Consider the following 72089-nt stretch of genomic DNA (forward strand, 5'->3'; position numbering starts at 1 on the left):
TGCCATTTGTCATATGAATGGATAAACAAATTATACCATATTCACACAATGGAATATTATTTTGAAATACAAAAATATGAACTATTTTCAAAAATAATTGACTCATTCTAAGACTACTTGTACTGAATAGAACTTCTTTAAGTGATTTGAGAATTATTTGTCCCAGTTTGCTCTCCTACTTTGTGGTGTTTATTTCATTTTTAATGGACACAGCATAATTTAACATATTTATAGTCTACTTTGTAATATCATCCTACATGTATATAATGTGTAGTGATCAAGTTGGGAATTCAATTATTTTTTATGTCAAAATAATATTTCATTGTGTTTATATGTGACATTTCTAAACTATTTCTGAATTGATGGACACTTAATTGAATTTATTTTCTGGCTACTGTGAATAGTGCTGCAATAAACGTGGGGATACAGCTGTCTCATCAATGTACTGATTTCCTTTGTTCGGATATATACCCAATAGTAGGAAAGTTGGATCATATGGAAGTCCCATTTTTAATTTTTTGAGGAACTTCCAAACTGTATTCCATAATTGCTATGCTAACTCACATTTCTATAAATAGTGTATACATATTCTTCTTTCTCAACTTTCTAGCCAGCATTTATGATTATTGTTTTATTTAATAAAAACTATTCTAACTGAAGTGAGACAATATCTCATTGTGGTTTTGATTCTTTTAATGATGATTAGTGATATTGAGCATTTTTCATGTATGTTAGTCATGTGTACATCTTCTTTTGACAAATGTCTACTGAGATCATTTTTCCATTATTAAAATTAGATCTCTTCGTGCAGTTAGGTTACTAAAATTCATTTTATACTTTGTATATTAATTCCTTGTTGTATAAATAGTTTGTGAATTTTCTCTTATTCTGTAAATTCTCTCTCTCCATTTCATTAATTGTTTCCTTCCCTGGAAAGAAGCATTTTAGTTTGACAAAATCACACTTGTCTGTTTTAGGTTTTGTTACGTATGCTTTTGAAGTTTTATTGAAAAATAAAATTAAAGTTTTGATTTCATATTTTCAGTGTAATGAATTAGAAGCATGTATTGTAATGTTTTGCTTTAAGTTGGTGGAGAGAGGGTTTGAGGAGCCAAGTAAACCTAAAATAATTTTAAAGCATTCTGTAACATAACTACTGATGATTTCAAACTAGCATTATGAAAATATGGATAGGGTTTTTTTAATTCAGACTGCAGATAAATGAGAAAAAATAGCAAACACAGATATCAAATCCATGGAAGAAAACTACTTTTATTGAGGGGCAATCTGGCAAGAAAATAGAAATAAAATTTAAATACTATAAATAAGAAGCATGAAATAGAATGAAGAAATTATGCTAGCAAAATATCAATTCCAATAATATAAATGGCTTCAATTAAATACTTTGAAATTTAAGAAAAAATATATTTTCCATAATCACAAATTCTTAAATCACACTGTTTGACAGTAAAATACTTTAAAAGGGATGAGGGAAGATTTTAGATGGTAGGAAAATACTAGCAACGATGATGAAAAATAAACTGAAAAAATCTTACTGACTTAAAAATATAAGTTATGAATCACATAAACAAAATATAGTACATAAAAAACAAATAACATATTGGTAAAGAATAACAATATACAATAGAAGACAGCAGAATAAGAATGGATACATATACAGCATAATGAGCAAAAACATAAGACAACAAGATTATAACTAGGATCACATGCATCTGGGAGAGATAACTAATAAACTCAGCATTCAGGATGCATTTTTCTTTTTGTTACATCAAAGCAAAATATTTTTACAAATATAAATCAAATTGAATAAGAATATTTTGGTGGAAAACAGTTGCTATACATATGGTTACATTTTGGAAATACTTGTTGTATAAATATTTTAATATTTTAATTTCCACTTTGTATTTGTCTAGGATATCCAATTTTCTTATGCAGAGTGGTGGTATGAAAAGTTTGATTATTACAATTAGACCTGAGTTTGAATCCTGTACTTCCTGCATAGTAATATAGTAAATTGAAATAAATTAGCTTACTTTCTAGATGACCTCATTTATAAAATGGAGATAATCAAATTTTACTTGAATGCACAGACTGCAAGTAAACATCGCTCTACTTCTGGTACATATTAGGAATTTTTTTTAAATAACCATTTTTTACTGCAAGGTAATACAAGTTATAATTTGAGACTAACTTAAATTGTTTTCTTAAATAGATAAATTAATTTCTAACAATAATGTAATGCTATGGCACTTGAACATCCAGCTTTTGTTAAATAATATGAGTATACTTTGGATAAAATATGTGCCCCCCAAATTGGATAAGATGGCAATGTTGCAAATAATAAATAAACACTAGATTATGAGTGTAATGACTAATTATAAAATATTTAGATATTTTACTTTTTAATTAGATTAAATTCCTCATTAACTTTACAGCTAAATATGCATGCGAATGGTATTCCTTTCAAATAGCATAAAGTTAAAGCATTGGAAATTATGAAAAAAAATCACCCTGATATCTTCTTTTATGTTTGATAAACAGTACAAAAATAAGCTTAATTTTTCTCCAAATTTAAAAAATGGATATCCTGAAAATATGTTCATCTTATTAGAATGATTGAATAATAGATAATATATTCTAAACAAAGAAAGGGGACCAAATATCAACTATAGCAACAATTTAATTTACAGTTGAGGAAGTTAAAAAGAACAATAGCCAAGGATTTCATTTGGCATCACTAGAGGTATAACCTGTTATCACTTAATAATAACATGACAAAATTGTTTAGACAATTCATATTTATTTTTCATTTATCTCTTTTCAGTATAATGCAAATTATCAACATTATGATTGATTGAAAGAGTTGTGCTGAATATTTTGAAAGTACACACATTTGAAAGATCCACATAAAAGACTCATGCCTAGAGTAGGCAACAGGAAAATATCCCATGTAGATTTAGTAGTTACAGGACAATTAGAAAGTGGTTAGCTTGAGATTATTTAAATCACGTTTAATAATGAAGGTTTTGATGGATGAGGTATTTCATATACTATTTATGAACAGCATCGTGGTGAAAGAGATCAGAATTATTGCCTCAGCTCTGGAACTATTTAGTATTTTATAGCCATCAGCATTCATTTTAGAAGTGCAGAACAGCCTGCAGCTATGGGGATAACTGCAAGCAAAGTGTGTTTAATGAACTCACAGTCACTCATTTTTGTTTATATTTTAATGGCATGCAATCTTGCCAAGATCACAATAATTTCTTTAGTAGTAAGAATCCAATATTTTTGATAAACTTATTTATTAATAACTGCAATATTTTTATACTTGATTCTTAAATTTTATTTTATATTTTACATTTACATTTTTTAAGCAGAAGCATGACTGGAGGATTTTGCCTTTATGCAATATGATTCTGAAGTTTTTATCTATTAGAATTGCAGAAATAAATCCGCACTTTTCACAGTTATTTCACTATTTTGCTTCTGTTCCTTCAAGGTATTTCTGGGAAAGTGCTTGTAGAAAGTGGAGAGTAAAAGCAAATATGATCTTTTTCATTTCTTCTTTCTTTTTCCTTAAGAACCATTTGTGGATCACTATTGAAAGGATAAAAGCTTTTCTCTCTTCCATAATGTCTTGAATATCCAGTCTGAAATTTTCTTAAGAAAAAAAAACTTCCAGCTCTTATATTTGCATAGACTTTCTAGACCACATAGTACTAAAAAAGATAAGTCTGCACTATTGTGTCTGTCTTTGACGAGCAAGAATGGAATCATGATGAGGATAGCAGAAGTTCAGCTCAGAGAGTGTTCATTGTTTTGCATACTACTTTGCATTTCTTATGTATCCATGTGTTTTTTTTCACCATCACAAAAAATTGAAAATAAAAAGTAACTTTAAAAGAAAGAATGTGATCTAAGAAGAAACCTTAGGGTAGCTTCCTTAGTAGCACATCAAAATACTGAATTAATACTTAAACACAGTCAAATCTTAGTACCTAAAATTTAATTGATAATACATTCTTTCAGTGCAGAGAGCATGCACACTTTAAAAATATAGTCAGTTCATATTCAAGCAAAAGAGCACATAGTAATAGCATGAAAATGAACATTTTTTTACAGACATTTATTTTGACCTAAATTAACAATATTACTCTTATTGGTGTAATTATACAACCATTGGCTATTTTGCATAAACCTTTTAACCAAACTTTAACTCTGCTTAGATCATAGCAAATAAGAGTGTCAAAACATAAAACATTATGAACAGTGCAACTGTCCAAATTGGAACTATAGTTTAAAAAATCACTAATTACTTAACTAAAATCTTAGGAATACTTTCAAAGCCCTTGTTACATGTGTCATTAGTCCCACCCAGCTGAGAGTTCTATTATTGTTTCACAATTCAAACTCATAATTAAAATATCTGTTTCTGGATATAAGTCTCACAGTGGAGAATGAATAAAAGAAAAAATCTTACACAAATGTATTACATTTACTTTATCTTCATTTAGAAGTTTGATGGAAACTGCAAGATTGACTTCATTTTACTTTTTCTGGGAACCTCATATTTTTAAAATTCTAAACTATTATCAAACTTCAAACTAATTTTTCAATATACATTCCTTTAGTTTGTGTGTGATTTATGGAAGTAATGCAGTAACCCTTGGGGACCAATACCTAAACTGGGTTTTAAACAATAATAAGGGTAAGTGTTTCCTGCTATAGAAGCAGCTTTGTTTCCTATGCAACTAGTCTGCATCAAAGCAATCCAAGCAGGAGGTTTACAGAGGCTTGCCCTCCACTCAGTTTCTCATTGGTTTGAGTTCATCCACCTCTGTACTTTTGAGTTTTGCAGATTTATTAATTTGAAACCTGGTGTATCTAGACATCCAATCCAGAGTGTGGCAGAGCATGAGAACTTCCAAATACGTGTCTAGTTAATTAAAATATAGTTTCAATTATATTTCAATATAATTCAAATATAGTTTGAACTAGAGTAGCTGTGGCTGTGGCTCAGTGGCAGAGTGCTTGCCTAGCATGTACAAGGCACTGGGTTCAATCCTCAGCACCACATAAAAATAAACAAATAAAATAAAGGCATGCTATCCATCTACAACTACAAAAAAAAAAAAAAAATTAAAAAAAGTTTGACCTAGAGAAGGCAGAGGCAGCCCTGCTTTGATTAGTCATCCTCACAGTAGGTAAACTTAAGTTGTCACCCACCATCTTCTCTCTTAATCTAACTTCAATTAAAGATAAGCAAATAATACTTCCTTAGAGGTACTATGCCCTTAGTACATGAAGGAAATCATATTATTGACCAAAAAGAGTTATTCTACACATGCAAAGTATAAAAGTTCCTCTCATTCTTAGTCAGAAACAGGATGCAGTAGGAAACTAGTATCACAAAAGTATTATAGATGATTAGGTTTAATTGAATCGTGAGGAAACATGAAAAAATATTACATTAAATTTTTTAATATATACGATGAAGATTATGCACATGCTATTGTATAAATTTTGCATGTAACATAAAAATTATATATATTATACAGACATTGTGTAAATTTAAACAAATATTTCTTTAAGTTCTAGAACACATTCTTTTGTTCTAAATTTCTCAGAAATAGTAACCAAGGACACTATCATAGATATTACTTCTGCTAAATAATAGGTAAACAAAATGTAATTAATGGGTCCAACTGATTTGGAAGTAAATATCATACAAACTCATTAGAGTTAAACATATTAATTTACATTTTAAAATCCTTCTGAAAATTTACACAAGACATGAAACACTACTAACTTAAATTTTCCCTTATATTTTTACTTCTATTCAAAACAAAAAATTAAAGTGGAATATGCAAATATGCAGTAAAATATAAAAAGAATCATATTCTTTAGTGAAGAGATCTTTGCATTTTAACATATGTATATACCCATGAAATTACCATACATTTCAAGGTCTGGAAATTATGAAGCCTCCTTCCAGTAATTAAAATCTTAGCATATAAACAATACAACATATATCACCCTTGATTAGGATTGTCTATTCTTGAAATTCAGGTGTATTTTACACCATATACAAACTTTTGAGACTTTTGTCTTTTTATTTAGAATAATTTCTCTTGGATATATATATATATATATATATATATATATATATATATATATATATATATGTGCAAATTCTTTGTTAAGGCCTGGCATATATATATATATATAAAATTATTATTATCAGTTTTCAAAGCAGATCAACAAACCTACATTCCCACCAGCAATATCAAGTTCTCACAACTCCAAATCCTAGCCAAAACTTGCATTGGCAGCCTTTGTACCCTTAGCTATCTGTTTTGTGTCTAAGTCTAAAGGCATAACAATGGATCTATGAATTATGATGGTGAACGTATTTTCATATGCTTATTGACATTTTCCATATTTAATTTCAGAGAATATATATTTAAACTAATTTTGCCATTTTTAACCATATTAGTTGTTTGTTTATCATACTTAAAGAGATCTTTATAAAAGTTGAATATTGATCCTTTTTATTGTGAATATCTGCTTCCAATTTTTGGCTCATTTTAATGGTTCTTATGCATACATAAATTCAATCAAATGTTTTATTTTAATGTAATATAAGTGTTTATTAAGAAATTTTATTCTACCATCACATCTTAAATATAATTTCTTATGTTTCTGGAAAATGTCTTACTTGAGTTTATTTATTTATTTATTTATTTTGGTACTGAGGATTGATTTCAGGGGCACTCAACCACTGAGCCATATCCTCAGTCCTTTTTTGTATTTTATTTAGAGACTGGGTCTCACTGAGTTGCTTAGTGCCTCGCCATTGCTGAGGCTGGCTTTGAGCTTGAGATCCTCTTGACTCATCCTCCTGAACTGCTGGGATTACAGGTATGTGCCACTTCCCCCAGCTTCTTCTCTCCTGTATTTTAAGAACCTTAAAACAGTATATCAAACAGATCAAGACTAGGCTTTGTGAGAGTTGGATAATATCATGCTAAGTGAAGTAAGCCAATTCCCAAAAAAACAAAGCCTGAATGTTTTCTCTGACAAGTGGATGCTAACACATAATTGGGGGGTGGCATGGGAGGAATAGAGGAACTTTGGATAGGGCAAAGGGGAGGGAGGGAAACAAAGGCGGCAAGGGTGTAGGAAAGATGGTGGAATAAGATGAATGTCATCACCTTAGGTACATGAATGAAGATGTGAATGGTGTGACTCTACTTTTTGTACAATGAGATAAATGAAAAAAATTGTGCTCCATTTGTGTACTAAGAATCAGAATGCCTTCTGTGGTCATGTATACAAATTAGAACAAATAAATTAATTAATTAAAAAAAAACAGAATATCATCATCCCTTGGCATCCATAGGAAATTACTTTCAGGACCCCACAGGAGTCCAAAAGCTATGAATTCTTTGTCTTTATATTAAGTGACAAAGTATTTGCATATAAATTAAATAAGGTTTCTCCTATCCTTTGAATCATCTCTAGATAACTAATAATACTTAACATAATGTAAATATTGTATAAATGGTGAATTGTTTAGGAATTATTTTTAAAAACTCTTTACGTGTTCATTATAGTCACCAATTATTTTTTCTATTTTTGATCCACAATTGGTTGAATACACAGTTGTCAAACCAATGGATATGGAGGGCCAAATATATAATTTGTCCATTCTTCATGCTGCTGCTATGCATTTTACTTTTTTATATACTATAAACTCCATTCCACATCATTTATTTTGCTTGAGAACCTCAGTTTCCTTATAGAACAAATGAGAATGAAAAAAAACAATTATCTACATTTAATAATTTTATGATCTCTTCATTTCTTTATGAAGATTTAGTTGTATTTCATAAAGGTTCTACATGAACTTTCTTTAATATTTCTCATGGAATCAATAAGATGAAATTAATAATTTCATGCTTATTTTTCTGATTTCACATGTGTTTTTGTCCTTAATTTTGAAAATATGCTTTATGTGTGCTGAATTGTATTTTTTTCATAATTAGAATATTTTCTGAAAAATTTGCTGTAATTCTTATTTCTCACTTTCTCCATCTGCAATATATCTTCTTTCTCAAATCACAACTGAAGTTTGTGCATATTTCTTCCTGTTTTTCTTTCTTTGTCTCATTTGTTGCTTTTTTGTTATTTCTCCTTACTTTTATTTGTTTTGCAGAATACACTCATTGGTAGAGTTTGCCATTTAAATACTGACTTTAGCAGATTTCTCTCTGTATTTGCAACTCTGTGTTCTCTTTTCTCCAGATCTTCTTTATGTTTTTATTCTGAGCACAATGATATTTCTTGCCTTGAAAATTCTGCATTTTGGTTTGTTGCTTATATTTCAGATTTCTTCCTCTTATGTGTTTAATATCTGGAGCATATACTCAGAGTAGATTTAATGTGGACTTCCATTTTCTTACCTGTCACATATATGCATTATAATACCATGAAAATTTTTATTCTACATTTTCAGACCATTCCTCTAAATTAATAACACCTACTTCCTCTAAGATAAAATCATGCCCACAGAGTAAATTGTGCATGCATCCAAGCCTTTCTAGATTTCAACTGATCACACCAGCTTCTGTAACTTTTAAAAGTTTTAATAATAAACATTTCCACGATAAGTTCCCTCTGTCTGTGGCAATCCTCATCTTCAGCCTTAGGGAATGAAAGAGTCTTTAATATAATTTCTTACACAGGTTTGTCTCTTTCTGGAATTTTAATTGATATAGACTTCTTCATTCTAGATCTCTCCGATTTCTTTATTTTATTTTATTTTTTTGCATTTTATGTTTTTCTGTACTTGCAATAGCAACATTGCCTTATAGGTTTTTATCACATATTGCAATGAGAAGTAATCTAATTACTTTAGTTTTCCACTTAGGATGTTTCTGTTTATTTTAAGTGTTATAGATAACTTTGACTTGAACATCTGTATGCATAATAAGTATTATTATTTTTCTCCATTCTGGATTTACTACCTTTCTATGTATTCCCAATAATGAAGTTGAGAGATTAAATAGTTTTGACATATTAAGGTTATGTGTATGTGTTTAATACTTCCCAATCAGGCTGCATCTAATTATTTGTCAATATAATTTTTCATTGCTGGACTGAGGCTATGGATTTTTTTGGAAAGCAATGTAAAATGATAAGATCAAATTAACATCAATGAGAAAATCAAAATGGGTGTATTATAGTCCAAACGGAAATATAAATACTTATCAGAGTTGCATTCTGAGCTAAAATTGTAAATTCTAGGGCAGCCAAGTGTAGAGCCTATTCTCACAGAAGAACTGCCTGATTACATCCAGCTTGACCAGGTAAATATTACTAGAAAAGATTCACATTTGAATAAATCTTCAAAGTGTACAGTGAAATGTAGTTTTTTTAAAATGTCTTACATTTACAAGCCCACAACAAAGTTTTTTTTTGTTTGTTTGTTTGTTTGTTTTTTAATTTGGGGGGCACGGGTTTATTGAGCTTCACACATTTTGTTATCACCAGTCAATTAATATGAAAGTGTAACAACTTTTCCACAAATGATCAGATGTTACTATCTTGAAAAGAAAATGATGTGTATTTACAATGTTAAATAAATTTAGTTCATTGACAAATTATCTAGGAACAGTAGCAAAATCCCACATTTATAATAGGAGAGTAGAATGGCCAATTTTCTTAACATATTATGATGGCTGAGCTATGTGTATATTTTAGGGCTTGGAAAATTTCTGTTTTCCATTTGCCACGTGATATGGCCCAGGCTACTGAGAAGGGAACCAACTGGAATAGATCTGGTAATATTTTTAATATTTACTATATTTTTAAATATCACTTTGTGGCTTATCTGCAAGATCATTTTCTTTTCTGTGCATTGTGTATCCTTAGCGGACTTCAAAGTTTGTAGTTTTATTCATTGAACCATATTACTGAAAACATAATATCTACTATATTATTTAAACATCTTATCAAAATTATCACATGCCTATAGAAATAATTATATCTATATTCGTCACATTAATCATAATACTAGAGGGAATCCTCTAGTTAATTACAAAATCTCAACTTCACTATGACATTTTATAGACCAAAGCATAAAAAGTATCAGATTGACTGCTATTATTTCTGTTTCCAAACTTTAACATTTTGACCCATGATTATTTCCTAACTCAACCATGCCAACAAATCCAGACAGCCACTCTGCTATTGAAAGCTATTTCTTTCTGAAATCACCCACCCATAACCTTTACCCAGCTCATTCCTTTTGTATAAGCCAAACTCCTATGTTTTTGTCTTTCCAGAACCTTCTTGTCAGCAAAAAAAACAAAAAAGCATCAGGAGATAGAACACTATCTCCTGAACATGTGATATCAATAGCATGACCAGTTTTTGACATGATTTATAAAGCAAATTAGAAGAATGTTTTTTTTAATTTATTATTCCTGATGTTATATGATATTAAGTGAAAATAAAAAATGGATATGCTTTTTATTTTAGACCCCTTAAACAAATGGAAAAATGTCTTTTAATCTGATCTATTTTCAACCATTTTTTTTCCATTTTAAGATTCTATTATTTCTTTTAAAAATTATTTTCTCGGGCTGGGGCTGTAGCTCAGTGATAGAGCATCTGCCTTACATGTGTGAGACGTGGGTTCTATCCCTCTCAGCACCACATAAATAAAGAAAGACATTGTGTCCATAAAAAAAAAAAAATATCTTCTATATATCTATTCTTCCCTCAACTTTGCCTCCCTCCATGTCTTTCTTTTTTTCCATTTAGTCTGGGTTTATTTTTTAATTTTTTTCTTTAGTTGTAAATGAACACAATGATTTTATTTTATTTATTTATTTATATGCCGTGTTGAGGATCGAACCCAGTGCCTCACATGTGAGAGGCAGGCACTCTACCACTGAGCCCCAGCTCCAGCCCTAGTCTGTTGTTTCTTTCCCTGAATATTTCATTGGAATTTAGTTTAAGGGAACTGAATTTTGAAACTGTTTTATTCCTTCACAATAGTCTGAATTTGTGACATTTATTAAAAATTCTGATTTTCATCCCTTCAGCACCTGAAAAGATAGTTAAATGGATTCAGTTGCAATTAAAATTAAGTCAATTTTCTAGAAATATTTATAGCATCAATGAGGAAAATTTGAAAAGTCAAAATTTTATTCATGAAATTCACTAGAATATCTCTGTCATCAAAAAGGACTTCCTAACTCTCTGATGAGTTAGGCATCATTATGAAAGTCTAACTTTGGTCAATAATCTTTCAAGAAACATGGTGGTCAAATGATCAAATTTAAATTGTTTGTGATATTTTTAATTAGGTCACATAAAACATAAACTTAGATATATATCAACAAAGATGATAATGTGTGCTAAATTAAAATTTTTCAAAATCAATCTTCCTGCTTATAGGTTGAATATTACTTGTATATGATTAAGAAAATGTGCTTTTAAATTTTATCACTAATCCACTTGAAAAAGATCTGTCTTTGCTGGGGAATGACTTGACAAGTTAATTGGAGATCATAGAACTTCCAGGCATAGGGGTTAGTAGGTTCAAGATAAAAAAGAGAGGAGGAAGAAAAGTCTTTCTCTATCAAAATGCAGTGACAAAGAAGAGGAAAACCTTATTTACTTTTTGAGGTTAGCATTTTGTAGTCTGTCTTCTGTGAAATAGATGCTGTATCAATCTAAACTCTTAAGAGAGATGAGTTACACAATAATTTTAACATGAGAAGTTAAATATAAAGAAGTTTAAACAAGAAAATAAGGTTTGGACAAGAGGGATAGTGAGTGTAGGGAACTCTAACTCTATTTCTCCATAAAGGAAATAAAAATTTTAATTGGAAAGATAGGTAATTAGGATCTCTTTTGAGTCACCAATAAAACAGCATATGATACAAAAAAATAAAAAAAAAGAAAAAGAAAAAGAATGCAAGAGAGCAGATATAAGAAACAACCACTTTCCACAGGGTTGAAGCAGAGCATAAAGAAAGGTATTCCTTTTCTTCATGACTAAGGTCTGAACATTGTTGGGGAGACTAACATCATGATTTACTAAAGACAAAAGAAGTTACTGGAAGGACCTACTTAGAATTGCCCCTTTGGAATTTTCTCCTATAAGAAACTAGGAAAGGCTGATTATGAGGAGGGAAGATGACTCTCCAGAGATATTCTACTTACAAAACTGCCAAAGCGGGAGATACCAGGAGTGGGTGCTATATGATGAGCGCTGCTGACCATGCTACACCTCAGGAGCTAGAAATAAGAAACCCTGTGAGCTAGAAATAAGAAACCCTGTGAGCTAGAAATAAGAAACCCTGTGAGCTAGAAATAAGAAACCGAATATTGGCCCTGAAGGAAGTCATGCATAAGTATCTGAGAACATCAGAACTAGGTAGCAAACCCTTTCTTTTCTGTAATATTGTCCAGAAATCTCTATTTCAAAGCTTACTACTGTGTCAGCTATTAGATGAAAACAACCTAAAGGGGTAGATCTATTCTCATAAGTGAAACGATTAAGATGAATTTGAAGCTGATAGGGAAAAATGTAATAATTGTCAAGATGGGATTAAACATGGAAGGAGTTTATTAGGAGAAAATACTGTGTGGTAGACCATAGAAGAGAGACAACTGAGTCTGAGAGAGCCATCTGAGCAGTATATAAAACTGAACCTGAGCACACACACAAAAAAAGAACAGTCCTGGGAAAAGTATGCTAGCATATTATATAGAAATATTAATTAAATGTCAATGTTTTCAGAATTTCCTCTGAAAATCAGAGTGGGCCCATGTCTGCCAGCAATTGGCATGTCTTAGGAAATCTGCCTTGTTCTTATCATGCTCAGATATATAGGGAGTACTAAATGAAATGTGGGAGCCAACCCAGCAATGGACTTAAGAATGCAGAAATTATGATACTTAACAAATTGTATTCCCTAAATTTGGAGATTTATAAATCATATTCTTATGGACCCCAAATGTTATAATATATGTAAGTTCCATGACTTATAATTGGGTTATGGAAATTAAAAATATTGTAAATAAAAAATGCATTTAATAAGCTGAGCCTACCAATCTGCATAGCTTTACTACACCTAACCTATCAAACTTCATATGTTGGCAACACATTAAACCTATGGTATCAGTTATATATCTTTATGATCTATGTGACTGAATAGGAGTTTGCTGCCACTAAAGAGTAGCTTGCTTCCATTGCTCAAGACCATAAGGTTATCATATCACTATTAACCTGAAAAATAAAAGAAAAATTATAATTCATAAATATTTTTTCTATTGAATGCATATCACTTTTGTACTTTTATAAAGTTAAAAATCATGAATCAAGCTACCATAAATTTTAGGATTATCTATAATTTGGATCTTGTGAGCAGATATTTATAAAATATCTATTTTATTCATGAATCCTTTTTTAAACACAAAGGTAGGGTAAGACTAGCGATAAAAGGAAAATATAGAGACTAAAAATAGAATAAACATAAAAATTAAAGTAGAAGTGCATAACACATATATTAGAGATAAAATAAGAGGGAGAAAGAAGAGAAAGAGATGCTAAAATGCAGATCTGGAATCATGTAAAGCATGAATGTATTATTTGATAAAGGAAACAAAGAGATAAGAATTATTATAAAAACATTTGTTGAGTCACATGCCAATTTGGGACTACACTTAGGAATTATGCAGAATGCATTGGGCTTCCAATTGTCATAAAATGGGGAGGATCTAATCAGACTATGTTGAGACATTCTCTTTAAGAAATTAAATGATCAGTCTTGTTTTATAAAGTATTCATTTCATTCTCACAATCATTAAATTCTATTTTCAATATCCTGCAATGTTTACCACAATTTTCTCCTTAGTACAGGAAAGTTGATCTTTCTTATTGCCGTCTATAATCAAACATTTGTCTTGGATGAAGTTGGCTATTTCTTATTGACATCTTTTAGGCACACAAAGAGCTGGGAATGTTGACATCTCAAATGTTGCATAATGTTCAAATGTCTTCACAGCCATTTAAATATCTTATAGATTTTTAAAAATAGAAATAGAAAAGGAAACATTACTATATTTAAATAGGAAAAAGGAAGAAATAGCTCCATTTACTTTCAAGGCCATTATGGACTGCCCCAGTCACCACCCCCAAGTGTTACTGTAGACTTCACCTGTATGTGCAGGTGAAGGAAAAAACTATAAATTACTCAATATCATCTCCTTTTCAAATCTGGAATATTGCTTTGTCTTTTCCCCCTCTGAAAATCTCTTTGAAATATATGAATACATCTTCCAGCTAGTTGTATAATATCATATTGCATGTAAATGAAATTCAAAATAAGATTGCCTAAAGGAACATTTGCATTTCCTTTGACCATGTAACCTGATGACATTTTTTTTTTCCATAGCATATTTTTTTCCAAACAACAAGTGATTATAAAAGTTAGGGGCAACAGGAGGATAAATAACATTTGAAGAAGTTACTGATGTTTTGAAATGAAATAAAAATACAGCATCTCACAAATGTCAATTGAGTTAAGGCAAAGAATGAACAAAGTAAAATATATTTTCTGAGGTTTGAATGCTATCAGAAACCTCAATCTAAGTTCAGGTTTGCCAAATGAATTTTTAATATCCTGTAGCTCTATTTCCTTTGTCATCTCTATTCCGCACTATTTTAAGAAACACATGCATATAAACAGACAGCTTATAAAGCTGTGGTAAGTATTCACACTGACAGTGATTTTTATATTTTAAGTATTTTTATTATTTTTTCACTATTACAAATATGGTATAATTTAATAAAATTGGTAATTTACCAAATGATAAAATCAAAATAAGGATAGAACTTATAAGTCTAACATATTTGCCTTGGGTTATCCACAAATATAATGAAGAGAATCCTTCTATGATACTTCTTTATTAGTTTTCTTTGCTAAGGAAATTATATTCCTGGACTAACTACTCTCAAATATGATGAGATTTAAAACAATTTCACAGAATCAAATTTTCAAGAATTTAAAAAGTGTACAAAAGACCTATATTAAACAATAATGATCTCTATATTTGTGACCTTTTATAGTTCCACAAATTACATGAACATATTCACTTATCACTTGCATGTTTGAGGTTTCACAAAAGCAATTCAAATTCATTCTCAAATGTATACCATCTTAAGCCAAGTGAGTTATGCACATCTCTTAGATTATATTTGGTACATCTTTGTAACCACCATGCTCTAATTTTGCCTTGCTTAGGGAAATGTATTAGCAATGACAGTAATACACAGCACTATTTACATAGGACTATTTTACATAGGACTATTTCTTTTGTACATTTCAGTGTTCTGAAAAGTCTATGTTTAAAACTCAATGGGAAATTCATCTAAGAGAAATGTGATGGAATTTCAGAGTAGATTAAGCTGGTCATCACTTAGATTAAGCACAATAAAAATTCTCTGAACTAATCATGTGAATATTAATTAATGAAGAGAACCATTATAAAGAATTTAAGTTGTATGGGTTTCTAAATTCTTTCAAATTATTTGAAAGTTGATGTAAAAAGTGTGAGTTTCCACTTAATAAGCTGATATGCACATCTTGACTACCATTAATGCAAGATGTTTTTCAATATCTGATTTTCTAATTAAGAAGCACACTTTACAAATGAAAAATAATTTCTCATTGAGTTTTAAACAAACCACTACCTTTCATAGAAGGAAAAGGATGTAAGGTATAGAACAACAAGTCAATGTTTTGATTTTTCAATAGAAAATTTAGAAATCCAATTATTTTCCAGAAAATACAGATTTGAGGTTTCACAAAAGCAATTTTATATAGATTATATAATTATATAATTTATTTAGATTATGAATGTATTCATATTAACTCTTTATAATACACTTAGAACATATATGCAGACTACAAAAATTAATGAATATTCTTTACTTGTATTCATAATGCTAAAGTTTTTAATGCATGTAATATTATCAGAAAAAAATTAAAGAGAAAACACACACATACGTAAAATAATACACTTGACCACTTTTGTCTAATCAGACTTCTATATAATTAACTTAGGGTAATTTTAAGCAATATTTAATTAAAATTAATATAGAATAATATTTATATGGAGAAAAGCACATATATTCAATCAAGATTCTAGATTTCTATATCAAATGGATGTTCCAAGTAGTTCTATGAACTAAAATTAAAAATAAAGTTTTGTTACTCTTTTGGAGTGCATTAGTACCAATGGACAACATGAAAACTGAAAGTGTCATTTTTTAATGAAGTATAACATTCCATATTCTCTCTCTCAACCCAAATTTCTAGTATTGTGGGGGATTCACTATGAAAAACTGAATTAGAAGAAAAAAATGGCCTAGTTTTAGTATAATGCCAGTACATTAATATGGTTATTTTAGTGCTAGTTCCATATTTGGGGATGACTGGGAGAAGCAGTGGTACAAGGAAAAATTCACTTTTAAACTGAATATATATGTTTTGTTTGTTTGTTTTTGTTTTGCTTTTGCAGAAATAGACCTAGACAAAGGTGCAGATCCATAGTAATTCATGGGCATCAAATCAATTCCTAATTCTAGTGCTATGTGGTCAGGAACTTAAACACACACCCACACACAATGTGAAGATATCTGTGTCCCCTATGAATGTTCACCAATGAGCAATTTGAACACAGGAAGATGTCCAAAACCTGGAAGAAAAGATGGCCCTTCTCTGGGATGTTAGTCATTCCCAATGGATTATGAATACAGTGACCACCATGGAAGGGACGGTGGCAAAGCAATCTGGCTATGATCACTGATGAATGACAAAGTTACAGGCAGCAGATGCCAATAATAAACACAAGTTTTAGCACTATTCATCCAAGGGACAGCCATTCAGCCATCATTGAAATGTATGTTAACAGTGGAATAAACCAAATGAATGTGGGTTTGCTTTTATAGCTCATTATATTTCTATCATAATCACCATCAGTAGCTTACAAAATGTTTAATTCACCACATTATTCCAAACAGAAGTCTTTAGACAGGGATTGACTTCACAGTAGATAAAGTACTACAATTGACTCACACTTATTGAAGTCATTCATCCTGAAGCAGCTGGCCTCATTTTGTAATTGATTTTGTTTGGAAGTTAAATGTGATTAAAAGCAGTATATAAAGAGTTCAGGTTGACAAGGGGTAAGTTGCTGTGATCTGTACAGTAAATTTCCAAGCCTTGGTTAGACTGTAACTCAAAGTACCTCAAATCTCCTTCTTTGTATAAGCTGCCACTTGAGGCTTAGCCAAAATAAAAATTTTTGAGACATTCAAGATTTGAAAATGAAGCAGCAATTACTACATTTTGAAGTTGGCATTGTTAAAGGCGAAAGACAGATGCAGAAGTGATAGTGGGTTCAGATGACCTCTGAAGTTCTGGGCCTTACTGAGTAACAGAGAATCAGGCACTTTACTAAATATTAGGATATAGATTCAATGAGGCAACAGCTTCCAATAACTTTAATTGCCTCCTTCTTCCCTGTACCACTTTGATACCTGGCGATTCTTGGGATCTTAGAGCAATTGGTTTGGTGACTCTCTTGATTTTACAATCTTGATTCCTGATCTTTACTCCAAGAACTCTACCGTATTTCATAATTCTGGAAAATACTGAAGATGATACTTTTGTCTTAATGAAGAGAAAGGAGAAGATATGGTTCACAACCGAGAAACTGGAAAACAAATGTGTGATCTTAAGGGTGTTCCTAGTACTTGGCATGACTTCTAATGCATATTTTTATCCACTACATCAGTTACAAGAAATTATGTGTACTAATTCTGTGACATCAAAACAAAACAAATCTGTGTTAGGTCTATCAGTTTATGTGTTCTACCATAATTGTTTTTAAAAATTTAAATTAAATTTACTTTAACTGAGACATAGAAAAATAAAAATGTACATATTCACAAAGTACCACATGAAGTTTTGATATGTGTACACATGTTAAAAATTTCTATCTACTACCTAATGAATAAAGAAAATATCTAGTATAGACACAATGAAATATTATTTATCCATAAAAAATAAAATTCTGTTATTTACACCACATGAATGAAAGTGGAAGTCAATGTTAAATGAAATAAGATGTCATGCATATGCAGAGTGTAAACACATTGATCCTATAAAGGCTGAGGGTAGAACAGATGGTTACAAAAGGGTGGGTAGGGTAATGGTGGTTGTTGGGTTAAGGAAAGGCTGAATGATGGTACTAAGTTATGGTTAGATGAAAAAAGTCCTGGGGTTATATTGCATGCTAGAGTAACTATAAAAAAAGCAATTCACTATACTTTCAAAAAGCTAAAATAACAAATTGGAAAGTTTTCATCATGATATTTATATTTTATTTCTTATTTTTTCAACTATGATTTTCAGGGTCTCCATGACACATTTTTAAAAGTCTCCTGTTTCTATTACCACATTTTACTTTATTTATTTTTACATTTATTTTCTGAGACTTTGTCATAAATCTTCCACTAAGTCTAATTCACATATAAGATAATTGAATCACAGAGAGTTAACTAATTTTCTAAGATAAGACTTGTGGTACATTTTAAGCCTTTATTTAAAAACCCAGCAATTCAGTCTCCAGAGTCTGTGCTTTGAAATTCTTTTCAATAGTTAAAATATGAGGACTTTATTATCTTTTTGTAGATAGACAAAAATAGTTGGTGTTCAAATGAAAAATATAATTTTTTTTCAAAATTCAAAGGTGTGATGATTCCAAAGCACAAAATATTGAGTACTTACATACACATCATTTACATACATTTAATATTTCACATTTTCAGTTGGAAATATGTTTGTAGTACTTAATTATATAATTAGGCTACCTATCAGCAGCTTACTTTGGAGCCACTTATACATTCATCTTGAAATAAAAGGCATATGATGTTATAATATAAAAATTATACATGACAATATTAATATTCTAAAGTAAATTATAATTAAAAAATAAATTTTGAGCTCAAGCATTTTTCTTGCTTGGAATATTTAGTTTATCTTGTAAGGATATTTTTTCAATGACAGGATATGCTAAAAGTCAACCAACAGAAACATACTTTTCTTGTTCCCCACTGTTTTTGTCTCCCAATTATCATGTAATTTTGAGATTCTGATTGATGTTTTTAATGGAGTGACTATGTAATTGACATGGATAAGACATTTTAGAAAGTCATTTTCCACTTTTGAATAATATAGCTTCTACGTTTTTTGCTAAAAAAATGTTACTAGCATTAAACAAACAGTCAAGCAAACTTCACCAACAATCAGGCAATTATTCAAAAGGTGGCCCCAATCAAAGTTTTACAAACTCACCTGGAAGTTTATAACTCCATAGAATACCTTTTTACAATGCCACAGACATTTTATTCTATGCATATATTTTATAATCATGCACCTATATTTTCCTTATTTTGTGCCTTATTAGATTCCCTCTCCCAACTACCTAGTGCACCATTAAAATAAATTATAAGTGGCAATTATCTTTCTCTATGAGGAAGATATTTGAAGAAACATATAGGGAAAGTGTTTATTCTTTAAAAGTTTATGTATTTTTGTAGATGCTACTTATGGTAGATCCTATAAACATTGTATTTGGTCTTTGTGAAAATGGGTTGTTTAGTTCACATGAAAGCACCAATCAATGGAGCCATCATTAAAATTTTAGTAAGTAGTGTCACATAATATGTTAAAAGATGTGAATTTGTTCCTAAAGGGATGATTCTTGCACAGAGAAACAAATATGAATGTGTGATAAGCTGTTTTTATTATCAGAAAAGTGTATAATAAGCATTCTAGAATCTGTTTTTATTATTAGAAAAGTATATAATAAGCATTTTATACATTACAGAGGTTTATATTCTTGTGTTTAGATGTTTCTTAGAAGGTGGAATTTATATATATATATGTATGTGTGTGTGTGTGTGTGTGTGTGTGTATATATATATATATATATATATATATATATATATATATATATATATATATATATATGATTTGTTATAAAGCAAAATCCCGGGATTCCAAAAATTTACTTTCAGACCACTCACTTATAATCAAATCAAGCCTTTGTTGAAGCACATGCGTGGCAACTGACCAGAACATAAAGCCATTCCCCTGATCAGCCCTGAACAATTGCAAGGGGGCTCCTTATAAGCCTGAACACCATAAAAGGAATGTTTGAGGGTCTAGCTAATGCAAGCAAGCCAAGTTACAGGAGCAGGAGACTGCAATCAGGTGGTGGGAAGCTTAACTAATCATGATTAGCCCAGTCACCCCAATTACAGAAACAGAGCCCCATTACCATTACCCTAGTTACAGAAATAATGCCCCATTAGGTAGCTCTGTGTTCTTAAGGGTTTCTATAGTAAAAGGAAAAGAACAACTTGCCTTAGTCATGACCTTTCTATTTGGTATGGTTGTTTTATAAAATGGAGTTATTAAACAAAATGGAGTCACTTTGGCTTGACTATCATATAATATATAGAATAGAATATATATATGAATAAATATAAAAACACATATGTGTCTATATATTATGTACAATATAAGCTTATATAATTTAAATGTATGTAATATGTATAATCTGAATATTTAAAATTACATTATGTATGTGTAATGTTTTATTTTTTATTGTTTCCATTTTCATATTCTTTCTGCAAGCAAGCTGAACGGGTTAGCTTCAGTTTGGCCTTTTTGATGATAAATTAAATGAATATTCAGGAAAAAACTAAGTTGAACAAAACAATAAAGATTTACAAGGAAGAGAATATGGAGAGAAACAAAAAAAAAACAGTGATAATAAACATCAAAGACAGGGCTGATGATAAAATTCAGATATTTAGAGAGGGAAAATTTAGAAGCAGAGGTAAGATAAAACAGAGCTATGAGTATTAGGGTGCATATTTGAAAAGTATTATTTAAAATTAAGAAATAGATTTCCCTGAATATTCTTAAGAGAGACAATAAAGCTTTGAAATAATTAATAATTATTACTTTTATTGTTTTTATTTATTTTTACTTTATTATATGCAAATTCACAGAGACTGAGCCATTGAAATCTCCATCCATTATTAAAAACATGTAAACCCAAATTCTAAGAAAAAAGCTTGTAATAGATGGGGTTTAGAAAATTGTACTTTAATTTTAAAACTGGAGAATAGTAAAAAATATAGTTCATTTCAGGCCCATTTCAACATAAACAAGAGAAGGACTATTGATATAAAGTGCTTTTTAAATTTTGTTTGTGAAATTATCATAAGAAGATGCTGTCATTATTAAATTGGAAATGAAGCCGACATATTGCATTTAAATAATATGATGACCTTTGAAAGAATGTGCTTTGAGGTAATAATCATGCACATCTATTTTATCCTGTGAGAAATGCATATCTACTTGGGATAGCCTTTAAGTTGTTTATATAAGCACTTCTTAGTATCAGAATTTCCTGCAAGCAGAACTGAAAAGGGTTATAATATTTCATATAAGTTTTTTCTCTCATAAGTTTAATATATTTGAAACAAGTTCAGACATATAAATATTATTTTGCAAATACATGTAAAATATCTTCACTGTTTTTCAGAAACTGTAGCTGTAATCTACTTCCAGAAATCATATTCATTGAAAGAAAATTTATCCAAACATTATTGCATTAGTACTGCTAGTAAAATTTTTCTTATCAGAAACATTACCATCTATTAATTTAGTAACTATCTGTATATTGGTAAGGAAATGGATTTTCTTCATTTTGTTTTTAATTTTTCATATCAGTCAATATATACCACAGAATAAACTAGTATGATATTTTAAGGTGTGTAAAATCTTATATCAGTATGTTACATATTATGGAATAATAATTATTAATAACTATCCTTAACGTATATTGTGCTGCTAAGATGTGGAGGTTTGGTCTAATGGAAAAGGACAAAAAACAAGTGAAAAAATGTTGTAACAAAATATGAAACACTAAAGATGTCTTTTTAGTACAGTGGTTATAGGTGATCTTTCATAGTGCATATAATCACATGCAAGTAGAAATCTACTTGGTTTGGAAAGGAAATATTAGTATGTAATGCTAAATTAATTTAATTTGTATTCTATTGTAAAAATATATTAATAGCAAAAACTACTCCAAATATATCTTAAAGTCACTCTAAGGAAAATATTGGATGAATTGTTTTATAGTGTTGTATATACAAGGAGCCTTTCCTCTTGCTATGTGCTGGCAAATATATTGGATGGCATGGTCTATTAAAAACAGAGTGACACATGCCTATAATCCCAGCAGCTCAGGATGCTGAGGCAGAAAGCTTTCAAGTTTGAAGCCAGTCCCAGAAACTTAAAGAAGCCCTAGCAACTTAGTGAGACCCTGACTCTGAATAAAAATTTTAAAAAGGGCTAGGGATGTGGCTCAGTGTGTTAAACACCCCTGGATTAAATTCCCAGTACCAAATACACACACACACACACACACATATATACACATATATATATAATATATAATAATATATAATATTTTATATATGTATAAATCTGTGTATTATGCATATATATATAAAATATTGTATATATAATGAATTGTACATAAATTATATATATTAAAAACAAAAAAAGAGTGATAGAAATAGAGAATATAATTAGAGCCCAATGGGAGCTATATCTTTAAAGAAAGAAGTAGACTTAGAAGACAGAAAGGAAATTCTGTGAAATAAATGATAGCAGAAGGATGATAAATAAAGACATCAGACATCATTTCTTTGTAAAAGTATTTTTGAACAATTATTAAAAATATCACTTTTCTAAAAACTTGAAATTATAATATAAAAACAAGTAAATATCAAGCTAGCTACCACAAGTAAAAAAAGAAAAAAAATGAAGAATAGAAAAGGAAAATTTGTAACTTTTAAAATTTCTTTATTTTTCTGTCTATGAAAAAAATAGATGAAAGAAAATCACATATAGTTTCCTATGAAGAAAATTGGAATCTTTGTCAAATATAATCTTAATCATCACATCTAGAATAATTATATTATCACAAATAAATTGATAAATTCAAATAAGACAAATTCAATGATTATATTTGCAGTTATTAAATTATGTATGTTTCATGTTTTAATTGGGTCATACACAGTCTTATACACAATCTTCCCTAAAAATCTTTCAAATTTGTCCCCTTTCTACTTAACTTCTTTGAGGATTTTGTAAATCATCCGTAACGTTAAAACTCTCTTTATTCAGGGATCATGAGACATTTTTTTCAAATGGAATATTGTCCCTTAGGTATTAACATGATTCACCATACACTATCTTCAGATATATGGGTGCAAAAAAACCTAACATAGATTCCCTCCCCAACTACCTAGTGCCAAATTACATTTTCACTGTCCTATACTCTGTATGTTCCACAGCTTTTATCACTAACACATTCCATATGTACTTGTGTGTTAATATAACCTTAAGCTACAAGCTCCTGGATATCAAGAATTTTAATCAGCTGTAGTGTCAAGTTCTGACTTACTCCATCATATATAAAAGAGTAGTTTTCAGGTTTTTCCTAAACCTATATTACTCCATTTTCTAAAGCGGTAATTTGCCATAAGTTGCTCCATTTGAGTTTAAGTGTTTAGGTGTAGAATGACTCTACACCTTGGTTGTGCAAATAAACAACCACCATCTGTTTGGCACAACCATAAAGCACAAACTGTTAAATTAACTGCACTAATAAAAATAACAAACTGTGGATTTATCAAATTAATCAGAAGCACATAGATGTCTTGGCATATAAATCTCATACTAGAAAAACTAGGTCCATGTGCTTATTGAGCACATCAGACCACTGAATGTAGCAACATTGTCACTTAAGACCCATAAAAGGAGGAGAATCTAGAGACTTGACATGTCATTTGGTTAGTTGTCAGAAGCTTTACTGAGGAAAATTTCAAGAGTGATGAACTGCTGAATCTCAAATTACACTCCAAGCTGACATTCTGAAAATATAGAATAAGTTTCTGCAATTTTTCAAATCTATGACCTGAACAAAGCCAGTTAATAATTTTATTTGACCACCAAAAATGACTTTGTATTCTTATCTATTTTTTTCTCTTGCTTTCAGTGCAGTCTCTCAAATCCTAGTGGATCTCTTCACCATTTTCTTAGCATTTTTTAGCGTATGTAAAGTGCAATATCTGAGGTGAGTACTATAGATGTTAGATGTTTCAATCTTTAGAGATGTTTCAATAAAGATTGAAATAAAAGAACATATGATTGTACAGCTTATGACCACCAGGTGACCCATAAGTATTCAATGAGCTGCCAATGATGAAAGTGGTATAGTCTGTGCATTTATTGTTATTCAATACATCTGACATTATGGAAAGAAACAAATGGGTTTGGTCTATGTTAATGATATAACTCACTCAATATATTCTGATCTGCTCTTATTTATTACCAGTATTAATGAATAGCTTTTTGAGTTAAGAAATCTATCAGATTGGATCTAATTTAAAAACACAACAAAAATTGAATTTATTTTTAAAACCATAATATGAAACACACTACCAGAATAAAAATTATAGATATGAAAGAATGATATTCTGAACAATTTAAACAAGCAAATCAAGTTCACTTCATTTATTGATCTATAAATTGATACAAATTGATTTATATGTAAATATAATATGTAAATTTTATATTATTTCATTTAGCATTTCATTTGGAAGATATTAAACTCTTTTAATATTTTCATAAGTAGGGTTCAATAGATTTGTGATTTGAGCTGAGAAATATATGAGCCAAAATTTTGGAATGAAGAAATGGATTGAGTAAATAATTTTGTGCTCATCATTTGAAAGCCTATATATCATAAAATTGCCCAGAAAATAGTAGTTGTAGCCATGACACCCAATCATGTTAAAAAACACTAGAGAAATTAAGGGCGTTATGAACTTACATCACATTAGAAAGGTTACCTACAACAAACTCAAAATCAACATAATACTAAATGGAGAAAAACTGGAAGCATTACCTCTAAAACCAGGAACAAGATAAGAATGTCCACCACACTCAAGACTCCTATTTAAAATATTCCTTGTAATTGTAGCCAGAGAAATCAGAAAGGCAAAGAAAAAAAGGTGGTACAGTGGGAAAATAAGTCTAATAATCTCTGTTTGCTAAAGACATGATTCTGTATATAGAAGATCTCCAAAACTCTACCAGCTTCTATAGTTGAAAAATATATTGATCGAAGTATTAGGATATGAGAGCAACATATTAAAATCAATAGCTTTTTTTTCCTCCAATAATGAATCTACTGAGAAATGAAAAAGAAAACAGTTTCATTTAAAATAACTTCAAAAATGAAATAAAATACTTCAGAGTTAATCTAACCCAGGAGATGAAAGACCTTTACAATGGGAATTATAGAACACTCAAAAAATAAATAAAGAAAATCTCACACAATTTAAAGACCTCCAGTGTTCTCAGATAGGCAGAATTGACATACAAAAATGTTCATATTACTTAGAGAATCTATAAATTCAATGCAATCCCTATCAAAATAGCAATGACATTCTCCCCCAAAGTAGAAAATGTCCTCAAACTTATATGGAAAAACAAAAGAACCAGAATAGTGAAAGCAATACTGAGCAATAAGATTGATGCTGGAGTTATTGCATTTTGTATTCCAAAATTATAGTAAGAGCTATAATAACAAAAACAGCATGGTATTAGCATGAAAACAAAAATGAAGATCCATGAAACAGAATACAAGGCACAAAGAAGATTCCACTTGTAGTCATCTGATCCTTGACAAAGTTGCCAGAAACATATGTTTGAGAAAAAATAGCTTTTTGAAAAAATGATTCTAAGAAAATTTAATATTCATATGTGGGAAGAATGAAAGTAGATTGCTTTATCTCACTCTCAACAAAAATAATTTCAAAGTTGATCAAAGACCTAAAAATTAGAGGAGAAAAATTGCAGCTACTTGAAGAAAACATAGTTCCACATTTCAACATAATGGGGCAAGTACTGACTTTCTTAATAAGATTCCCAAAGATCACAAAACAAAGCCAAGGATCAATAAGCAGGATGGTTTCAAATTAAAAATGCTTTTTCACAGAAAGCAAACAAGAGCATGAGGAGACAGCCTATAGAATGAGAAAAAAATATTTGATAGCTACATTACTGTTAGCAAATTAATATCCAGAATATACAAAGAATTCAAGATACTTAACACAAAAAAATCAATAAACTGACAAATGAACTAAGTGGACATTTCTCAAAACAAACAAAAAAATACAAAAGCCAACAATCATATAAAAAATACACAACATCTTCAGCAATTGTGGGATGACAGATCAAAATTACACAGATATTTCTCACTCCCATTAGAATAGCAATCATTAATCATACAAATAATATTAAATGTTGACAAGGATGTTGGGGAAAACATACATGTTTGAACACTGATATTTAATTTCTTATAAAGTAAAACATACATTTACAGCATGATGCAACAATTGCATTGCATTTTTATACATTTACCAAAGAGGAATGAAAGTGTAAGTCAAGCAGTCAAGCTGCAATTAACAACACAATTGACATTGCAGCATTATTAATAACAGTGCAAAGTTGGAACCAACAAAAACATCAAAGTGATGAATGCATAAACAAATTCCAACATATTTATGTAATGAAATATCTTCATCACTACAAAGAAACCACTAAACAATACCCACAACAGCATGGTTGAATTTGAAAATATTATGCAAAGTGAAGATAGCCAGACACAAAGAATACAATAGTGTATTCTTCTATTCAGACAATGTTCTAGAACAAGTCAAGTTAGTCTGAAGTGATAAAGATACAGTGACAATGGCCAGAGGTGGAAAATTAATGTTGAATGGACTATGCAGGGGATAAAAATGTTTTTTTGTGTTAACCATGTTACAAAGTATGTATGCTTATCAAATCTTATTTAACTGTTCATTAAAAGTTAAGTATATTATTCTGTATAAATTAGACTTTTTAAAAGTTTATCTATAAGGGAAAAAGTACATATTATCCTCAAATGCACCAAAAATGAATGTGTGAAATAAGTGAATTAACTTTTTCAAATTAAGACTATCTTAAGTACTTAAAATCAGCATATTACAGAGACACAGCCACATCAATGTTTAGAGCAGCTCAATTCACAGTAGTTAAACTATGGAACCAATCCAAGTCCCCATCAACAGATCAATGATAAAGAAAATGTGCTACATATACACAATGTAATATTACTCAGCCTTTAAGAAGAATGAAATTATGGCATTTGCAGGTAAACAAATGAAGCTGGAGAATATAATGCTAAGCAAAATAAATTAAGCCCCCCCCCCAAAAAAAGGCCAACTATTTTACCTGATAAGCTGATGCTAATTCATAATTAGAGGATAGAGAAAAATGAAGGAACTTTGGATTGGGCAGAGGTGAGTGAAGGAAGGGGAGAAGTTGTGGGTATGGGAAGGATGGTAGAATGAGATGGACATTATCATCCTATATACATGTATGATTACACTAGAAGTGTGACTCTGCAACATGAACAGCCAGAGGAATCAAAAGTTGTGCTTCATTTGTGTACAATGTGTCAAAATGCATTCTACTGTCATGTATAACTAATTAAAACAAATTAAACAATAAACAAAAAAAGAATATCTATAAGTGAAAATCAATCATCGCTTTAAAACTTTGCAAAAAAAAAAAAACATGTCAGAAAATATTCCATGAAGAGGAAACAAAAAACAACAATGAAAATCAGCAGAGGGAGGTAGTACCCTAAAGGAAAAACTAATCAAAGAAGAAAATCAAGTCAAGTTAAATAACAAAAATAAACAATATGGCTAGGAATACAAACAGTGCCTCAATAATAACCCTGAATGTTAATGGTATAAACTCACCAATCAAAAGATATAGTCTAGCAGATTGGATTTAAAAAAAAGACCCATATATAAGACTCATCTGATAGGAAAAGATATACACATACTGAAGGTGAAAGGTTGGGGAAAAAACATAGCACACACATGGATTACAGAAGCAAGTAGAGGTTTTCATCCTCATATTGAATAAAGTAGACTCCAAGCCAAAGTTAATTAAAAGGGACAAAGATGGACATTATATACTGCTCAAGGAAACCATACACCAACAAGACATAACAATCATGAATTATATGTGCCCCAAACAATGGAGCAACTGTATTCATCAAATTCTTCTCAAGTCCAAGAGTCAAATTGACCACAACACAATAATCTTGCATGACTTTAATACACCTATCTTGCCACTGGATAGATCTTCCAAACAAAAGTTGAAAAAAGAAACTATAGAACTCAATAATGCAATCAATAACTTAGACTTAACTGACATATATAGAATATTTCAACATGCATCAAGCAGATACACTTTCTTATAAGCATGACATGGATCCTTCTCTAAAGTAGACCATATACTATGCCACAAAGAAACACTTATCAAATACAAAAAGTAGAGATACTACCATGCATTTTATCAGATCATAATGGAATCAAATTGGAAATCAATGACAAAATAAAAAGTAAAAATTACTCCAACACGTGGAGACTAAACAATATGCTTTTGAATGAACAATTAGTTGCAGAAGACATCAAGGAGGATATTAAAAATTCTAAGAGGTAAATGAGAATATAGACACAACATATCAAAATCTCTGGGACTCTCTGAAAGCAGTACTAAGAGGAAAGTTCATCGCATGGAGTTCATTTCTTAAAAGAAGAAAAAGTCAACAAATAAATGACCTTACATCACACCTCAAAACCCTCAAAAAAGAAGAACAAATTAACAGCAAAAGCAGAAGGCAAGAAATAATTAGAATTAGAGCTATAATCAATGAAATTGAAACAAAAGAAACAATTGAAAAAATTGATAAAACAAAAAGTTGGTTCTTTGAAAAAATGAATAAAATTGACAGACCCTTAGCTACACTAACAAAAAGAAGGAGAGAGAAAACTCAAATTACCAGCATATGTGATGAAAAGGTAATATCACAACAGACACTACAGAAACACAGAGGATAATTGGAAATTATTTTGAAAACTTGTGCTCCAATAAAATAGAAGATATTGAAGGCATCCACAAATTTCTTAAGTCATATGATTTACCCAGATAGAATCAGGAAGATATACACAATTGAAAGAGACCAATAGCAAGCAATGAAATAGAAGACGCCATTAGAAGCCAACAAAGAAAAGCCCAGGACTGAATGTATACATATCCGAGTTCTACAAGACCTTTAAAGAAGAACTAATACCAATACTCTCCAATTTATTTCAGGAAATAGAAAAAAGAGGCAGCACTTCCAAACTCATTCTAGGAGGCCAATATAGGCCAATATCAACCTGATTACAAAACCAAGCAAAGACACATCAAAGAAAGAATACTTCAGACCAATATCTCTAATGAACATAGATGCAAAAATTCTCAATAAAATTCTGGCAAATCGAATTACAAAAACCTATCAAAAAGATCATGCACCATGATCAAGTGGGATTCCTCCCAGGGATACAAGGTTGGTTCAACATAAAGAAATCAATAAAGATAATTCAATAAAGGTAATTCAATCAATAGAGGCATAAAAAGCATTTGACAAAATAGAGCACCCCTTCACGTTCAAGACACTAGAAAAACTATGGATAACAGGAACATATCTCAAAATTATGAAGGCTTTCTACATTAAGCCCCAGACCAGCATCATTCTATATTTTTTAGAGAGAGAGAGAGAGAGAGAGAGAGAGAGAGAGGGAAATTTTTAATACTTATTTTTTAGTTTTTGGCGGACACAACATCTTTGTTTGTATATGGTGCTGAGGATGGAACCTGGGCTGCATGCATGCCAGGCGAGCGCGCTACTGCTTGAGCCACATCCCCAGACCCCAACATCATTCTAAATGTAAAAAAAAAAATTGAAGGCATTCCTTCTAAAAACTGGATGAGACAGGGATTTCCTCTTTTACCACTTCTATTTAATATAGTTCCTGAGATACTGGCCAGAGCAATTAGATGAAAGAAATTAAAGGGAGACGTATATGAAAAAAAGAGTTTAAGTTAGCACTATTTGCTGAAAATATGACTCTCTAACTAGAAGACCCAAAAGGCTCCACTAGAAAACTTTTAGAACTAGTAAATGAATTCAGCAAAATAGCAGGATATAAAATCAACACCTATAAATCAAAAGGATTTCTGTATATCAGTGACAAATCCTCTGAGAGGGAAAGGAAGAAAACTATCCCATTTACAATAGCCTCAAAAAATGAATAAATTAAGTAGTTGGGAATAAATTTAACAAAAGATGTGAAAGATCTATACAATGAAAAGTACAGAACCCTAAAGAAAGAAATCAAAGAAGACCTTAGAAGATGGAAAGATCTACCTTGTTCTTGGATAGGCAGAATTAATATTATCAAAATGACCATATTATCAAAAGCACTATACAGATTTAATGCAATTCTTATCAAAATACCAATGGCATTCCTCATAGAAATAGAAAAAGCAATCATGAAATTCATCTGGAAAAATAAGAGACCCAGAATAGCTAAAGCAAGCCTTAGCAGGAGGAGTGAAGCAGGTGGCATCACTATACCAGACCTTAAACTATACTACAGAGCAATAGTAACAAAAACAGCATGGTATTGGCACCAAAACAGACTGGTAGACCAATAGTAAAGAATAGAGGACACAGAGACTAACCCACATAATTAAAAATATCTTATATTAGACAAAAGCACCAAAAACATGCATTGGAGAAATGGTGCTGGGCAAACTGGAAATCCATATGCAACAAAATGAAATTAAACCCCTATCTCTAACCATGCACAAAACTCAACTCATAGTAGATCAAGGACCAAGGAAATAAACCAGACACTTTGCATCTAATAGAAGAAAAATATGACCTAATATTCATCATTTTGGATTAGGCCCCAACTTCCTTAAATAAGACTCCTATAGCAGAAGAATTAAAACCAAGAATGAATACATTGGATGGACTCAAACTAAAAAGTTTCTTCTCAGAAAAGAAACAATCTGTGAGGTGAATAGAGGAACTACATCTTGGGAGAAAATTTTTACCTCTCATACATCAGTTAGAGCACTAATCTCTATGGTATATAACCCTCAAAAAGCTGAACACCAATAAAAAAATACAACAATCAATAAATGGGCCAAGGACCTGAACAGACACTTCTCAGAAGAGGAAATACAATCAATCAATAAATATATGAAAATATGTTCATCATCTCTTGCAATTAGATATGCAAATCAAAACTACTCTAAAATATCATCTCACAACAAGCAGAATGGCAGCTATTATGAAGACAAACAACAATAAGTGTTGGGGAGAATGTTGGAAAAAAGGCACACTCATACATTGCTGGTCAGACTGAAAATTGGTGCAACTAATATGGAAAACAGTATGAAGGTTCCTCGGAAAACTGGAATGGAACCACCTTTTGACCCAGCTATCTGTCTCCTCTGTCTATACCCAAAGGGCTTAGAAACAACATACAATAGGGACACAGCCACATCAATGTTTATAGCAGCAAACCAACCTAGATGCCCTTCAATAGATGAATGGATAAAAAAAATGTGACATATGTACACAATGGAATATTACTCAGCAATCAAAGAGAATAAAATCATGGCATTTGCAGGTAAATGAACTGAGTTGGAGAAGATAATGCTAAGTGAAGTTACCCACTCCCCCCAAAAATCAAATGCTGATTGTTTTCTCTGATATAAGATGATCTGGCTCATAATGGGGTAGGGAGGGGGTGCATTGGAGGAATAGATGAACTCTAGATAAGGCAGAGGGGTGGGAGGAGAAGACAGGGGGCTGCGGTTAGCAATGATTTTGGAATGTGATGGGCATCATTATCCAAAGTACATGTATGAAGACATGAATTGGTGTGAACATACTTTATACACAGAGATATGAAAAATTGAGCTATATATGTGTAAAATAATTTTAATGCATTCCACTGTCATGTTTTTAAAGAATAAAATCATTTTTATTTTTTATAAATAAAATACAATGTCAGCAAAGTGCCCAGTTGTATGACAGCAATAATCAATTAAATGGCACCTCATTATCCATGAGGAAATAACAAAATCAATTAAAATTTACTAAGGAAATGAATTAAGACTTATGTTTCTTTCTATGCACATGTAGTTTATAAATACTGTACAGAGAAAAAATTATAAAATAAACTGAACAAACTAAAACACATATTAAGTACTTAAGTCTACAAATTACACAGACCAAAACTTTAATGATTATAAACAATAGGGTTTAGAAAGTCTATTAGTATATTAGAGTAAAACTAACAAATCAGAGAAAGAATTGGAATACACAGAGAAGTTTTATTCTTTTGAATTAGCATAATAGAAAATACAATGGAACTATGAAAAATGGCATACATACTAGAGAGAAATATATGGCTCCACAAAAATGAATATGTAGTTATCACAGAAGAATTGATAAGTGATGAATTAAAAAAAATTACACAATGCACATTTTAAGAAGATAAAATTTCAATGGAAATGTGAAAATCTATAAGAAAGGTTACACCAAGTAGGAATAACTGAATTAGCTCTCCTGCAGGGGCATGATCACTCCTGTTCTCTATGTTGACATATACCTTTCAGGAGAAGGTGATCTAATAATTTGCACTGGCCATTCTGATGGGGATTTTATGCTCTTCTAGCAATTGTGAGCTCTTCTTGGAATGCCTGAGGCCCCACAGGATGCTTGTGTCTGGCAATGGTACTATGGAATTTCTGAATCTTTTCTATTAGACAGTAAGCCATGGTCAAATTTCTTGTAATACCCTCAGTGGATTCTAATGTTCAGAACAATTAAGCAAGAGAAGGAAACAAAGGTCATTCAAGTAGGAAAGGAGGAAATCAAGTGATCCCTGTTATCAGATGTAATATCTTATATTTGGAAAACCTTAAAGACTCCACAAAAACTAAAACAGAGGTGGAGACGAGTTGGTGGCTCTTAGGGATGTTCTCTGTAAAGGGGATGATTGTGAACTCCTCTTTTCCTCTTCCTTTGTTTGTCTTCTTGGTCATGAGACGAATAGTTTGCTCTGCCACACATTTGCCAATGTTACCACGTGGCCTCCCTATCCCTATCCATGCATCTCCAAAACTTTGCACCTAAATAATACTTTTTTTTTTCTGAAGGATTTTGTTACAGTGACGGATATTGACTAATTTTGAATATTATTACAATAAAAACAGACACACAAAACAGTGGAACATAATAAATATTTTAGAAGAAAATCCATACATCTACAAACAAGCTAGTGGGTCTGTAACAAAGAATCTAAGAATTCGAATTGGAAAAAGAACAATTCAATAAATTTTGTTGAGAAAAATGAGTATAAACATACAGAACAATAAAACTAAATCCTTATCTCTCACAATATACAAATATCAACTCAAAATTGATCAGAAACTTCAAAGCAGTATATGAAAATGTGAAACTCTTAGAAGGAGACAGGGAAAACACTTCAAAGCATTGTAATATACAAGATGTTTTGAATAAAACCCCAAAGAATAGGCAATAAAAACAAAAAGGTACTAATAAGATCATATAAAACTAAGAAGCTTCCACACAGCAAAGTAAATAATCCACAGACTGATCACACAGTCCATAGAAAGAAAGAATTTACACACTATTTACCTTAAAAGGGATTAATATACAGAATATATAAATACCTCCAGTAGTTCAGCAAAACAAAGCAAAAAATTTAAGTGTACAAATGAGTAATATAGACAATGAAAAAATAGAAAATAAGTATAAGAAAAAATGTTCAATGATATTGATCAGGGAAATGCAAATCATGAGATATTAATTTAATACATTTATAATGGATATTATTAAAAAGAGGAAAAATAACATGTTGATGAGGATATGAACAAAGGGAAATTTTTATATGCCATTAGTATAGCAATATATAAGAAAGATTGGACATTCTTCAAATAAATGCAAATATAACAAATATTTGAACCAGTATTCCTCTACTGGATCCATATCCATACAACTGGAATCATCATATCAAAAAGATATCTGCGCCCCCAAGATTTTGTATAAGCACTCTTTATAAGACATAAGTTGTGAAACCAAGCAATATGCCCATCAACAGATGAATGGATTCAGAAACATGGTGCTTAGTCACAATGGTATATTATGTATCCCTAAAAAAGGATGAAATCCTTTTATTTGTGGCAACATGGATGGAACTGGAGGACATTGTGTTGAGTGAAAAAAGCCAATCATAACATTTGTGAGGCTTAGGGTTCATCCTTAGCACTGCCAAAAAAATAAAAAAATAAATAAAAGGAAAGGGAAATGCTAATTATTCTGATTGATTTGATCTTTACATACAATAAAAACACTGTATCAACTTATAATACAATATATCATAAATAAGTACAAATATAATATATAAGTTTAAAATATCAAAATATAAATTGAAAGATATGAAAGTAGGGCTGGGGATATAGCTGAGTTGGTAGAGTGCTTGCCTTGCATGCACAAGGCTCTGGGTTCAATCCCCAGCACCACAAAAAAAAAAAAAAAAAAAAAAAGAGAGAGAGATGAAAGTAATGCCTGATAAGAGATTAAAGACATTGTAAAATGTTTGGAATGAAGAGATCAAATTATTTATTTAGTTTTAAATACTGTGAATAAAAACGATAATATTAAAACTATTTTATTATGCCGAATAAAGAAAAATAATGATAAAAATAAAAGGACAAAAAAACCCAAAAACATACTTTCTCTCAAAATTTTTTCTTCATTATGAAGCTTCTACCTCTCTTGAATTCCTTCACTGCTGTGTTCTATGTTGCGACCAAGAGGCTGACCCAGCAGGTTCCATTTCAAGTGTCCATGTCTATAATCTTCTGGGTGGGTTTAATCAACAGGAGGTGCTTATAGAAGATTTGAGATGGGAGATGGAGGCTTCCTATTGCGGCTAATGTCTGGTGACCTCCCTGTGCACTCCAATTGCTTGTACTTGAAATTCCCCACATGCGGCCTCCAACCTGACTACAGCAACACTGTAGAGTTCAGGAATCTCAGGCCTTAAGCAACACATATATCAGAGAACACAAAGGGAGTTTTGATTTAATACTTTAATTCTGGTTGTCATAAAAATATACCAGAATTCTGAGGCTAATGTTAAAAATCTATATGGAGATAAAAGTACATGGAATTAGTACAAATGTTTATGCTTCTGTTTGTGCATTACTTTTTGGCAAATATACTAGGTTTTCACTGGTTAGCAAAGAAAGAACATATGTAAAGATAGATAAATGTTTTCATATCAAGTGAAAGCCAAATGACATGTTGGCAAATTAATTTCTCCAATCAAAATAACAAAATAAACAAGAACAAAACCAAAAACCCAGTTGCTTTCTCAAAGGGATAAGTTTAGAGAGGAAATCACAGTTTTAATGCTCAAAAACTGTGGTTTTCTTTAAATATTTTAAGAACTCTTAATATTTCTACTGTCATTTTCAAAAAGACTATAGGAACAGCGTATTAAAAATGGATGAAACCATTTTCTACTAAGTAGTTCAGTGTACCTTTTCTATAATATTTAGTCTTTTTCACAAAAACATAAAAAAGCATAGGGTGCTTTCATTGTTGTATTTCTTATCTCTTACTAGTGTTTACACAGCCAAACAAACAAATTGGGAATAGAATTGCTAATATTTGCAAGATAAAATTACATTAACTCATGTGGATCTTATGTATCAGTTTGGGGAGATTTAACTCAGTAAGTTTATCTCATATGACACATTTCATCCATAGCACTCTATGTTTTATTATGCACTGTATATTAAGAATACATGCATGCTTTTATACCAGGAGTAACATATAAATGTATGTCTGCATGTATTTTAGGGGTATAGGCTAAATTATTAAAAACATTGTATGCATGATGTATAAAATTAAGAAAATTTGATATGATTTCCATAATAGTGTATAGACAAATACATAAATTTTATATCATTTTTATGTTTATTAATAGTAGAATATATGAATAAGTATATAAAAGTAATAAGAACATTTTTAAAATATATTAAATATTAAGACACATATCCAATATCCAGGTACAACAAATAAATATCATGTCCCAGATATCAAATGTGTGTCTCTGTGATTTCACTACCCTTATTTCCTTTATGAATAAGTGAGCCAAACTAACCTCCAAACCCAAGCTTCCGCCACATCCATGCCACAACCATTCACAAAAATTCCCTCCTCATGGTCTTTAGCTACTATCTGAACTCCTGAAATCTCCCCCTGAAAAGCCGGTGTTTACCTGTTAGAAAAGGGAAGTGACAGTAGAGAAACTGTAATGAAATATGTTTTATGAGTCAAAATATTTTCTCTTTCACGAAAGTACAAAATGATATCAAGGGACTACCTGTGAGTTACAGTCCTGTCTCAACAAGGAGAAAACATGGAAATATTTGGTTAACCCCAAGAGTGTCCTAGTCAGTACTGTTCCTTCCACTAAATTGAGTGTTAATCCTTGCCTTGCTTTTTTTAATAGTTTATACTACATTTGTTGCACTTAAAAATACATAAATATATATGTATACATATATAGTTGAGTTTTTGATATGTATACATATATAGTTGAACTTTGATTGATAAATAAAATTGCATGAAATTTATTTTTTTATATTTCACATATTTATTATTTTTATTGATTTTTTAAAAAATAAATAACAGTGGAATGCATTACAATTCTTATTACACCTATATAGCACAATTTTTCATATCTCTGGTTGTACATAAATTATGTTGACACCAATTCATGTCTTCATACATTAACTTTGGATAATGATGTCTATCACATTCCACCATTCTCACTAATTCCCAGCCCCCTCCTTTTCCCTCCCACCCCTCTGCCCTATCTTTTGATAAGCAACATGATGTTTTGACATGTATACGTTGTGGAAAGACTTAGTCAAGCTAATTAACTTAGGCATCATCTCATGTATAATAGGGACTATATGTAGATTATAATAATGTATATTATTATAATTATATATACATGAAATTGCTATATATTGTTTAATGCTAGATCACTTCTCCCCATGTCATATTTTGAGAATAACTCATAAAATATATTGTCAATTTGTTTCATCGTCATATATTATCCTATTGAATGAATATAACAAAATCTATTTACTTACTCTACTGTTGATGAACATTTTGTTTGATTTCACATTTGCTACTATGAATAATGCTTGGACAAATATTATTTTATATATCTCCTACTATATATGTGTGTTTCCAAGGGACAGTTAGTAGTAAGTCTTTTGTTACACAGCACTTGCTGATTTGTTGATCAATGTGAAAGCACTTTAAAAATTGGTTGTGCTTTTAGCAGTTGATGAGTAATTCTATTGCTCCATATTCTTTTCAATATCCTACATTATTAAATATTATTTGATTTTTTAAATCCATAAAGCATAAAATAATATTGACTCTTTTTATTTGTTCAACAAATATTTGATGAGAGCCTTCTATGTAAACAGTATTGATTTTAATTATATCAATAACAAACTGAAAGACAGTTCACAGTCTTATAGAAAGGAACAGACAATAAATACAGATAAAATGAGCTTTTGCCATAGAAAACAAATAAAAGGTAAGTGAAAATATTAAGGAAAAAATAACACAATAGGAAGACCTGAAGTATTTGATTGTGAGTTCAATTTTAAATATTTGGCCACACAAGACTGTATAGAGATAAATTTAAGGAAGAACTAAATTTAGACCTATGAACATCTGAAGAATGAACACTATCTCTTCTTTCATACACTTGTATGCATTCTAAATTTTACTTTTCAATAATTAGCGTGGTTTTAAATATTCATGTTTAAATTTATTTTCTATATAAGACACTTTATAATTTTATACATTGGCTATATGTCTAGAGCCCCTATAAACCCACATAATAATTATATTGACTTGTAATTTAATATACTTTTTCTGTGTACATAATTTCATCTATATATAATTCATTTACTTGAATACTTCCCAAATTTTTACCTGAAAACAATAGTTATTGAACTTAATAAAAGTGGACATATTTATCATATCCCCAAACTCTGGGAGAGAGTGTTGAATGTTTCATCATTTCTTTCCAACTTTTTATTTTTGTTGTTGTTGTTATTGATATGTTTTATCAGATTAAGAAAATTTTATTCTATCCCCAGCTTGCTGAGATGTTTTGGATTTTCATGAATCATTACGGATTTTACAAAATATCATTTCTACATTTATTAGATGATTATACATTTATTTTGTTAATGTATCAAACTACATCGATTGATTTTTCAATGTTACACAAGTTGACTTCTCTGGAATAAGTCCATCTATATTATTGTTTCTGGGCAGTGTTGCCTTCAAAATGTTAATATTTTATTTAGAGTTTTGCATTATTTTGATGAGAGTTTCTGCCTCGTAATCTTACTAGTTTTTGTCAAGGATTTCCTAACATGCTTCAGTTGATTTAACAAAATATGTTGAACAGTCTTTTCTTTTTTTCCTCTACTGGAAATGTTACATTAAAATTTGTAATTTTTTCTCCTTAAAGTTTTGGAAGAATTTATGAAGGAAGTCAAATGTGAATAGGTCTTTGGTTGGTATGTTTATTCTTTTCTGAGTAGTTTTAAAATAATGTATCATTTTTCCCCAAATTATTATATTTATTTTGTTAATTGTACAGACAATTCAAATTTTTCACCATTCTACCAGTTTAGTAAAGTTGTTTTTCAAAGAATTTTGCATTATATTTCAAATTTTCATATTTACTAGCGAATATTGTCTTTTCTGTGAATTTTATATTATTTGTTTTAAGTAGAGACAGGAGAATGTGCTAATTGATATGAAGAACTTGTAGTGAGAAATAAAAATGAATCAAGTCAGCTTCAATAATTTCAACTCAGAAATATTAAAAATAATGTTGTTATCTACTGTGATAAAATAAGGTTCACTTTGGACAATGTGAAGCATGCAATATTTATCATGAAACCATCTAGCTGTTGATCAAAGTGGTTTCAAACATATAAATAAAATTTACAAAGTTGTTCTTTCACAAAAGTTCTTTCCATATTTCTTGTAATCTAAGTGAAAACAGTTTTTGAAGTAAGAGCCAAAGCCCACAGTATAGTTTTAATGCATCACATTTTTAACTTCATTTTTAATTTTTTTATTCTAATTTGTTATCTATGACAGCAGAATGTATTACAATTATTATTACTCATATAGAGCACAATTTTTTATTTATATCTCTGGTTTTATACAAAGTATGTTCACACATTTCATGTCTTCATATATGTACGTTTTAGGGTAATGATGTCCATTGCATTTCACCATCTTTTTTTATCCCCAAGCCTTCTCCCTCCCCCTCCCACCCCTCTACCCTATCTAAAGTTTGTTCAACTCTCTCATGCTCCCCCTCCCAATCCCACTATGAATAAGCTTTCTTATATCCGAGAAAACATTTGGCATTTTTTTTTTTTTTTTTGGATTGGCTAAATTCACTTAGCATTTTATTCCCAACTCCATCCATTTACCTTCAAGTGCCGTGATTTTATTCTCTTTTATTGCTGAGTAATATTCCATTGTGTATATATACCACATTTTCTTTATCCATTCATCTACTACAGAGCATCTGGGTTGGTTCCACAGTTTAGCTGCTGTGAATTGTGCTGCTATAAAAATTGATGTGACTGTGTCCCTGTAGTATGCTATTTTTAAGTCCTTTGTGTGTAGACCGAGGAGTGGAATAGCTGGGCCAAATGGTGGTTCCGTTCCCAGTTTTCCAAGGAATCTCTATACCGCTTTCCATATTGGCTACACCAATTTGCAGTCCCACCAGCAATGGAAGAGTGTGCCTTTTTCCCCACATCCTTGCCAACACTTATTATTGTTTGTAGTCTTAATACCTGCCATTCAGACTAGAGTAAGATGAAATCTTAGAGTGGTTTTGATTTGCATTCCTCTAATTGCTAGAAATGTTGAGTATTTTTTCATATATTTGTTGATTGATTGTGTATCTCCTTCTGAGAAGTGTGTGTTCAGTTTCTTGGCCCATTTATTGATTGGTTTATTTGTGGGGGGGTTTTGGTGTTCACCTTTTTGAGTGTTATATATCCTAGAGATTAGTGCTCAATCTGATGTACAAGTGTTATAAATTTACTTCCAAGTTGTAAGCTCTCTAACAAAATGAAATTAAACCCTTATCTCTCATAATGCACAAAAGTCAAATCAAAGTAGATCAAGGACCTAGGGATTAAACCAGAGACCCTGAGTCTAATAGAACAAAAAGTACGCCCAAATCTCCATTGTTGGATTAGGCCCCAACTTCCTTGATAGGACTCCTATAGCGCAAGAATTAAAATCAAGAATTAATAAATGGAATGTATTCAAACTAAAAAGCTTCTCAGCAAAAAAAGTTAACTTTATTTTTTAATGAACTAAGTTGCAGATATTTGTTTTATCACAGACCATGTTTCAGTAATTCATATAAGTAAGTGTAAATGATGGAATAACAAAGATACTTTTGCTTAGTTCTATATTTGTGTCTTTTATAAATTTCTCCCTGTCTTTTATCAATTCAGATCACTTTGGATTTTATTTCTCTCAAGCCATCACACTTGGTTAGTTTAAATTTAACCTCATATATTTAGCATAATGCCTTATGATTACAAATGACACCTTTCTCTAATTTGAAGAAGATACATTTTATTTCCTACTGTGTTTTAACAGTGGTTTCTCTCATTTCTTTAAATTCCTAGGATGTTATGTAACCAATTGTAATTCTGAAACACTTCCTTGGGCTAAATTGTTCTACTTCTATCAAGACGAAAGCCTCCTCTGGGTCACCAACTAATTATTCGTTCTTTTGTGTCCAGTCCCAAATGAAACTTTGAATCCTCTAAAATCTATTAATATAATTTTCAAAGACATATACATAATGAAAGGCATTTTAACTCTGATAACAGTGAGAGAACTTCTATAATGAGAAAACCCTTCTATGTAATGATAGTATCAAAATTTTGCTCCCTGCTGTTTTTTCATTGTCTGCTAAAAGTGTCCTCTCCAGAAGAAGAAGAAAAGAGAGATAAAATATAAAAGATAAATAAAAGAAGTTTTTTTTTACACAAATGAGTAGGGTGTATGAATTTAAATTCTACTGTCTTTGTCATACTACTCAGGATTATTCAAATTATCCCTGCTGAGAAATGGAAACTTTTCAGTGGATTATATTTTGCTTTTTCTTTCAAAATCTCTTCATTGATTAAATTCAGATTGAAATTAGTGTTTTTTTTTAAGTTGAAATTATTCCTTAACAATAGCTTACTTGATACTTTTTATAACAAAAGAGTGTGGAGAAAAAGAATAAAAAATTGAGAAAGATATTGGATTATAATTCAGAGCTTAAACTTCCAATCAGAATAATTAAATTAGTCCACCAAAACATGGTAATAATATCCTAAAGGTACACAAGAGAAAGGGATAGCATTCCATGAAAGGGAAAACCTTATGACACAATTTTCTTAGGAAAATAGGTGAAGAACATAAAACTCCACACATTTAAGAATATCCATGTGATATTTTATTTCTACTCAGAGTTTAATATTTATAGAAATCCATTTTCTGTTAAAACAAGAAAAGTGATATGACATCCCAGTTGGCATAATTAAGAAAATAGAGTAAATAGGGTTTATATACTTAATACCAATTATATTCTGAGCTGCCATAATGGTTTCTTTCAAATATATATGTGATTTTTAAAAAATGGAAAATATGAAAGTTATACTGTCATTTAGAATGTATACATTTTTACATATGTCAGAATAAAATTAGCCAAAATATTAACATGGCTATTTGGCTACAAACATTCTTCATCTCCCTGACATCTTACAAGCAGACTCTGTCTTCTTATAAGACTGTGTGTTCATTCTGCAATATCTCTTCTGTATTGGGTTGAGTGATCCTTTGAAAACCAGCTTGAAACTCTCTCATCCTGGATGATTGTTTTACTCTCTCCTCCCTCCATACATAAATACTTGCTCTTTCTAGAATGCTTTTAGTTTTTGATGTTGCCTCATTCATGTCTGGTTTGAGATATGCACAGGTTTCTGGTTGATGGTGGGGCTTGACTTGGGTTCCAAAAGATATGACAGAAGTGTGGTCAGAGAATAAAATATCCCTTTGAAATTAGCACAATCATGAGTTCATGCCTCCAGGTGACTATTATTGGTAATTTGCTAAAGGTACACAAGGCAAAGAGATAGCATTCCATGAAGAAAAAATCATAATCCAAACCTAAGTAGAAATTATTTCTGATTGTGTTAAGGCTGTTATTACAGTTTTAATGCAAAGCAAGAATAAGGAGTGTGTTTTCATGTTGATATCTAAAATAAAGGCAGTGACTCAGTGAGGCTGGAGTCGTTAACCCAGCAAACATTTTTACAAGAGTTAGCCTGTGCCAGGCTCTATTGAGAAGAAAGGAATATGGAGACATCAAAGTGTGCATGAGACACTAGGCTTCTACAACCATGGGAACCAAAATAAGCATGTTCAGACTGTAACATGTGCTGTGAAGACCCAAGCTACTGCACTTAAAATTTTTTTTGATGGGAAAAATCATAATGTATAGTAAATTTTTTCTGTGTTTTATACCAATACATGTAAATAGCTACTCTATTTATATTCTTTAAGGATCTCACACAGAAATCTGCATGTAATATATACTTAATAAACATTTGTTAAACTGTCTGGAAATCCTTATCATTATCTCAAATAATAGAAACAAACCTTGGTATAATATAGTTTTTTTAAAATCATTTTAAGTATTTATAATTCCTTCCTTTTGCATTCCAAGATGGAATTTGTACTGAGTTGTGTTTGTGTCCTCTGCATAATGAGGAAGTCCTTCATCTGTCTTCAGTGTGCCCTAGAAATCTAGTGTGGAACATCGGCTCTGCTGTGTTCCCTGAAATTTCATCAGCTGTGGTGCCCCTGTTCCAAGAGCTCTCATAGGTTGGTAGGTGAACTCAACCACTGTATCCTTTCATCCTGCCCTCAGCCCATGCTGGTCAATTAGTGCTCCTGGCTTCATGTGTGTCATATAAATGCCATGGACATGAGTAATTTTCTGCCCGCACCATTTTTCTGCACCCACTTATGGTGGTATGTTTGCATCAATCTGTCAGTGCAGGACATAACCACATTGACGGTTTCTCTATGAGGCCACAATACAGCTTTTGGTCCACTCAGGACTTTATGACCCCAGTCTTGATGTCATCTGGATCTGTAAATTATTTCCTATAGGTTTCTAAAATCATCTCTTAAAAACCATAAAAAATGAGTAGGAGAAACATCAATACTATTAGCAAATGACACTTTATCCTTCCATATTATCTTGCTTTATAGATCAAGAAGGCCCTAGTTCAGGCTTTTTGCATCGTTTAAAGCCATATACCCTTTTTTTCTTAGGTAGAAACATATATGACTTAGAAATAATAAATCAACAAGATATATTCCACATGTGATAGATACTCAGAGTGCTCTGAACTTGGTTTGCATATAATAGGGATTTCATAAGTTTTTATATTACGGAGATTTTGTTTATCTTTGTGAAAAGTCTTTATATTTTGCTGGGAGATAATCACATTTGTAATATCAGAAACTTAACACCAAATATTTCTATCTCTATTACATTTTGTTATAATAAATTTAATTGTACCCTCTACATAACTTTGTGGCAGCTGGATTGTTCTGGCAAGTGGGAGGGATGTCTTGGAAAAAACAAGTGAAAGAGAAAAATTTGTACATACTTTTAAAAATAATATCATATTGGGCTGCATGTTTACAAAAATATTTCCTTAAGTCAGAAAAATTTATTCTTTATAGTTAATAAATTATTTTTGTTTAATAAAGAGAAGTTCATTAACATAAAAATGTATTTTGAATACTCTTCTTAATAGTCAGGTATAATAGTGAGGTCCTTCCTGTGAGTGCTGTTGGAGGATGTTGGTGACATCCTACATGTCCCTGGTTCTCATGGTTTAGGGTTCTGATGGCTGTCAGGGACTCAGGGCCAGAGGTCTTCATTCTATTCCCTCTCATGGCCTGCTATTTGATGAGCAGGGCAGCTCTTTCTATCTTTGGGTCACATTCTGGATGGCCAACATGGTGGTATATGGTAAGGATTCACCTTGGCCAGACTATATCTATTTCTACCAGTCATACATCATAGATTCTGTACCAGAGAAATCAGTAACATGGACAAACTTGTCACTGCAGAACACAAAAAATAATATGGTCTTTTCTTTAGCCACATGTGATCCAAGGCTGATGTCCTCTTCTGCTTTTCCTTCCCCTTCCATTACTATGATCACCTACATATGCTGTGCCCCCCATACATGTGTAGAATGTCCTTAGAGCCAAGATAGTTGTCTTCCTAAAGTTTGTTATGGTGGAGCAATATTAAATATGAAACATTAATCAATGCATAAAGAGATTTATGCTATATCAAACTATGTCAAGAATTTGAAATTCATCAACTTTTCCATCATAAAAAAAGAAAAGAAAAAGGGGCTGGGGTTGTGGCTCAGCGGTAGAGCACTCGCCTAGCACGTGCAAGGCCCTGGGTTCAATTCTCAGCACCACATAAAAATAAATAAACAAAATAAAGGTATTGTGTACAACCAGGAAATAAATATATAAAAAAAATATATGGACACTAGGGAGTGTTTAGGTAAAATAAGAATGCAGTTAAAATAGGGATTTAATGGTTATAGTTATCAAAAAATGTAATCTTTATACATGTTTAAACTTGTAGACAAAGGTAAATTTCTAATATTCACTGACACACGGTGAATATAGAATACTATTGCAAATGCTCAATATGATATGAATCACTTTGAAAGAATAAACTAGGTATGTACCAATTCATTTGCTTAAGAAATATGTAAATGTTTTCCAGATAGAAGAAGATGATTCTTAAGTTTTAAATATATTTAGAACTAGGTATATAATCCTTCTTTTCTCCGTCATTTATTATTTCTATCACTACAACCATGGATGTCGAGAAATGATTTATAAATGAAAAGAAAATAAAAGCTGAGAAAGTATAGATTTGTTATTATTCTCTCCCTTTCTCCCCTTATCTCTTTCTTTCCAATTTGCACAGGCACACAAGTGTACACACTGACATATATTCTGGGAATTATATTTGAATAACAAATATAACAAAATTATAGAGTAATTTGAATAATGAATTTATATATGATCGAAATATTTCCCCATATATTGCTATTCTCTTTTCATTTACTTCTTCATTTCTTAAGTTATATAGTGAGGAAAAAATTAAGGAAAGATTATTGCATCATTTGCAGGACATAATATTAGGAAAAATACAAGAATAAATGTTAATAACAGTTTGAAGACATTACATATTTATTAAATATTTAGAGATATTGAATATAGTCTCAGATTTCAAAAATAAGTGCTTATCAATTAAAAGACTAGTAAGACATTATATAAATAAAAATAATACACGGTTGCGGACAAATAATCTTCCTAAAGAGAAAAGGTTATATAAAAATAAAATGGTTCCAGTTTAACTTAGAGTCAAAGGTGAACTAAGATTATTTTTCTATTACTATTGAGTAAGAGATTGAAACATTAAGAAATACTATAATATCTTGCTGATTTTGAGGAAAAATATGTTAAGAATGAGAAATACAAATGCAAAAATATAATTTACAAGTTATGAATGTACAAGTTTATGTATATAAACTCACAGGATTTTTGCTTTGCATTTCAGATCATTATAAGATTAGAATCTATACACTGATTTTATATATGAAGCAGTACGAAAAGTTAATATCAAACTTTATATCAAAACCAGAAATGTCATAGATAAATAATAAATCCCACATACTCTTCTGAAACAAAGAAGGTGACCTTAGTCAAGTGATTGAAAAAGGTTGAAAGCACATATGCTGCAATAAATAGAAAGATCATTCAAAATAGATGAGGACAGTTCAAAGTGTATGAGATTAAAAAATGAATAAAATTGGATTTATGAGGCATCTGTTGTATAGACAATAATGCATTATAACCAAAAACAAATAAAAATTATTTTTATAAAGTATTTAAAAAGAAAATATTATGCATTAATTTAAAAGACAAGAAATACATGCAAATTGTAAAATGTATGTCTAGCATGGGAAATAAAAGAAGATTTGTAAGTTTTATCAAAAGATATTGTTAGTAAAAGTAGATTTCATCTCATTAGTTTTTATAATTCTGTAGGACTATGAGATTTGGTCACATAATCATAGCTAAATTAGAAAAGACAATGCTGGAATGAAATATGGTTTTTGTTCATGAGTATAAAATAAATGGAATCATAGAGCTGAATTAGAAAGCTATGCTCATGGAGTATTTTGTTGCCAATTAAACCATTTTCAAATAATTGATATTATTGTCGTAGGCAATTTAAAATGCACAAAATAGTACAACACAGTAAAGAGTCAAGTGTAAAAACTTGAAAAGAGAAAAAAAGAGAACATTGGAAAAATGTTTGGTCTATATCATGTCTCTTACAACTGAAATATGGAGGTTTGAATGACTCCTAAGGAATGACTTGCAAATCCTTAAGGATGGAGTTCTGCAGGAAACAGACACACAGTATTGGGGGATATCTCATGTGTCCCACGTGTTACATGATTGTGTCTGAAATCACTAAACTGAGTTTCCCATGAAGATTGATCTTCAAGTAACTTGCTGAATTAAAATTAGTTGGGTGAGTAAATGAGATTAAGATAATTTGGAGGAGGTTCTTTGAAGACAGAACCATTGCACTGGTAAGAATAATAAGGCAAAAAGATTTCAATAAAAATAAATAAATAAAGGTAGATTGATAAATACATCAATTTAGTATTAATATATCAGTTGAATATCTATTAAATATAGATTGGCAAACACTGTTTGGCTAAATACCCATCAAATATAGATCTATTGATAAATTGGATCAATTAAAAGTTGATTTAGTTCCTTGTGAATTAAACATTTTGTTAGCCAGTTTTATATCATTATAACAAAATACCTAAGACAATTAATTTTTAAATACAAAATATTTATTTTGGAATATGTTTTATAGGTTCCAGTACATAATTGACTGACACTGTTGCTTTGAGACTGTGGTGAAGCAATAAACACACCATGGCTGGATAACATGGTGGAGCAAAACCCCTTACTGATCATCAGGAAGTAAAAGGAGAATGAGGAAGGGGCCAGAGCTTCTCCATCAACTTTCAGGACAAACCCCTAAAACTTAAAGACCTCTCACTAACCCTACCTCTCAAAGGTGGAACCCCCAAACAATAACACCACATTGGGTAACGAACCTTTAATATGTGAACTTGTGATGGATACTTAAAATTCAAGGCATAGCAACAAAATTTTTCATTGTTTGACTCAGACAAGGCTGGAGTTTTTTTTCAACAGGTATTGCCTGGGCTGTGTCTTACTGGATTTAATATCACCTTCATCATGACCTTATGTTATATAAATATAGTTCCAAAGTTCTCGTGTACTTCTTTTACAGAGAACATAAAGTTTACAAGACACACAAAAAATTATACTTTTGGAACTCCAGCTACCAAACTTGGAATCAGTCCCATCCTCAACCCCCAGAGCTGTGAAATGAGACAAAATTGTTGTTCCAGAATATGGTACCCATTGTTTCCATAGGATATATGAAAAATACAACAGCATCAGCAGAATGAAGAGTAGGTCAGAAAAATCCTAATGCTTCATGAGAATCACATTTAATACCATCTGATAAAAATTAAAAATTTTAAACTTAAATTCAACTAAAATTTTCTTACTGAAAAAGATTAATTTTGGTAAGAAGTAGTTCACATGCAAGGCATAATATCTAACTTTACCTATGTCTCCTCCCTTAGAGAGAGAGAGTGGAACATTATTGTTTACATGGAAAATTTCGAGATTTATAACTGTGGTAATTCCTCTAAACATTTTAACACAGGCATGTTTATTTTCCTTTCAACATATTCCGAACATATTAATACCCATTACTGTTAAATACTACAACTGTAGTTCTCCTGGATTAGTAAACCAAACTTGGATAGGATGTAGTTACTTGGATTTCAAAGTATTTGGGGAGCTGAATTTTGAAATGAATTATAATGGCAGTGTCTGCTTCCACTTGGTATGCAAATACATAGGTCTAAGAAATCCATTTCATAAAAAATAGTTCATCTTTCATGTCATCAGCTAATATAAAGCCAACTTGAAATTCTGATGAGTGATGACACATGTGTCTTTCTATGGACCACATTAATTCATTGCTTTCTCACTGTACTCCTACCACTATCATGACCCTGAAGGAAAACTGAAATTAAAACAACTAAAGCAGAGCTGCATAGGTAGACTTGATATTAAAATGTAAAGCTCTGACTTTATCAGCACCCTATTGTACTTGCTGAACTCAAATATTTTTAAAGTAACGTATAATTTCTCTGGTCTCCTATGTTTGAAAAGATAATATTTTAACTGTTTTACCTATTTGATTCTTTGCTTTGATGTTTGTTTAGATAAGTTTACTCCTTTTAATGAAACAGCTACTCACTTCAAAATATATATAGTATAAGTTATAATCACAAGAGTCAAAGTACCCCGTGACCCATAGGATAAAATTTCTTGCTCAGACTGCATGAATCCAGATTCATAACTCAATATGTTTCTGTGAAGTGCCAATTTTAAGATGCCTGGCACACTCACAAAAGTCCAGAAGTTGAAACCATATGATTTGCCTATATAAGACGTCTCAATCAGTCCATATGTTCTCTCAAAATTTACTCCTCACATATTTTTTAAAGTAAAAGCCCAAAGTTTTCTAAAATTAAATATGCCTTCCTACCCTGCAAGCTCCCAGTCCTTCCTCTTTGTCCCTCCTGTTAAGATCCAGAGATAGAGAATCAACAAGATGAATGTGTATGTGTGTGTTTGTGTGTGTGTGTGTGTCTATATCTACCTATCTACATTTGCAGTATGTATATATACACATATATATGTGAGCCAATGTAAAAATGATCTCTAAGTAAAGAGATTTATTTTAAGGAATTGACTCATAAATGTGGAAGACTGGCAAGTCCCAAACCTGATGAGTTAGGTTGGTAGACTACAAATTCAGGGAAAAGGTACAGTTTGAATCCAAAGACAGTCTACTGGCAGGATTACTCCTCACTTAGGGGAGGTTAGTCTTTGCTCTTGTAAGACCTTGATTTGAGTGAGGCCCACCCACATTATGATGTAATCTACTGTACTCAGAGTACATTCATTTCAATCTTAATTTCACTCCCCCAAAAATATCTTCACATAAATGCCCAGAATATTTGATCAAATATCTGAGCACCTAGGCTCAGATGAACTGACACATATAATTAACCATCACATCCCTGTATATATGGCCATCAAAAGTAAATGTTTTGGTTGCAAAGATGAAAATGTGCTCTCTTCCAAGCAAAAGCAAGGTTAATGGGATCATTAGTTCAAGTAAACTTTCTTGTCAATCAAATTCATGTGTTCACTTCTGAAGAGGGAGAGTCAACAAAGAGAGAATGAGAAGCCAGCTGCATCAAATGAACATGAACAGATGTTCCTACTGGTAGAATAAAATAGAAGGAGAGAAGATTTGTGTTTGAAATAAAATCTTATTTTTGCTTTAATTTAAATTTACAGTTTACTAGATAAATTGGTTTTTAAAATTAAAACTGTAACTACACTTTTCTATGAATTATTTTTCTGTGTTCCTTAAACATTTGTCAATTACATTCAAAAGATTTCCTTCATCAATACATGCTTTGTATTTACATAGAAATGACTTAATCCTTTTTTGCAAATACCTAAAAAGTTGAACTTGAAATCCAACCCAAACTTCTTATAATTTAAACTACACATATATATTATAAAATATCAAGATATGAATACATAAACACTATTGGGTTAAGATACTCATTTTACTTTTGTAACAACAAACAGCTTCCTTATCATGTTAGGCATACCAGCCAGCAGGAAGAGAAGGGATAGGGATTGGTCTTTATTTACTAAGAATAATCTGGAAGATTGCATAATGTTTGCTTCTACATCAGTAATCAGAACCCATTAGAAGGCCATATCTGACTCAGAGGAATCAAGGGAAGTTATTCCTCATCTGGGAAGTCATGTAGGTAATCTTCTATTTATTGTTACTATAATAATAATAATAATAATAATAATAATAATTGTTGTTGTTATTATTATTATTATTATTATTATTATTATTTGTAATGCTGGGATCAAACTTAGGGACTTGTGTTTCCTATGTAAGTTTTCTATCACTGAGCTACACACCCAGCCTTTATAAGGGATTAGCAAAATTTAAGCCCTTTCTTACTATATAGATTTTGTCATAAAAATCTCATATTACTTCATGAATTAAATTGTCATTGATGATTACAAGAATTATAACATCAATGTCCCCAAATATTTACTTTTGTCTCTTTTTGGATGTCACTAGACAATTCAAACTCTTCAATGACTCCATTCATAAATATGTGATTTTTCTTATGTAATCATTATTTTAGTAACTTACACCACCATCTAGTTGCTTACATGATACTATTAATTTTTTCATTATTTGTTGCACATATTTTAAACTGATATTTACTTCTCTTGGCATTGTGCTACTACACTAGCAAGAAAGTCTAGTTCCCAATTTTCATGAGTTTCAACTATAGATACAAAAGGAACAGGGAAAAAAGAAAAAAAAAGAACATCAAGTAAAAATGTACACAAAGAATCCCAAAGTGCAAGAAATAAAACCAAAATCATTACATAGGATAGCATCAAGTTAAAAATCTTCTGACAACAAAAGTACACAGAAAGTCTACCTACTGGGAGAAGATATTTGCCATCTGCTCCTCTTATAAGACATTGATATCCAGAATATATAAAGAACTCAAATATATTGACACCAAAAATAAATAACCCAACCTTTAAATGGGCAAAGGATTAAAACAGACACTTTAAAATAAGAAATACAATTGGACAACAAAAGAATGAAAAAATGTTCATTGTCTATAGCAATCAAGGACATGTGAATCAAAACCACAATGAGATTTCATTCACTTCAGTCAGAATGGCAATTATAAAGAATACCTACAATAAGTATTGGCAGGATGAGGATGTGCAGATAAAGGTACACTGATACATTGTTGGTGGACAGCAACATAGTGTAATCACTATGGAAAGCAGGATAGAAGCACCATATGATCCCACTATCCAACTCCTCTGTATATGTCCAAAATATCCAAAATCAGTATACTGTAGGAATACAGCCACATCAATGTTTATACAGCACAATTCACAATAGCCACACTACGGAACCAACCAAGATGTCTTTCAACAGATTACTCTATAAAGAAAATGTGTTATATATACCCAATGGAGTATAAAGAAGAATGAAATTATGTCATTTGTTGAAAAATGGATGGAACTCAGAAAGTCAAAGTTCAAATGTTCTCTGATTTGCAGAAATTTGTCTAAAATAAAGGGGAAAAAGAAAGAAAAAGGGAAAAATGGGGATTCCATCAAATTTTTAAAAAGATCAGTGGACAAGATGAAGTGGACCCAGAGGGAGGAAGAAGAGTTGCATAAGGAAAGAACAGAAGAATGAATCTGACTATATATATATATATATACACACACATACACACACACATATGTGCATATCTCACGGTGAATCTCACCATCATGTACATGCACAAGACACCAACTATGACAAACAAACAAACAAATAAATAAATAAAATTAAAAGTAAATAGCAGAAAGGTCAGAGTAGAAGAAAGGGAACAAGGGATGGGGAAGGGAGGGAGAGAGGAATACCAGAGATTGAATTAGAACAAAGCATTGCATGCTTTTATAATTATGTCAAAACGAATCCTAATGTTATGTATAAATAAAAAGAACCAATTTTTTTAAAGGCCACAAAGTATAAATATTTAAAAGACTTCATTCTAAACTAAGCATTATGTGCATAATAGGAAAGATTACTGTGTTGGAGAGTTGCTTATGTGGGATTCAAGAAACCAACTTTCTGGGAGGTGGCATTGAAGCTGGGCTGTGAATGATACAAAGAACTCAGTCATGGCAAGAAACCAGAAATCTGTATAACATTCTTAACTCCCTCTTATGATACACTATGTATCCATTCTATTTCTAAAATTGGAAATTATTCTTTTTTTAAGAGAGAGAGAGAGATGAGAGAGAGAATTTTAATATTTATTTTTTTAGTTTTCGACGGACATAACATCTTTGTATGTGGTGCTGAGGATCGAACCCAGGCCACACGCACGCCAGGCTAGCGGGCTGCCGCTTGAGCCACATCCCCAGTCTGGAAATTATTCTTGATACCATCTAAAATCACCTTGTCTTTCCTCTCTGTTATTCTTTTGATTTACGCAATCTACTTGCTGTGTAAATTGTACATGATGCAGTGTGCTGCCTGATGAAAGTAATGTATCTAGAGGCAGACTGAAGGAAAGTTTAGTGGCAATGAGCTGGCATTGTTGGAAGATGGTTGGCTCTCACCTTTTAATGATCATCTTACCTTTTGCACAAAGGGAGAATCTTTCATATAATTTTCTAAGAGAATGTATTAGGGTTCCACACAGGAGGACATTACAGTTGTCCAGCATTTGGAAAAGCAGCCTTTTCTGGAATGTGAGCTGTGTGTATCTTATTCTCATGAGAGTTGCATACCAGTAGATCTAAAGCAGACAAATGATCAAACTGTCTGAGCTGATTAACTGACTTTGTTGTGGTCAATGTTGCTGATAGGCATCTTTCCAGGTAGAATCTTCTCCAGTAACTTGGGATTGGGCAATGCTGGGAAGGGAGGATTTTGTGCACTATTAGCTAACTTTAATTTTTAGTTAACCTATAGAAGATAGACTTCTGTGGGCAGCTAATTCTTCAGAGAGAGTAGGCAGGAACAACAACAACAACAACAAAAAAAAAGTTCTGAGAATTGGGACTAAACGTAAAGTTTCCACTGGTTTATTTGAATCCTCTTCTGGAGTCTTGTCTCTTTCCATTAGTTCTCTGTACTTTGCCAGCCAGATCTCCTTTTAATGCCTATCATACCCAATGACTTCCCTAATTAATCCAAAACTGGCAAATAGTTGTTTTTTTTTTCCCCTGACGTAAACACATCTATTCTTTTTAATTCTGTTCATGGGTTCCTCCATGCTGTAAAATGGTAGAGTCGAATGGTTGTGACAGAGACCAAATAGGCCACAAAGTATAAATATTTACTATCTTCTTAAAGAAAGTTTATCAAATTCTTTTAAAAAAACATTTTTTTTTTTTACAATTTAGTTAATTTTGAGTTGAACTACATAAGTTAGATGAGTATTTTAGGAGAAAATGACAGATCAATTGCAATAATTCTAACTTACTGAGGTATTTTTATAACATTTACTTCTTGACATAAACCCTTCTGAAGCAATTTTCCATCAAATATCAGAGCAGAGCAACAGTCTATTCCACACTGCAAGTCATCAAATCTCACTCTTCAAGTGAATAAAAACTGAACAGTCCAAATCATAGAAAAGCTTCAAAAATATTTTTTCTTAGTTTACTGAAAGAACCCTTAAGTTAAAATTGAATTGTATAAACGTGGCATAAATTAATAGAAAATTTAAATTGTACTCATTTAAATGAATAAAAGTGAAAGTAATAGAAAGTTTAAATAAAATTGTTCAATAGACATATATTTTCATATTCTTAATCAGAGATAAATATTTTTTAAAAGTCACAAAAACTTAACAAAATAAGCTCTTTAATGATTCTCAAAGCAGCTAATGTAATAAATAGAAAGTCTGGTGGTCCATTTTCAGAACAAGTATATTGCCTTAAATGTAAAATCACTGGCTATGTAGAAAAACAGCCAGAGAGAAAACAGAGCAGAATGGAAGAGTACAAGCAGTTAACTCACACAATAGCATCATAACCAATGGATGTTGTACACCTGTGGGTGTTGTAGATTCAAAGTTCATGTACTTGAACAGCCCAACCCTTGACAAACTGGAGGTAGGGGAAGGAGTTGGCTTAAAACTTAAGAAGTCACAACTGTGTACATGCCAAAATGTACTCACCCCCCAAATGCCTTACCACAAGAAGAAAACAAAGAGAGGTAGAGAAAACTAAAGATGCATTTCTTTAAATTACATAATAAAAGCAGTAAAGCCTAGGTGAATTCTGGAAGATCATCAATCCCATTGTACTCAAAGAGGAACTGAGGAAGGGACCTTGTATAATAAGGGATAAAATAGGATTTGTAATCTTTCTGGAATGTGCTTGCTCCTTGGACACCTGATATGACAATACTGTTATATATATATATATATATATATATATATATATATATATATATATATATATAAAATATATATATACATATATATTAAATAACAATACTGTTATTTATATATATATATATATAAATACTGTTATTTATATATATATATATAAATACTGTTATATATATATATATATATATATATATACATATGCAGATATAAAATGGATAGTCATAGATATAAAATGAATGATTAGTTGATTAGTTCTGGCTTGAAATATATTTCCAAACAAGTACAAACCAATTTAAGTTGTATTTCTGTCCATACAGAAGTGTAATTATTGATACTCCAGGATATTTTCTTTCTTTCAATGTAGTAAATAATGAACAAATGGAAAAGTAGTATATGTATATATAATATATACATACATAAAATTTATATATATACACACACACACACATATATATATATATATATATATATATATATATATGTCTTGTTCATATATATATATATATATATATATATATCACATATTTCCCCATGTAGATACATACATGGGAAAATGTATAAGTGTATAACATTACAGTTTTTTATAACTATACTATTGCTACTTTTAAATAAGAAAAAATATATGTAGTTATTTGACCCAATTCATTCCCATCTTAAATAAAGAGTGCATTTTTTATTTCTAAGAAAGTCTATATAGCATTTTTTAAGACATCTTTATTAGGAGGTAAGTGGAGGCAAGGTAGGGCCTCATATTGAGAAGAGCTCCCAGAATCTCAATGTTTTAAGAAGAAAACACCCCACAAAACTTAAAAATTTCCTAAATGTGATTATTTATGGTTATATATATATATATATATATATATATATATATATATATATATATATATTTATATATTTGTTTAATCTCTACTAAGTAAAATTTAGAATAATAAAGAGCAAAATAATTGTGGGTAGTATAAAATATATTTGAAGTATTTTAGTTTAATAGGACATGATAATCCCTGTTTGCTAATACTATAAAATAAATTGTTTAATCAAACAGTGTACAACAACCCCTATTAATAATGTATTTCCTTTTAAATTTCTTTGTATATATTCCTTACTAATGGTTTGATATTTGAGTTTATATTGCTCCTAAAATACAAATCAATATTTAATTTCATTTAGTGTTAAATATTTGGAAGTTATTTGAATTATATTTATTTTTAAATATGAAAAGGAAGAGAACTCCTAACTATGGCCAAGAGTTATTCACATTTAAATTTTAATAGACACTGAATTGTTTTCCCTTTAATAACATTGCACATATTTATACTCCCACAATATAAGAATATATCTGTTGTTGGTTTTATCAACTTACTTAATATTTGCAACCACTGAAAAAATGAGTTCTAAGTTTTATATTTCTATCAATAAATTCTGTGAACTTAAAATTAACTTTCTTCATGTCCTCTATATATCTTTGAGCCATTTTCATTAAGTGCTTTCTTTTACTTCAATTTCTCATTCATACAGACTCATATATTTTCCACCATAATTCTTCTTAAGGTAACAAAACTTGCCTAATTTTGCATCACAGAATTGTTAAAATTGCTTTGCATATGTCTTTCATTGAAATATATGATAATATACCAAAACTTTGATATCCAATTTTTTTTTAAATTTTTTATTGTTGGCTGTTCAAAACATTACATAGTTCTTGATATATCATATTTCACAATTTGATTCAAGTGGGTTATGAGCTCCCATTTTTACCCCATATACAGATTGCAGAATCACATCAGTTTCACATCCATTGATTTACATATTGCCATACTAGTGTCTGTTGTATTCTGCTGCCTTTCCTATCCTCTACTATCCCCCCTCCCCTCCCCTCCCCTCTTCTCTCTCTGCTCCCTCTACTGACATTCGTTTGTCCCCCTTATATTATTTTTCCCCTTCCCCTCACTTCCTCTTGTATGTACTTTTGTATAACTCTGAGGGTCTCCTTCCATTTCCATGCATTTTCCCTTCTCTCTCCCTTTCCCTCCCACCTCTCATCCCTGTTTAATGTTAATCTTCTTCTCCTGCTCTTCGTCCCTACTCTGTTCTTAGTTACTCTCCTTATATCAAAGAAGACATTTGGCATTTGTTTTTTAGGGATTGGCTAGCTTCACTTAGCATAATCTGCTCTAATGCCATCCATTTCCCTGTAAATTCTATGATTTTGTCATTTTTTAATGCAGAGTAATACTCCATTGTGTATAAATGCCACATTTTTTTTATCCATTCATCCATTGAAGGGCATCTAGGTTGGTTCCACAGTCTTGCTATTGTGAATTGTGCTGCTATGAACATGGATGTAGCAGTGTCCCTGTAGCATGCTCTTTTTAGGTCTTTAGGGAATAGACCGAGAAGGGGAATAGCTGGGTCAAATGGTGGCTCCATTCCCAGCTTTCCAAGAAATCTCCATACTGCTTTCCAAATTGGCTGCACCAATTTGCAGTCCCACCAGCAATGTACAAGTGTACCCTTTTCCCCACAACCTCGCCAGCACTTGTTGTTGTTTGACTTCATAATGGCTGCCAATCTAACTGGAGTGAGATGGTATCTTAGGGTGGTTTTGATTTGCATTTCTCTGACTGCTAGAGATGGTGAGCATTTTTTCATGTACTTGTTGATTGATTGTATGTCCTCCTCTGAGAAGTGTCTGTTCAGGTCCTTGGCCCATTTGTTGATTGGGTTGTTTGTTCTCTTATTGTCTAATTTTTTGAGTTCTTTGTATACTCTGGATATTAGGGCTCTATCTGAAGTGTGAGGAGTAAAGATTTGTTCCCAGGATGTAGGCTCTCTATTTACCTCTCTTATTGTATCTTTTGCTGAGAAAAAACTTTTTAGTTTGAGTAAGTCCCATTTGTTGATTCTAGTTATTAACTTTTGTGCTATGGGTGTCCTATTGAGGAATTTGGAGCCCGACCCCACCGACTGTAGATCGTAGCCAACTTTTTCTTCTATCAGACGGCGTGTCTCTGATTTGATATCAAGCTCCTTGATCCATTTTGAATTAACTTTTGTGCATGGCGAGAGAAAGGGATTCAGTTTCATTTTGTTGCATATGGATTTCCAGTTTTCCCAGCACCATTTGTTGAAGATGCTATCCTTCCTCCATTGCATGCTTTTAGCCCCTTTATCAAATATAAGGTAGTTGTAGTTTTGTGGATTGGTTTCTGTGTCCTCTATTCTGTACCATTGGTCCACCCGCCTGTTTTGGTACCAGTACCATGCTGTTTTTGTTACTATTGCTCTGTAGTATAGTTTGAAGTCTGGTATCGCTATACCGCCTGATTCACACTTCCTGCTTAGCATTGTTTTTGCTATTCTGGGTCTTTTGTTTTTCCATATGAATTTCATGATTGCTTTCTCTATTTCTACAAGAAATGCCGTTGGGATTTTGATTGGCATTGCATTAAACCTATAGAGAACTTTTGGTAATATCGCCATTTTGATGATGTTAGTTCTGCCTATCCATGAACAGGGTATATTTTTCCATCTTCTAAGATCTTCTTCTATTTCTCTCTTTAGGGTTCTGTAGTTTTCATTGTATAAGTCTTTCACCTCTTTTGTTAGGTTGATTCCCAAGTATTTTATTTTTTTTGAAGATATTGTGTATGGAGTGGTTGTCCTCATTTCCATTTCAGAGGATTTGTCGCTGATATACAGGAATGCCTTTGATTTATGCGTGTTGATTTTATATCCTGCCACTTTGCTGAATTCATTTATTAGCTCTAATAGTTTCTTTGTAGACCCTTTTGGGTCTGCTAGGTATAGAATCATGTCATCTGCAAATAGTGATAATTTAAGTTCTTCTTTTCCTATTTTATGCCTTTAATTTCTTTCGTCTGTCTAATTGCTCTGGCCAGTGTTTCGAGAACTATGTTGAACAGAAGTGGTGAGAGAGGGCATCCCTGTCTTGTTCCAGATTTTAGAGGGAATGCCTTCAATTTTTCTCCATTCAGAATGATGCTAGCCTGAGGCTTAGCATAGATTGCTTTTACAATATTGAGGTATGTTCCTGTTATCCCTAGTTTTTCTAGAGTTTTGAACATAAAGGGATGCTGTACTTTGTCGAATGCTTTTTCCGCATCTATCGAGATGATCATATGATTCTTATTTTTAAGTCTATTGATGTGGTGAATAACATTTATTGATTTCCGTATATTGAACCAGCCTTGCATCCCAGGGATGAATCCTACTTGATCATGGTGCACAATTTTTTTGATAAGTTTTTGTATCCGAGTGGCCAGAATTTTATTGAGGATTTTTGCATCTAGGTTCATTAGAGATATTGGTCTGTAGTTTTCTTTCTTTGAAGTGTCTTTGTCTGGTTTAGGTATCAGGGTGATGTTGGCCTCGTAGAATGAATTTGGAAGTTCTCCCTCTTTTTCTATTTCCCGAAGTAGCTTGAAAAGTATTGGTATTAGTTCCTCTTTAAAGGTTTTGTAAAACTCTGCTGTATACCCATCTGGTCCTGGGCTTTTCTTAGTTGGTAGTCTTTTGATGGTTTCTTCTATTTCCTCAATTGATATTGGTCTGTTTAGGTTGTCTATATCCTCCTGACTCAATCTGGGCAGATCATATGACTTAAGAAATTTATCTATGCCTTCACTATCTTCTAATTTATTGGAGTATAAGGATTCAAAATAATTTTTGATTATCTTCTGTATTTCTGAAGTGTCTGTTGTGATATTGCCTCTTTCATCCCGTATGTTAGTAATTTGAGTTCTCTCTCTTCTTCTCTTCGCTAGCATGGCTAAGGGTCTGTCGATTTTGTTTATTTTTTCAAAGAACCAACTTTTAGTTTTGTCAATTTTTTCAATTGTTTCTTTTGTTTCGATTTCATTAATTTCAGCTCTGATTTTAATTATTTCTTGCCTTCTACTTCTTTTGCTGTTGTTTTGCTCTTCTTTTTCTAGGATTTTGAGATGAAGTATGAGATCATTTATTTGTTGGTTTTTTCTTTTTTTAAGGAATGAACTCCAAGCAATGAATTTTCCTCTTAGAACTGCTTTCAATGTGTCCCATAGATTCCGATATGTTGTGTCTGTGTTTTCATTAATCTCTAAGAATTTTTTAATTTCTTCCTTGATGTCTTCTATAACCCATTGATCATTCAGTAACCTATTGTTCATTCTCCAAGTGATGTATTCTTTTTCCTTCCTTCTTTTATCGTTGATTTTCAGTTCCATTCCATTATGATCAGATAGGATGCATGGTATTATCTCTACTCCTTTATATTGTCTAAGAGTTGCCCTGTGACATAATATATGATCTATACCAAAACTTTGATATCCAATTTTTTCATATAGAAATAATGTTCAGTAGCCTTTCTACAATATCATAGACATTTGCTTCCATGGAAAACTATCTTTGCTAACATATTATCCAAACACTCTTGAAAAGTCAATCTATAAGAAAGGTGTGGACTACACAACATCCCTTGCCGCAGTCTGGCTGGGCACAATCAGGAGCCACTTGCCAAAAGAAACTAACTTTATTTTTAGAACCACACACGCCAAACAAAACAGCCTCTCAGGAAAAACCTTCAGAGCCTCAACTGCCACCACCAGCTTTCCACAAGCCTCTCTCTCCCACACAAGCTTCTCTCCACCTCCCACAATCCTCCAGCTCTTGGCCGATTGGCTGGGTCACGTGGGCGGAGCCAAAAAAGTCCCCCAATGAGCAGCTCCGTGGTCTGAAAGGGCAGGGAAACAGCCCAATGAGCATCACCGCAGAGGAGCCAATCAGCTAAATGTTGCTGGGGCCGCTGTGAGCCAATCTTCAGCCGGCAGCTGGAAGTTTGCTGGGGCCCCTTCGGCTGTGGCTCTCAACAATCCCTATGATTTCACTGGACAAATTTGAAAAGTTAGTAAATTTATCTAAAAATAACAAAACAAATCTTTGGTAAGGCAATAGAAACATGAAAACTAAAATGGCAATTTCAAACCTAGATCCACTATTGAGAATTTGTTTTGCACTTAGTAGTTCAAATAGTATCAGGATTTAGATTTAAGATTAGCTCTAATTGTGGAATGTTGGCCACTAAAATCCTAATCCTGATCTTAAACTTTACTTAGAACTGCCAAGGTAGACATCCTTTCCAAAGTATGAGAGTTTGAATCTCTGTATTGTTTTGAAACTTCTTACTAAACAAACAGCACTTTTCAATGGTTTCTTGTATTCACTGTTACGCTTGCATACCTCTTCTTACCCAACACTCATCGCAAAGTTCTCTCTCACCCTATTAGTCAGTGATGGCTGTTCTGGCTCCCTTGAAGTATCTTTTCTCAATCAATTGTTGGCTTTCTCTAAAATCATAGTCAAGAATAAATGAACTATAGTTCTGATATATTCACTTTGCATATAGGGCCCTCATGCTAATTAATTAATTAATTTCAGATTATAACTTTGCAGAACTATAATGATGTTTCACTGAAGCAAAACCATGTGGATACAAATTCAGATACTACATTTTTTGTATGTTCCTTTATAGATCCCACTCACATTAATTTTGTATAATTTGATTTATATTTATGAATATAAAATTTATGAACCCTGTGTTTTAGGGAGTTATTAGTATAATAGTATTTGCCACTCTCAGATGCTCAGGTTTTCATTCTTTATGAAAACATGAAGAGATATTAAATTGTGGAAGATCAGAAGTTTTAAAGATACAGAAATGTAATCTGCTTTGCAATATAATGTACATTGTATCACACATTGTACAGTATGTCTCAGAGAAAGAACTACATTTCTAAACAGGAATCATCCTTTTAATACATAATGCATTCATTGTTATTTTTATAATAACAATTAATTATAATAATAATGATAATAAATAATCCATTTATTACAATGGATATATCACTCAACATTGACTACAAGTAGCAGAATATTTAATGCTTTAAGAATTAGTATTATAACAAAAAAACTATACACAGATATTATTTCATATAAATACAATTCCAGGGCACAAACATTCAGAAGGTACATAATTTTAGTAAAAGTGGGTAGCATTTTATATTCTTCTTTTGCCATTTTCAGCACATTTGCCTTTGACTACAGCTTTACATCTAATGGTTGCAAAATAAGTGCCCCAGTTCCAGGATTTTCACCTGCATGCAACATTCTGGAAAATTGGAAATGTCTTTTTTTTCTGTAAATGTAAAATTTATCAGGGAAGATACATTTTTCCAAAAATATTTCTACAATGAATGTCTCCTCTATCATATTTCCATACGTAAAGTAATCACTGGCAAAAAAAAAAATGGGATAACTAGGATCAGTGTAGAATAAGGACAGCAGAAGCACCAATTTTCCTTAGTGCATTACTACTCAGTTGTGAGTAAAGCCTGGTTTCTTTAATAAGTATGAAATCACAGAAAGGCTGCTTAGTTCAACAAGGTAGAAAACAGTGGCCATGCTCCACACAGGTCTCCTTAATTAATGCCAATGCTCTGATTCATTATCCGAGTCCAGTCCAGTATTCCACACATCTTGGCCAAAGCACCAACTATGTCACTAATGCTTATGAATGAATCCTCTAGAACAGCCCAACTGCCATTAATACTACCAAGTAACATATTTCAGTGAGCTATGAAGCAGAAAATCAACCAGCTGAGTTTGGCCTGAATATCTGGCCAACACAGCCATGGAATATAATAAAATTGTTGCTTTCACCCACCAAACATTCATCTGAGACTACATAGTAATAGATAAATAGAACACCTAATTTGTTGATTTTGGTGCACCTCTTGGCTTGGTTTGCTTTCCTTTCAATAAGCCAGCATATAGGGCCCTCATGCTAATTAATTAGTTTTGAGTGTAATTAAATCACTGCTAACTTAAAGAGAGTGCCTGAAATCTATATTACCTACTAAATGTGCCCCGTTATCCAAAGACTGATAGAAGTTAAATTATGAGTCACAATCACCCTACCTGAGATGATACTTAATTTACATTCCACTATTCTTCTAATGAATTAGGTTGATACTATATATTATGGAAAGAATCATGCTCCTCCAAAAAATTCCTATTTTGAAGACTTGATATCCCATATGACCTGTATTTGGAAATCTGACCTTAATGACACATATTTTACTGTGTTATGTTTATTGTGAACTTACATAAATTTCTATTTTAATTATAATGGATGCTTTGATAGCATTTACTCCATTTTGAGCTTCTTCATGTAATACAGGCTATAACTGAAACAATTGACAGATAATAACCTTGAATACTGTTCACTGACATGTGAATGAGATAGTTGGTGTCTGTGAATTTTCTTTACAAGGTTTACATCTAGAAGCTGAGATAGTACAACTTCTGGGACTATACATACCAGTGCCTTCAGACTGTCACACGTCTCTCTGTGACTCTACCACTGGTGGGTATTCACTCTGAAATGGCAGTGGCATTACTACTGAATCTGTACACTTTAGTTTTCCCTGCCCATGTGACCAGTTCCTTGCTTCCTGATGACAACTTGATGACATTCCAAACCTGTTTGAGTGTCACTTTGAAGAATCTGATCTCCTGGGCTATTTGGACAATTTCTTCCAAGGATGCACAGTGTTTGGCTTATTACTGGCATTCTGTTCTTCAATGGTTTTATTTTTCTTATTTTTACCTGTAGTTTTATACATATCTTATGCCTAATTTTTTTGCTAATTCTGCTTTTGTATGCATTGTAATAAATCAATTAATTCAAAAACTATATTTATTTCTTTTGACTTGCGTTACTTTAGAGAATAAAGATCCTGGAGCTGGGGTGTGGTTCAGTGGTAGATCACATATCTAGCACATGTAGGTCCTGAGTTTGCTCTGCCACACCTGAGAGAGATAAAGAAACAGGGAAGGGGTGGGGCACGTACGTGCATCTTTTGGAGGAATATAATCCTTGAGGTTAAAATCTTGGACAGGTGTCAGAGAATGGTACCAGATCCAGTGTGAAACAACTCTAACAAGGAAATTAAAGTTAAATGAAGTTATAAAATTATGACTCTAATCCAATAATAATGGCATCCTTATAAGAAGAAGAAACACTAGGGATACATGTGCACAGACAAAAGTCCATGTGAAAACCCAGAGAGATGGCAGTCATCACAAAACCTTCATTAGATTCAAAATCTGTTGCAGAATTGATCTTACAGTTACTTCTAGCCTCCAAAACTGTGAGAAAATAAATTCCTGTTGTTAAAGCCACCATTCTGTGGAATTTTGTTATGGCAGCCCTAGTGAATAATACATTACCTTCTGTAGAACTTGGCCTGAGATCACGCTGTGTTTGGCTTGCACCCCTTTCCTGCACTCCTTCCTTCCTTTTCTGACAAGTTTTAATAATAAATTACTTGCACTTGAATCTGGGCCTCAGAGTATGCTTCTGAGGAACTATGTTTATAATAATAGTCTTGGAATCATTCTTTCGGTAGCTGACTAAAATTCAACAGATTAACAAAGACATATGTCAGATCCTACTTCTCTTGATAAAGGGGCCAAAATGAGTTGTCTTAATAATCATAGCTTTGCCAGGGTGATGATATCTTTTATTTAGTTATGATTACTACTGTATCTATACACTTCAGCAAACTTGTCTGTTAAAATTATCTTGTTACAATTTAGTTATTAATTATCTCAATTTTGCTTTCTACTCCTTTAGGCAGAGCAAAACTGTTTTCATAGAAGCAGTGACTATGATAGTACCCAATGATAATTTAAATAAAGTAGCTAACATTTATTTAATGATTATGTATCAGAGTGCTAAATACTTTTAATATTTTCAATGATCTTTTATATTAGTTATATTAGAATATTATATCCACATTATGGTGGAGTCAAAATTGATATATTCATATGAAAGTGCTGTGGACCTTGCTGTCTGATTTTTCAAATTGATTTTTCAAACAGATTTTACAACTGGTTCCTGCTCATTCAATCACTTGATTTTTCTAGCCTCATTAGCGTATGCATTGACATCAACTTTAAAAAAAATCTTCCTTGAGCTAAAGTTAGTTAGACATTTTTCCTGTTCTTTTTTCCCAATTTTTATTGGTGCATTATAGTGGTACATAATGATGGGATTTGCTGTTACATATTCATTTGTAGGTACACACAATGTAACAGTATAATTTGTCCAGTAAAACTCCCCAGCAATTGCTACTACTTCCCCTCCTTATCCCCTGGTTATTTTCCTTTAAGAATCTCCATTTGATTTTCATTTGATCACCACCCCACCATCTTTCTTTTCCTTTTTTCTCTCTAGTTTCCACTTTTGAGAGAAAACATATAACCCTTGAACTTCTGAATCTGACTTATTTTGCTTCACATAATGGTCTTTAGCTCCATATATTTTCCTCCAAATGACAAAATTTCATTTTTATTTATAGCTGAATAAAATTCCATTGTATATATTTACTACATTTTCTTTATCCATTCATCCATTCATGGACACCTAGGCTGGTTCCATAGTTTTGTTATTGTTAATTGTGCTGCTATAAATAGGATTATATTTGTATATCTTTATGGAATGATAACTTTAATTCTTCAAGATAAATACTAAAGATCGGTATACCTGGGTCATGTGGTTGTTCATTGGCTAGGATTTTGAGGATCCTCCATACTGATTTCCATAGTGATTGTATTAATTTACAGTCCTACCAATAATGTAAAAGTGTTACTTTTTCTCTACATCCTCTCCAGCATTTATTATTGGTATTACTGATGACTGCCATCTGTTTGGTATGAAATGAAATCTCAGTATAGCTTTGATTTGCTTTTCCCTAATTGTTAATTGATGGTGAACACGTTTTCATGAACTTTTCGACCATTGTCTTTCTTCTACTGAGAAGTGTCTGTTTAATTCATTTGCCAAATTATTAATTAGGCTATTTGATTTTTTGGTGTAGTTTTTTTTTTCCTTTATACTTTCTAGATATTATTCCTGTCAGAAGAGTAGTTAGCAAAGATTTTCTCTCATTCTGTAGGTTCTTTCTTCACATTCCTAATTGTTTCCTTTGCTGTGCAGAAGCTTTTTAATTTGATTTCATTCCATTTATTAACTCTTGGTATTATTTCCTAAGCTTTAGAGATCCTATTGAGAAAGTCATTTCCTGTGCTTTTATGCTAAAATGTTGATCACATGTTTTCTCCTAGGAGTTGCATAGTTTAATTCCTAGGTGTATTCATCCATTTTTGAATTGATTGTGAGTGTGTGTGTGTGCTGGATGAGAGATAAGGTTCTAGTTCCATTCTGCTACATTTGACTAACTGGTTTTCCCAGCACATTTGTTAGAAAGTCTATCTTTTCTTCAATGCATGTTTTTTATACCTTCGCCAAGGATCTGATGACTGTAACTGTATGAGTTTGTCTCTGTGTCTTCTATTCTGTATCATTGGTCTATGTGTGTGTTTTTATGCCAGCATCATGCTGATTTTGTTACTCCAGCTCTGTAGTATAAATTGAAGTCATGTATTGTGATACCTCCAGCATTGCTTTATTTTAGCTTATAATTGTTTTGGCTATTCTGGGTTTTTTAATTCTTCCAAATGAATTTTAGGACTTTTTTCTATTTCTGTAAGAAAGTCTTTGATATTTTATAGGAATTACATTGAATCTGTATACTGCTTTTGGTAGGATAGCCATTTTAACAATACCAATTCTAACTTTTCAAGAACATGGGAATTCTTTCCATCTTCTGAGGTCTTCAATTTCTTTTTTCAATGTTCTATACTTTTCATTGTAGAGGTCTTTTGCCTTGTTGGTTATATTTATTTCTAGTTGTTGTTGTTGTTGTTGTTGTTTTCTTGAGGCTATTGTGAATGGAGTTGTTTTCCTGATTTCTTTCTCAGCAGATTCATTGTTGGTATATAGGAAAGCTATTGATTTTGTAACTTGCCACTTTGTTTTGTTGTCCTGATTTACAAACAACACAAACAAAGAAACATAAATATCTATGCCTGATTAAAAATACTGTTAATTTAGAGAAATTTTCTCCTTTCTGTGTGCACTTTTGGAACCACATTTATAATATTATCCACTTGAATATGAATCTCACAAATTTCACTTACATTAAAAACTATGAATTGAGTGCTAAGATTTCTACTTCCAGGTTTCAAATGCCTTGCTAGGGCTAATAATTTATAGAGCACATGCTTAACATAAGCAAGGCCCTGGGTTCTATCCCTAGCACATACACATGTGCACGCACACACACACACACACGCACACACGCACACACACCAATAAAAAAAACTACATTAAATTTAAGCCATTTTTTATAATGAATATTTAAAAATTGAATGAGAGCAATTCCTTCTTTCCTTTTGTGGGTTTTTATGCTAAGTGAAACCACACAGCTTCTGTATAAAAGGTATAAGGTAAATGGTACACAGCCATCGTGAAAATTGCACTTGTTATTTCTTTCTAGTGGGACCTATGTCAATGAGAACATTGATTATCAGTATATACACTTAGCTTTTTGTACCACTGGTAAGACTTTAATTCCCAATAAAATTTTTAAAATTGAGTCTAGTTCTTGATTTTTGAATTGACAGCTTGATGGTTGTTGACCAAACTTGTCCAATTTATCATGAAACTAGTTTGGTAGCATTAATTGGCCTTATACAACAATGGGTTGTCAGCTATGAGAATGCACATAGGGAAGATGTATGGAAGCACTGATACTTCTTTTATGTGGTTGACACTCAAATAAAGGTCATTCTCAGCTGTTTCTGATACCTTTTTTGGTAAGGATAATAATAAAGATGAACAGATTCCTGACCAATATTCTCTGGTGAAGAATGGAAGAGTCAATAGTCAGTTGAATTTAAGGTTCTTGAAATTGTTTGGGAGAATAAGTGGTTTCTTTCCTGAAGACAGTTGCAAGAGTGGTTTTGAAAAATAGTTATCAACAATATTCTTCCCTTCCCTATATATTGCAAGGCCAAAATATTCCCTCCAATATAATGGAGTTGTTGCTTTTCTTGCATTACCAAAAAAGTTGGTGTGATCTTTTCCAGTAGCACTAACTTCACCTGCCTACATGCAGATCTTTAATGTATAGCAGTCATATGCAATAAATATAAAGACTATATTTATATTTCACAGTTTGGCCTGTATAAGCCACTGGAGGTAGCTTCAGTGAGGAGAGTATACATTCAATCCAGAGGTCATTATCCATAAGATCTATGACCGTTTTAATTCAATAAGAAAATCTTGGTACCTGAATCAGATTTAATTTGAACTCCTTAAGCCTCCCTGTTTATAAGACTATCACTCAGTGTTGTTGTTAGGAATAAAAAAGAAGCATAACAAAACAATATAATCTCAGGCTTTTAAAGTAATTCTACACAGCCTCCACTTTCATTGTTATCATGTCTTAGAAATTGGCCTGGAAGAGATGATTCCTGCCTGGTAATAGCTACATTCAGTGCCCAAAATGCTTGAATAAGGTATTTGTTTCGGGAGAAAATGGAAGAGAGTCAGAAATACTCAAGGGTCAAATTTTGAGAACTATGTTTTAATATTTAATAAATAGCTGTGGATGATATAGAAGGTTCACAGAATACCTTGACTTGTAACCAGTTGTTGTGACTTTTGTTGTAAAAGGTCTATGAATGTCACACTAATAATAATAAAATAAAACACTGAAAGCATTGCACAGATTATTTTCCAATATTAGACATGTATTGAGGGTCTGCTAATTGAGCTGAAACATACTTAGCATAAAAACTGTCAACAGCAATGAAACCAAATAGTAGTAGCAAGAAGTAAAACAAAACAAAAACAATGTTTTTAACCTGAACAAAGAAAAAAAAGGCAGTAGCATGCTTCTTCAGTGTTGTCATACTATGAGAGAAATGGGTTGACCATTGGAAGATGTCACAGTCTGACATGAAAGGTAACCTGCATACCATGAATATAAAGTGTTTTACTTTGCTTCTAGTACATGAGGGAAAAGTCTTGCTATGTCACATCTGCCATGAATCCAGGCAACAGCTCTAGTATTTCAGTTTTTTGAAATAATGGTCTTTACATATCTGTCTATGAGAGTGTGCCAATGAAGATTATAATTTATCTGCTAGTCTATAATTTCTCAAGGGGAAGACCAAATAGACCTTTGGCAAAAGTTTAAAAGACATTAAAAATTCCAAATTCACCAAAGGTGTATACTGGTGGGACTATGAGGAAGACCTTAAGTTTTGCCCACTGAATAGATTGGACACGTTTATTTTTGATTCTGCATAGCTGGTGCTGAAGTAGAGCCAGAGCAACTTTGTAGACACCATTGGTTTTCAGTGTAGCCAAATCATCAGTGATTCATGTCAAGGCATTAAGGGGCCTCACTGAGATAGTAGTTTTGCTTCCCATTGACAGAATGAGGGATAATATTTCCTCCAAAGGTCAATGAAATTTTATTATGTAAATCTGAGATGTCTCTATAGTCAGGCCAACTGCATTTTTAGTATAATGTCCATTTGACAAGCAAAGGTCATTGGGTCCTTCACACCTTGCAAGTCTTTTAGTTTGAACTGACTACCCTCCCCTAAATATAAAATATAAATATCAGGCCAGAGAGTTAAAAGACTTCCATAGATAAGGAATTCAATTCTGAAACAATAATGTAATAAGCTCTTTTGATGTCATGAAGTTGTGGGTCTATTTCAAGGGATACCTCTCAGTGGGGGCATCTTCCCTTTTTCCATATACTCTAACTGACAAAATCAACTGTCATAGAGACTTATAACTCAAAGGAAGTAATTAAATTTGTGAACCTAAAAGGGATAGCATTTATCTATGTGTAACTTTTTCTTATAGCGAGAATGTCTTCATTCATGGTGCATCATGGTACACATAAGAAATATCAATAACCAATATATATTCAGCACATAAAACCTCAACAAAATGATCATAAGCTCTTTCTTTATATAGTCCCTTTATGTAGGGTGTTCAACCCCACATATTACAGCCATCTCCTGAGTTCTTTTGTCTGTCTTTTCAATGTATTGAACTACTAAGCTCTACTTGCTGCATTTTGGCAACTGTTTCCAGGCTACAAGCTGGGGACAATTCCTGGTCTCACCCTTTTTGTTTCTGAGACCCATGATTGTATAATCTGAAACATGATAAAGCTAAAAGTATATTTAAATATTCATCTATTAATAAAATCTATAATTTGTCATATAACTAATATCTCATAAGGTACATATGAATTGGTTTACTTAAATTACAAGTGGAAGAAATAATCACTTATTCCTTTTTTGAGGGGTAATGTTCTTTACAAACTGCTCAGTTTCAAGTATTTGGATATAGCAACAAAAACACATTTTGTTAAAATTACAGAGTTAATATAATGAAATAATTTAATTAAATTATAGATTGAATACAATTTATAGAATATAAATGATAAATTTTCTAATAATCTCCTACATCCTGTGGGCAAAGAAAGCAAAGTGCTTATTATTTTGTTTGCCAATTTTTCTTTGTTTAAATATTCATCTGATCCAAATATATAGGTAGTTTGGAAATCCAACCATCAGTCCTTTCCTTCAGTCGATTACTCATTTAACAAATACATATTGATGATATTGTGCATATTAGTTACCAACTTACTTGTTGAGGATTCAGTAGAAAGCAGAAAATGGAGTACCCCATTACTGGGCAGTATTATTCCTCAGTTCTTGTCTTCTTGAAAAAGAAAAAAAAAAGATTCCAGTCAAGTGACTTAGAAAAGCATAAAGGGTTTATTTAGTGAATTGGGATTTATGTTCCACAGCATGTGGAGTGGGCTACCTTCAGGAGAGGAAACAGCCTGGGGTTTTCCATGTAACAGATTTTTATATTTGTTCTGGGAATCTTGCTCCTCCTTTATTATGTATTTGAACTTGTCACTGTAGTTTTTTGTTTTTCTTTTCTTTTTTAAAATTTTTTGCCATGGCTTAATGTTCCTGTGTTCATTTTACCATGTTGGCAAGTTTCCATGAAGAGTGCACCTGTGCTGGTTTCACAATGATGAAAAACTTCTTTTCATTACCTAAGCTACATCGACCAGGTATTGAAAGAGGTAAGGTAATTTACAATGAAATGGGGTCCCCCAGATGATAGTGTGTCAGTTCTCTGCACATGACTTGCAGTTGGAAAATCCCTTAACCTAATTATACTTGGTTCTTCTAGTTTAAAAAGGTAGTATCAAATGGTGAAGCAAGTGGGTCTGTGGGCATAGTACTCATTACATGAGGTAGAGTGTTCTTTTCATTATTCAAGATGGTATGTGCCCTGTTTTTCCTTCCCTCATGTTCCTGCTTATGTCTACCTACCTGCCTACCTATTCCCACGTACGTATATTCTTTATATTCTTTTAGGTACCTTATTTTTTCTGCGCTGGTATTTCACACCACTCAAAAAATGCAAAAGTGCCATTCTGGACTATTAGAGTTTTCAAATCATTCAGAATAAAGCCTACAATAAGAAGAAAATTTTAAACACCATTATAATTAGAAATCTATATTTTTGGCTTTGAGTAATCAAATTTAAGAAAAACTGAATTGACCTTAAAACACATTTTAATTTATGGAAGAAGAATTCCATTTTGTTTTATTTATAATTTATAAATTTATTAATCTGACAAAAATTTGATCCAAATAATGAATTATAAAATATATAAGATAATAATAATGTCATTATTCCTCAAATATAGAAAATTTACAGTAAATATATGGTTACAAACAAAATAGATTGGAAATAATACATATAAAATATTATATCATTTACAATTTCATTTTGTGTGTATTTATCACATAACTAATGTTTTATAAGGTATATATGAATTTGCTTACTTAATTACAAGTGGGATAATTGCTGATTTCTTTTTGGGGTGCTAATGTTCTCTATAAATTCTATAGTTTCAAGTATTTTGATATAGCAGCACAAATATTTTTATTAAAATTATGGAATTAATATAATTAAATAAATTAATTCAAATTATAGATTTAATATATTTTTTAGAATATAAATGATCAGTTTTTAATCATCTTCTGAATCCTATGAAAAAGGAAAATAAAATTGTTAATTTATTTTCTGTTTACCAACTTTGCTTAATGGGGATAAGAAGCACTATGAAATATATATATATATATATATATATATATATATATATATATATATATATATAGAGAGAGAGAGAGAGAGAGAGAGAGAGAGAGATATTCAACTTGTTAGCCTACCACCACCAATTTTCAGTAAAAAATATAAAGATTCAGTTTAAAATCATTTTTAAAAAGTCTTTTGCAATTCTAGTTTCCTAATAATAAAGACTGAAAAAAATTGAAGGAAACCAAAAG

Source organism: Marmota monax, unplaced genomic scaffold (assembly GCF_021218885.2).
Source record: "Marmota monax isolate L192 unplaced genomic scaffold, Marmota_monax_Labrador192_F-V1.1 WCK01_AAM20220418_F8-fsc00002, whole genome shotgun sequence".
Classification (NCBI taxonomy): Eukaryota; Metazoa; Chordata; class Mammalia; order Rodentia; family Sciuridae; genus Marmota; species Marmota monax.